Genomic DNA, 66,666 nt, shown 5'->3' with positions numbered 1-66,666 from the left:
AATTCAAAGTGTTGCACATGAGCAGAACAAAGAACAGACATTCCAGAGGAATAGTAGCAGCAGGTCAAGATAGATTACAATTTTTATCTAATGATGTTTCAGTTAACTATAACAGTTTAAATTGAGCATTAACATTTAAAGGCAACTCTGAACAAATAGGGTTTTAACCTGGATTTGAAGAAACTTAGGGTTTCAGCACTTTTACAGGAACTAAATGCTGCTTCTCCGTGTTTGGTTCTGGTTCTGGTTCTGCAGAGTAGGCTGGAGCCAGAAGACCTTAGTGGTCTGGAGGGTTAATGCACTGATAACAAGTCTGTGATGTATTTAGGTGCTAAGCCATTCAGTGATTTATAGACTAACAGAAGGATTTTAAAGTCTATTTTCTGAGATACAGGAAGTCAGTTAAGGACTTTAGAATTGTAAAATGTAAAAAGAAAAAAGTAAAGAAAAAGCAGATACACAAAAACAAGCAATAAAAACTTCAATACTCAACATTTTAAATTGGGCTAAAAGCCCAAAATAAAAATAAATATGTGTTTTAAGAGAATATTTAAAAACAGAAAGTGAGTCGGCCTGCCTGATATGTAAAGGTAGATCATTAAAGGGTTTTGGTGCGATGACGGAGAAAGCTCGGTCACCTCTCTGCTATCTCTTTGTGTTTGGAATGACTAATAAAATCTGATCTGCTGACCTGAGCGAGCCATAGGGAGCGTGCAGATGAAGCAGGACTGACAGCTACTGGGGAGCAAGGTCCTGAAGATATTTAAAAACAAATAAGATATTTTTTATTCAATCCAAAAGTTAATCAGTAGCCCTTGTTTTCTGGCACCAGTTAAAAGACTAGCAGCAGCTGCAATCAAGCAACCAAGGTTTTGTTAAGCCCAGAGCAAAGTGCATTCTAGTAATCTAAGCAAGTTGTAATAAAAGCATGAATTAAAAATCTTAAAATGATGTTGTCACAGGAGTGGTTTTACTTTTGGTCAGCTGGCTCAGTTGGAAAAACCTGTACTGGACCACAGATTTAATCTGAGCATCAAAATTAAGATTACTCCCAGGTCTGTAGAAATCTGTGTCAGATACTGTCTTAAAGGTCCAAGGTCACCGCTGTTATTCCAGACATCAAAAAACAAACATGACCTCAGTCTTTTTATTGTTCATGCGTAAGAAATGTGTTGACATCTGTCTGTGAATGCTATGTTTTTTTTTTCTGCAATGCATTTGAGTTGTTTATTTGCAGGGTAGCCATTTTCCTTTTTCAGTGTCATAAAAATCTGGCAGTCATCTGCATAAAAATGGAAGAAATGACCCCAGTGGGAGGAAGTTTGCTCTGTCGTCTCAACCCCCCAGTTGGTCATGATAGATGGCCATTCACAGTGAGCCTGGTTCTGGTTCTGTTGGAGGGTTCTTCCTGTCAAAGGGGAGTTTTCCTCTCCACTGTCGCCACATGCATTCTCTGTAGGAGGAATTGCTGCAAATTCAACACCACAATACAAGTGACTGTCCAGAGTCGCTGCATGCTCATCCAGGAGGAGTGATTGCTGCAAGTCAATGACTTAATGCGATTTGCTGGGTTTTCCTACATGAAAAACATTTCAACAAATATTCCTGGGTGATTCAAAGGAACTGGCTTTGGAAAGGGCCTTGAGATGATATGTTGTCAATTGGTGCTATAAAAAATAAACAGATTTGAACTGAGTCATCAGGCGTGCAGCAGCACACAATATGTGTATGGTCCACACCCTCTATGTCAGGAATAGGTCATCTGTACCCTCTTTTGCACAGCCATATTTTGGTAATATGTGCAAAGAAGGGTTTTCCACTAGTTTATTAAGCAAAGTGCATGAATGTCAAATGAAATCCTGTTATCTAGAGGACAGCGTGATAATCTAGAATCTTTATTCAATGCACAGCATTAACTTTACACACAGATAACTTTGAATTACTGTGCACTGATACAACCTAATGCCAACTCAGAACATTGCTTTCAGACAGCTAGTTTTTAAGACACTCTGCACAGAAGATCAAACATATACAAAATTGTCTCATTTTGCTTTCTTATTTATTTCATTTCATTTCTCTCTCTTGATCATATTGCATAGAAGCACAAACAGCAAAGCAAAAAAAAAAAAAAGCATAGCAGCCAGCATAACAACAACAAAATTGTTCAAATAAACCCACAGCAACATGTTCAAAAATAATCCAAATCCATGTGATGTTTCATTACTTTTGAATATGGTCTGTGGTACCAACTTAAACAAAGGGAAGAACAGTGATATCTGGGTAAATAAGCAACCCTTACGTCACCACATTCAAGAAGAATATTGTTCCCATCTCCAATACCTTATTACACAATCTTCAAATCATTTATTTCTTGAAAATCTACAGGACCTCCCAGTAATCTTTGGGATTTTGCATTTGGATAATATTAAGTCAATAACAGCCTGTGTTTGGCTCTAAATGTTTTATATTAAATGTTCACAATGTCTACATGTTGAAATTAAACTGTTATTTATTTTTTGATAATAGTGATATAATCTCTCATCTTTTTGTAATGTAATGACGTCTTGAACACAGCAGTGAAATAAAGATAACAAACAAAAGTATGCCCTGGCTTCAATTTATATTGTCTTGATTTTTTTTCCACAACTCATTATTTTGATGTTTTTCTTGCACTGAATCTTTCAGTATTATTACTAACGGGTTAAAATACAGTGCTTGAATACACCCTGCAGCATTAATTATTTTAGTTAACAATTAAAAGAGCCAGTTTTCAATAGTTATTTGGTATATTACATTCAAAAGGAGATTTACATCACGTTATATTTTGTACAGCTAAAAACCTCCATTTTATCCCACTTTTAGTTGTTTCATTTAAATAGCTTTATTAAATCTTTCCTTTTCAGTTTTACTACTTTGTGTGTTGGGCCCCCATTGAAATCAACATTTCCGGAGACTTTTTTGGGACTAAACTGTATGCAGTTACACCCTAAACTGTATGCAGTTACACCCTAACATAAAATTGAGAAATATTAAAAGAGAGAAAAAAAAACTATATTTAGGATGTTAACATGTGAAAAAGTATTGCAAAATTAACTTGGATTCAAAAAGCAAAATTCGAGCAGCTTAATTACACTCGCAGTAAATTATTTGTATTTGAGGCATCTGTTTTGGATATCATGGCTTAAATATTTGTTTCTCAGAAAATCTGAATATGAAATGATAAGACCAACAGAAAAAACATTTGTACAGAAATGTTATTTTATGGCCCACAGAAACACAGGTAGGGGTGCTGACTTGACACTTGTTGATCTGATAGACACTGACTGAAGTCACAAAAGGTCATTGCTAAAGAGCGTGGCTGTTTGCAGAGTACCTGATCTACATATATGAATGAAAGTTTGGTGGAAGGAAAAAATATGGTAAAAAGAAGTGCCTAGAAGCATCAGAGATAACTGCAGCTATTAGATGAGTATGTGGCCAAGGTCCTTTTAGAGTTTGAGGAGATTCAAAAGGTATGGCCTGAGAGTGGATTAAGAGCTTTTAGAGCCAACACACACAGGACATCCATGGGCTACAACTGTTGTATACTTTTCTTTATTTACTTTTTTTCAAGCCACACCTAAATCAGAAAAAAGTTAAACGGTGGACTGAGGAAAGAAGGGGACTGAACACTTGCTCCCTGGCCCAAAGCCCCCATTTTTAGAAATCAAGGTCCTGGAGTCTGGATGAGTGCAGAGGAGCAGAATCCAAGTTGCTTGAGAAAGAAAGTTTCCACGGTTAGTGTTGACTTAAGAAGCCGTGTCGCCTGCTGGTGTCGGCCCAGTGTGTTCATCAAGTCCATGGGCAGCAGAAACATCTAACAGGGCATTTTGGAGCACTTCATGCTTCCCTCTGCTGAGAAGCTTTATGGAGATGTTGATTTCATTATTTCTGCAGGACTTCCAGCAGCCCCTGCCCATGATGTCAAAAGATCAGACTGGTCCTAAACTAGACCAGACTAGACCAGACCTAAAGTCCCTTAAATGATTTAATCATTTAAGGGACTTTAACCAGACCTAGCGAATCTGTGAGCTATTGTCCAGAGGAAGATGAGACACGCCAGAGCCAACATTACAGATGAGTTGATGGCTGCTGTCACAGCAACCCGGACTTCCTTAAAGGTGACCTATTATGCTTCTTTTTAAACATTTATGATAGGTCTATGGGCTATAAAAAACATGTTCATTACATTTATGCCCAAAATCATTGTCAGATAAGGTTTCACCTATTTTGAGCTTTCTAAATGAGCAGCAAATAAGCTGTAGCTCAATGTTTACACTTGCACTTTATACATGTGAAAATGGCTGCAAACAAATGGGCAATGGTACAACAGTACATCTTTAACCCTGAGTCAGACCCAGAAGCTGAAGAAGTGGTTCCTGCACAAGCAGCAAAGATGCAGCAACACTTTCTGAATGGTAAGTAGGTCTAAGTAGCCTATTCCTACAGGGCTTAGAGAGTGGTCCAGAGCTACAATGAAAGCAGTGTCAAACTATCCTGTTATATCTTCTCAACTGCCCACAAACATCTGTCTGTGAGTGTTATGTTTTTATAATGCGACGGTTTGTGTAAGATACTTCTTGGAGATATTTTGGTAGTTTTAGGACCAGTGAAAAAAAATAAGACGCTTATATAGGGCTAGCTTCCCTAGGGATTTTCAACGCAAATTAGCATCATGCTAACCATTAGATGCCTGTGTCTTTTCAAGTAAATGAAAGAGAATTATATACACATTTTTCTGCATTTATTAATCAAGTTGCCTGCTCATGTATAGGCTTAAGCCTGCTTGCTATTGCGCTGACCCAGATAACTGAGAATTTGCACAGGTAAGTTGTGTATGTGACTGTTTCAATAATAACAGATTTAGTGTAAGATGTGATTTAAAAGTCGTGTAAAAAATTTTGTAGGTTACTGTGTTACATCGTTTAGTTTGCTAGGCTAGGTGGGGTGCAGGGCCCACAACGTAATAATCAGACTTTTTTTTTATTTTTTCCAAACACTGACAAAACATTTACTTTCTGCCAAAAAAATAAAAAAACAGTTGGATGTTTTTCAGTGTTTTGACTGTTTCTGGAAGCAGTCAAAGCACTAAAGTAGAGATCCAAATGGAAGTACAAAAACATGCAAAAAGTGAATTTGTCTCACCTTTAACACCTCTGCGGAGCGATAAGCTGATCTCCTCCCTGCCACGTTAAATTTAGACAGTAATTCATGCAAGTGGAGCCCAGACTAAGTACTGTGTTGTACCAAGTATTGTTGTTAATATTTTAATATTCTCACACATCAAAACAAAGGAAGATGTAAATTGAGATTAAGTTCATAGTTAAGTATCATATCAAATTGGCAGAATGTCTAAACAGGCTACATAACTGTCTGGGTTGTTTTGGTTGGGCGCATTACATTAAAAAATAGTATATTTCACCATCATCGACCAAAAAAATGTCCTAAAATGTATGGAGGCATTTACAATCACTCAGTAACGGCTTCTCTTTTAGCCAAATGTCCACTGTTTGACTAAAGTTCAATGAGAAAAGCTTAGTGGGCTTTCAGCTGCTAAGAAATCTACATGCACTTCCTATAGTGGGACTCTGACCCTAGCCATTGTCAACGTATCGCACAGCTCTACGGACTCAGAGCACAGAAGCTCTCTGTCTGCGCTGCGTTCAGGGATTTGGTGTTGGCTTGCTCGCCGCCTGGTGTGACCCCACCCCTGGTAAATACAGGGTTGGAGGTTTCCTCTGTGGATAAAAATACACCAGCGCTTTTGCAATGAGAGAGAAAGACAGAGGCAGATGGGAGGAAAAAAAACAAATTCTTCTTTCTTGCGCACCCATTGTGCTCAGGGAGCTGAAGATATACACTCTGCCACATCAAAAAGAGTATTTTTACAGATTTGAAATGTGCAAAATTATTGTAAGCAACAGAAAAAGCTGAGAGAGAATCAGAAAGGTTATCTTTAACCAGTAAACAAAATGTTGTGAATGGCACATTTCTGTGTTCTGCGATGTCAGTGGCAATCAACCTTTTTCCGGCTTCCCCTGTTTTTGTCCCTCCTGAACCACCGTACCTCTCTCAGTGTGACATCAGCATGCTGCTGTTAGAGTTAGCTTCAAGCTGACAGAGTCCCAAAACTTCAACAGGTAGATTCTCACTGATAGGCCGGACTCCGGAAACCTGCAGAGATCCAGCAATAACCTCCTGGTATCGTGAAGGATCCATCTGTTAAGAGAAACAAAATGCTGAACTGAGCAGGAAATTACTCTCTGACTGACTTCCTTGTTTGAACTAAAAGCAGATCTCTTATCATGGCTCCAGCGAACCCAGGCTGGTGAGTAATAACTGGATAATGATCACATTAATGTCTAGAAGGCTACACAAGGAGTTGATTTATTTGTACTTTTTTTTTCACACCCATGAGCTACAAACAAGAAGAGATTTTTGCTTTGAGCATGTACTTTGTAGTTGATCTCATATGTGTTCCCCTGTTTCTTTAAAGAAACAAGCGTACCCAGGAAACCGTGCGGCTCTCCTCGACAAGGCAACGCTTTAAAGTTCTGAAGAAAACACGTTTGGAGAGTCAAATGTGATCCCATTGACCTCTTTTCTCTGCCCGAAACCGGTTGGCACCTAAACCTCAGAATGAATCACACAGAACTGGAAAATCAAGAGACGGGACTGAGGGCGGTCTTTGACATCCTGGTAAAGGCACCTTCAGAGCGACTGCTCAGCCTGACCATCCAGCTGGGTCAGTCTCCTGAAGACACCATCATACACGCTTTGTGTCTGATCGTCCTCCAGAGAGAGGCCGATGCCCTCAGGAAGCTGCAGATGCTGGAGGACAACCCCCTCGCCAACCATCTGGCCGAAAAGTGGCACTCGGGCGGAGGCAGCGTAGACGAATTTGCTGCTCATTGTGGCAAATTTGAGGCCAAGACGGGAGAATCTCTGTCATCTCTGGCTCGGGTTTTCAAGGTGTTGTCTGAACAAAGGTTGTGCAATCCGCTTCTAAGGGACCTGGCGTACCAGAGAGCCCTTTCCAGCGGAAGCTACTGTGGCTATCAGGGATATGATCAGTTTAGAGAGGAGGCCAAAGCTGTATGTGGGCCCCAGTTTGCAGATTGTATGGGCACCTCCTTTGATCTCAAATCAGAGTCTTCCCTCGATCCAGCGAGAACCATGGATGGAGGAAGTGCAACTTTAAAGCTGGCCGTGTCTCGGGACGAGTCTGCAAACGTTCACAGCCTCCCCAGCCTTCTGCTAGAGAGCACGTCTGAGCCTTCGTACCCCACGCATCTCGAGATAAGTCTTCCTCCAACGGTTTCTTTCAAAGAGGATGGAGCAGCTGCAGGAACGTCAGGAAACCCAACGCTATCCCCTGCCATCCATCTCATTAGTGGAAGCGAAAAAGAAAATGCCCCAGCACAACTTCAGTCAACAGAGCCTCAGCTCAGATCGGCTGGAGCTTCTCTGTTTGGAGCAGAAAGGGATATTAAGACGGACGAAGCATCAACGAAGCGTGGGTTTCAGAGTAAAGAGGGTGCAACCAAACCAAACGCACCCAACACCGAGACTAAATCCCCCCTACCGTCTGCGACACACATCATTCTGCCCAGCATTCCTGGTCTAAAAAGCCCACATGAGAGCAAAGGAGCTGAAGAAGAGGAGGAAGAGGAAGAGGAGGAAATGTTTTATGCATTTGTAATCCTGCATGCTCCAGAAGATTCGGACGTGGCGGACATCATGAGGGAAAAGCTCGAGGCGGTCATCGGTACCACGGGGGCGACGTTCTCGGACGACTTCGCCGTCCCGGGAAAGAGCACTCTGAAGTGCGTGGAGGACGCTGTCAACAACTCCGCCTTCACCTTCCTGCTGCTCACGCGCAACTTCAACTCACGCATGGTGGAGATGAAGACCAACATGGCCCTCATCAACTCCATCAACAACGAGCACAAGTTCAACACGGTCATCCCCCTGCTGCCTCTGGACAACCGCATGCCCACACAGAGCATCCCCGTCGCCCTGCAGACGTTGGTGCCGCTGGAGGAGAGGAGAAACTTTGAGAAAAAACTCCAAAAGGTTTTCAATAGAGCCAAGATTGACAAACAGAGAAGGATCTGGACCGAGGAGCAGAGCCTGAGGAGACTGAAACGCTTGAGGTTGCGGGAAAACGAGAGGCTAAAGCTTCACATGGAGCAGCACCTTGTTCTTGGAGGCAGCATGCCACCGGGGGAGGACGGTGGGGATCCAAGGTCTTGGTGGCCGGCTCAGTCCAACATACACATTGAAAATGCCAACTATGTTATGATCGGGAATGACTCTACAATGACTGTGGGCGTAGGGGGGAGTGCAGACAAAGATGGTCTGCGTTAAAGAAAGATGTGTAGAGAGAAAGATGTTGTCTGAACACTAAGGATTTAAAATTGTTCTACTGAACTTAAACTTGCATACAACAAGACCCAAAAAGGGTAAAATCGGCAGTTCTATTTACCACATGAATGTTAGGACACGTTTTTTCTCAAAGCAACCTTTGATCTTTAAATATAGGAAAAGACTGCCACCTACTGACTGAAAGTGGACGTACAGTCTCAGATCCATCCTAGCTGTAGGAACTCTGTTTGGACACCAGGGGGCTCTGCTGTTTAACTTTTCTCATTGCCTCTCACAGAGCGAGGTACACGGATAACTTCCTTCTGTTTTAGGCAGATAAAATGTTGTTGACCAATTAAATGTTTGCTAAATTACAGCCTGAGGAAGTTTGGTTTGTTGTGTGACAAGAAAAGGCAACAGGCTGACACATGTATCACTAGAAAACACCTAATATCCAGTCATTTGTTTGGTAGAAAATATTTCCAGTTTTCAGGTGCAGCCAAACAGCAATGATGCAATAAATATTTGACACATTTTCTAATGAAAACTGTTTGCTGACATCAGCAGGAACATTACAAAGCAGCAATCTGAATATCATACCCTACTAAAAATTGTGTCTCTATCTTTATATATGCCTTAACCAGAAATCCCAGTTGAGATCATACATCTGCTTTACCAAGGAGACCTTAAGAGTCCCACAAAAGAAAGTAATCTGGGACAGGAAATATAATCAATATAATCAGACTGGTCAATTAAATGGAGGATTGATGATATTTTCCATGATTTATTTCAAGCATGGCGTCCAGACTCAGATAGCTGAGGTCAGTGTTCCTGTGGTGAATATATGCCCGGGGGGGGGGATCTCCATCTGACTGACCAACATATGTCCAGTTGCCTTTAACCCTGTGAAAAGGAAGAAAAAGTGACAAGCTGGTATTTACTTTTAATAGTTTTTATTGGAAATGATTGTTGCTGAAACAAGACCTGATGAGATTTAAGATTTGGCAGATTACATTTTATTATCAACTTGCAAAATACCGAAAATCTGCGTGACCTGAGTGCTGTTGTTTATGAATGCACGACTTGTCAGCAAAAAAAAAAAAACTAAATTAAAATCTGTCTTAGTATCAAAGCATGGTGGTGGTAACCTGATGGTGGCTCCTGGTAGCACCAGTGGACAGAATGGTAAGAACTGACCTAAGCAGAAGCAAAATGATCAGAACGCGTAGAAGATTATGATCAGATGACACGAATGCGGTTGGATTTTTTTGACAAACTCTGAGTAAAATTGTAAATCTGATTTTGTAAAATGTGTATTCACTTTGTTGTTTCAGTTAGTGGGTGTACATTTGAGAGAAACAAAGTCATTTAAAATAACAGAAAAGGTGGAAAATAGAAATTGGTGAACAAACTGAAACATTTCTGTTTCCCCCAATATGATTGATATATCCTCTAAACCTCATTTATCCATCACTGCTTACATTTTTCAGCACATTGTGAGCTACAGTGCTTTTGCAGGGGGTTGTACTTGAGTGCTGTTGTGGAAGAATGCTGCACTCCTAAATAATACACGTCTCTTTTGCAGTCCACGTTTCTCCTCTCAGTTTGACAACTTTTACCTGACCAGCTCTATGCGCTGCATCATTTTAGAGCAACAAACTGACCAATCAGAGCATCCTGGGCCTCTGCAGGAGCTTTAATGAGACAGGAGAATGTTTCTTTGGTGAATGCTTCTCCGCATCTCCCTCCGTGACCTGTCTGCTGTCCTCCTTTGTCTTCATGGTGCTGTTTTGTTCTAACAAACTTCTGAGGCTTTTGCAGAGCATTTGGATTTATAAAAGAGAGGAAAAGTCACAGAGAAGGAATCTATTTAAATGGCTGACTTTTGGAGATAATTGGATTTTATTTAGGGTCTTTACATCAAAGGGGATTTTTGTTTTTCTTTTAATTTCACGACAATGTGCCACTTTGTTTTTGTCTGTCAACAAAAAAAAAATAAAAAATCCCTCAAAACTGAAATTTGGGGCTCAGGTGCGACAGAAATGTGATATAGTGCATGGGGTGTGAGTATATTTGGAAGGCTTGAGGCTATAATAATTTTAGAAGTTTGGACATTTTAAAGCATATAATGCTTATCTTGTGAATTAACTCATCATGGTGCCACTTCAGTGAAAAAGAAACAAGATTGCTGATCAATTTTGAGAATATGTAAGAAATTAGATGCATTTGTGGTGAGGGATATTATGTCACTTGCATTATAATAAAATGTGAATTTCTCTCTTTACTGTAGCGTGATTTTAATTCTGTTCAATTTTTTTTTACTGGATTTTAAAAGAAAACAGATCTAATCCATATACGGTTTGGTTTAATTCGTTTAACATACAACCCAATCATACAACCATGTTCAGATCAAGATTGAAAAGAAATTAAACGAGCGTCTAACTGTAAGTAGTGAATACTGTGATATTCCTTTAAATCTCCCCGATCGCTGCGTTACAAGCCCGTTCTTTGGGCCTTTCTCACGTATTTCGCTGTGGAAACATCTGGGTTTGAGTCAGCAGCCGCTAGTTTGTATTACACTGTGACGATCCTGTCAGGATTGTAAAGGCTGGGTGGGTGGATCGCGCCTGCGCAGTGCGCCTCGTCCGCTGATCAGTGCGGCAGGAAAAGCGCAGAGGGTGGAGGGGGGAAGAAGAAAAAAAAAGGAGAGGAGATGAAAACAGTTAGGAAAGGGGAGGAAAAAGAACAGGGACTCCAACAACTGGTTTGTTTTCTGAGCGTGTTGAAGCAGGGATCATGTAGGTTTTGCTCCTGAGTGAGACGCACAGATTTTCCGTCATGTCGTGAAACCCGAGGATTAAAAAAAAAAAAAAAATGTCCGGGGATCTTTTTCAGGAATCTTGCCACTAAACTGCGCGGGTGCTGTCACGATTTAAGGCTGGAGGAGGTAAAACTGAACACGAGGAGCCACCATAATGCTCATATGAGCCCAACTTAAAGTTCCCCCCCCCTTTTTGTTTTTTGGTATTTTTTATAATTAGCAGAAAGGGTTTTTTTTTTTTTTTTTTTTTTACTGCATTGAATTCCTCTGGACGGGATGTCATCCGCATTCAGGAGGAGCTCCTCCGGCTGACCGAGCCTCCAGCCGCTGAGGGACACCGACGCACAGACGGACGATGGGAGACGCCGCGCCAGAGGACAGAGGGATGAGACGCACCTTCATCGTCCCTGCCATCAAGAGCTTCGACCACTACGACTTCACCAGGGCCAAGATCTCCTGCAGCCTGACGTGGCTGGTGGCCAAGGCGTTCGGCTCGGGTAGGTGGCGCCTCCTCGGCGCGTTTCATTCAGAGGAGTGAGGGGGGGAAACTGGAGATAATCAGGGAACATGTGTGGTAGATGCGGCGTGCTGGTGCGACTGTTTTGTAAACAGCATCGCGCAATCAGGCTCTCACTGTGACAGACAAAGGCGCAAAACAAGCATTCTGCCCGACTACTATAGCGGCTTTTTGGGGATAAAGTGGAGTCCAGACACGCAGCACTACCAGAAGCGTTTTATTTGGAGTTGGGTATTAAAAGGGTTATTTTAGGCAGGCGTGTCTCCCTATAAGTTGGTCCATGCTCATCCTGTCAGGGTTATTGGTTTAACCTTGTTACCTGCCGCTAATTGTGTCCTGTGTCAGGCCAAACCGCCTGGGTACAGCTTATTGGTTGGGTATTCCTGCATTCATTCGTTCGTTTGTGTATTTTGTTGGAGTTTAATACACCAATTAGTGCGTATTTGTGCTCTGGCGTTGTTTGCATATATACAAATCTGGACGGCGTTGTGTGCATTTTGTGTTCAGCTCCCACTGATTCATCACTTTTCACCCTGATTTCAGCCGCAAGCCTATGGACGCATGTCCGTTCCAGCTTTGCCCCCCTTTTCTGTGGCAAAATAGCTCAGGTTCTGTCAGATCGGGCAAAGAACGTTTGCGAACATCATATCACAGGTGTGTCACAAATTAAATTTTGGTCTGGCCTTTGACTAGGCCACTGTAACATATTGAAGCTCTGATTGCATGTTTTAGAGTAGTTGTCCTCCCCCAGTCTGCAGCAGCCTCCATTAGGTTCTCTTCCTGTATTCACCTCCATGCGTCTTTCCACCAGTGCTGACAAACTTGATTTTGTTGCAGAATATTTTTCATGTTGGCCAAAAAATAAAAACAATCTGGTCTCATTTGACCAGTGCTCCTTTTTCCAAGTGTTTGTCACGTCCCCAACATTGCAAACTAGAAATATGGCTACACATGTGGCTTCTTATGGCTTTGCTCTAGTGTGGACTGTCTTCCTGCAACCTTTCCATGAAGGCAGATTTGTGGAGCTCACAAATGTTTTTCTGTTAACAGATTCTCCGTTCTCAGTCACAACGACCTCCTTAGTTGCTTCTCTGATTGCTGCAGTTCTTACCCAGCCTGTGAGTTTAGATGGACATCCATGCCTTCATAGTTTTGCAGTCGTGCCATACTCTCTCGTTATTTGGATGACGGATTAAACAGCTGTGAGATGTTTCATGCTTGGGACCTATCCCTGTTTTTTTTTTCTTCTCCACAACGTTCTCCCTGACCCGTCTGCTGTGTTCCTTGGTCTTTGTGATGCTGTTTGTTCACTAATGTCCTCTAATAACCCTGTGAGGCCTTCACAGAGCAGCTTACATTTATAATGAAATTAAAATACTCACAACTTGATACTTTTAATGAGAGGAGCCTTTGGAAAGCAGTTGGATTTAGAGGTATTTAGTCACAGATTTTTTTTTAAAACCATATAGGCTTTTTCTTTCTAATTGACAATTATGCACTACTTTGTGTTGGTCTGTTTCATAAAATCCTTACAATACAGTGAAGTTTGTGGCTTTAATAAAAGCTCCCTTTTTGCAAGGCATTGTGCTAGAACGCGACATCTGCCACAAACCTGTTGCTGTGCCATTTAGTTTAGCCTGTAAAACGGCCTAACATATGATTCAAACACTTAAAACTTCATGTATTATCGGCAAGATTTGCTGCTATATCTAAAAATCTGGAACAAATATCAGAACAAAGATGTCTGAGGAGTCTCTTTGGGTCTGAAATCATTTGTGGAGCTGCTGCTCAAGAGTGTAATAGCTTTTAAAAGGGGACATCGCATGCAAAATCCACTTTTATAGCATTTAAATGCATTTTGTTCTGTACTTTGAGTCTTCAAAGTACTTTTTGGAACAATTATGTTACAGTATTTGCTGCGGAGCTGCTAAACAAGGTCATGTACTTCGCGCCTACCAATTTATCAAATCCGCCATTATTTCTCTCAGCAATTCTCTAGGTACAAGTGGTCAAGTGAACATTTTTGGATGTTGGGTGTATTAGCCCTCACAATTCCTTGTACAATATATTGCAAATTTATCGGCATTGCAATATCAAAGATCGCAATGTGCATATCGCAAGGAACTGCCTGCGGTGCAATAACTGTTAGCTGGTTATTTAACCACCCTGGCTCTCAGTGCCCCTAATATGTTTGGGGAAATGTGTTGTTTAATGCAACGTAAAAAGTTTGAGAAGGTAAAATGGTGGTAAATTTGATAAGGAACTACAGCTAAATAGTTTAATTACCAAAACATCACAAATCAGAGGCAACCTTTTTGTTAAAACCTTGTTTTTGAGATGGAAATGATGAATGTTTTGATCCTAAAACAGAAAGACATCAACACTTTAATTTCTCTTTATTTATCACAACCTATATTGTTGTTGCAACAATTACCAAGTTTATCACATATTGCAACTTTTTCTAATATTGTGCAACCCTATAACACAATTCCCCAGCATACTACAAAATTGGCCAAACGGAGCACATTGGACCACCATGCGACCTGGAGTGCTGCCTTTTAGATTTAAAGGGACAGCACCAAAACGAGTTGCTCTCAGACACCCTTCACAACAGGGACAGCAATCGGGAATGTGGAGGCAAATTAACGAGGAATTCAGACCAAAGCATTGCAGTTCCACTTTACATAAACAACTGAATGATTTCAATGTGAAAAGGAAGAACTGAAAAGCATGGAATGTCTCCTTTAAATGAATACCGTGTGATTTTATTTAATTTTAGATATTATTAAATGTCCAGCCTCCAGTATTAAGAGGCTGCTGGACTCAGTCCAGCCTGTCTCGTCCAGGCCAAAGTTAAATGTTTGCAAGCGGTACAACATGGTTAGCGTGTCCTACTGCTGCTCTGTTCTTGCTGTTTTTTGTTTTGTTTTTGTTTTTTTTCCTCAGTCTTCTGATGACACACTTTCAACTCCTAGCACCGCCGAGAACTGTGGCCCAATTCATGAGCAGTCCTCAGAGCCCCGTTTGGCCTAGATAGACCCGGCGAGCTGCAGCTAGAATCTGCCAGCAACCGGATGCAACAGTTTTCCCACTGGCTCAGGAGCTTCAGAGGGGTGAATTTTCACATGCACCCGGTTTTTGCCTGGGCTAGCTAGCGCACTCAAGAGCTGCAGGACATTTTAAGGCTAAGGTTGGATGTTTATTTATAGTTAGAAGAGAGTAGGAGAAGGGTTGCAAAACAGGTGACTTCCCGAAAGAAGAAATGGATGCAAAACTCCAAAACTAACAGTGTGGAATAAGTGGAAATCTCCAAAAGTTAGGTTGCAGTACATCCATTCCCTATTTTGTCTTTTAAAAAATGAAAGTGTTTTTACTGGAATAACTGCTTAAATGTAACACCAAGTTTTTGTTTTGCGGTGCTTGTCACAAGTCTGTTTTTTATTATTATTTGCAGATTTCTGAGCAGTCACCGGGAATCAAATCTGCGGCCTTTAAATTAAATATGATGCTGAAAAATTACATTTGACACTCTCCCGGAGAGTCTGTTTTCAAATTGAAATGGATAGGTCAAGATTTTATTTAACCGCTGTCGTGAGCGCTCGGCAGACACTCGTTTAGCCTGTCGCTGGCTTGTTAGTCAGTAGTCTGACTTATCTTATTCATGTTCAGGTCCTTCCGCAGCATCAGAAACAATACTGACTCTGGCAGTTTAGGACATGATGGAGATGAAACCCTGCCACCCTCCCTGCAGGTCATTAACACCAACCTTTATCACCTGTAATGCCACTAAATGTGCTCATGTCACCAGAGAGTTTGAGTCCACTGCAGAGATCTTTCCGGGGCTCACTGTCATTAATAATTCGTTCTTTATGTTACTATAGAAAGAAGTGGTATTTAAAGATCTTTATCTCTGTTTTTTTTCTTTTACTTTGAAGTCTTCACTTCCTCTTGTTGGGATCTGGATGTCTGTTCTGGTCATTTAGGTTACTTCAGCTAAAGCCAGCTGGCACTGAACCCGCAGCTAAACCAGCACGGGTTTGAAAAATGGGTTGGAAAATGACAATTTTGTAGATGGCTGACAATGGGGAAACAGATTTGGAGAAAATAAAAGGATGTAAAGAAAATACAGTGTGAACAACGGTACAGTAAATAAAAAAAACTGTCTCAAAACACATGCGGGCCCAACTGAGACAGGTGTTTTTTGTGCTCAAGTACTAATGATTTTACAACTATTTAAATATATGATATTTAAAGGTCATCCAAACTTGGCCGTCTTTTAGAAAAACATAACATAAAGCACACATCCACCGGCTCAAACTTCCCATGTCCGTTATCGTGAAACTCGATAGCGAAGCCACCCCCATCTAGTTTAGTATTGCTCGTCTTTGTAACACCGTCTCCGGTGACGGCATTTCTGTGTGTAATCGAGCTTATGATTTAGCTTTACACATTGCTTTGTGCATTATTGATCGTAATGGAGGTAAGTTCCATTACGTCAGGAAATGAGATTATTGTTTAAGTTACAGACCAAGCAGTTGAGTTGTTTTAGTTTTGTTGTATTTTTGTTCACACATTTAAATACACCTTCTTGAGAGGAAGGGGGACTGGCCATCCATTCTGTGTAAAGTAAATGTAGATATTAATGTCAGTTTGTTTTCTTAAATTTCTAGTTGTTTAATTTCTTCATGTAGTAAAACACTTTTTAAGTTAAAAGCACTTACCTCTTCCTGGCAAATCATTTGGAAGGAGGGTAGAGCTTTAAGAAATTATGTTTATTAGGTATGTTAACTAAGTATTTTTTGATAGAATTTAGATTTGTTTAGTTGAAATGATTCATATTTATGTAAATATTTATTGTTCCCTTTACTGAGTCCTTCCAGCAAGACACTCAGGGTACACTGCTATAAAAGGCTAGACGGAGAGGTCGTTGGTGCAAGTTCTTAAATAAAGCCACCTCAGATGTAACTTATTGTCCTGCCTTTAAACTCAACTTTGAGGCTCTGCCAGCCAAACGCTGACATTGATATAATGCCCTGCACAGTGGTACATTTTGATGATAAAAGGGATATATGTGTTGACCAAAGACTTTTTCATATGTATAACGAGTCATATGGTGGAAATCAGCATTTTTGTTTGACCAGATTCCATTTTATGAGGTGAAAACCACGTTTGGCACATTTGGCTTAATGGTGCCGAAATCACATGCCCTGCCTGAGACCGTGCTCATTAAAACCTTTGTGGAACAAGTATGCTTAAGCTGATTTAATCAAAATTTGCTGCAGTTCTAGTGAAGATGGGGATCTATAGGTTTTCAGAAGGGTTTTCATGGTCTTTTGTAATGTTTATTTAGGAAAAAATGTGGGTGAGGCTCAAGAGTGTTGGATTTTTTTTCTTTGTTTAATCACCAACAAATCAGGCACAATAACAGTTGCAGTAGTGGTTCCAGTGAAAAAATATTCTTTTATATTACACAGGTAACAAACGTTTGCATTTATACTTAAACGTTTTGGAGCTGTACTTGATTTAAATCAGGTATATAATTTCAGGTGAAAATTGCTCCAAAAACCCTTAAAGTTTAAATTCATTTCTTTACCTTGATAAACAAAAAACTTCATGAAACATCATTTTAAAAGAATACCCATGGTTTTGTTCAAAGTAACTTCCCGTACGTCTTATCATATGGTGAAATATGCCAGTATTATAGTCAAAGTTAGGCTTTAGGATTATGTGCAAATAACCCTTTCCACCGTCTCTTTCGCATTCAGCTTCTTGTTGTATTTTTGTGTATTTTATATTTCATCGAACCATCTGGGCCGCTGTAAATGTCTAATGCTAACAGAAATTGTAACCTTTGATTTTGCGATTTTTCTCAGTCTTTTTTTTAACGATCTTGCGCCAGACGAAGGTATGAGCACTAGTGTATTGGGTTAATTTGTTGCAGAGGTTAAGCTTCAATCTGTGCCAGCGACGGTCAGAAAACTAAGATCACGGTCAGCTGTTTTCAGAATAGCGTCCCAGAGTAGATGGAGTGATTTCCGCCACAGCCTCTTGGTGTTTTTAACACAGCTCTGCCTGAGGGCCTGAAGGTCACAGCCTTTTAGTAACAGTCATAAGCCTTATTAAATCTGCTGGGGGGAGTGTGTGGATCCTTTTAATAATATCTGAAGTAAAAGATCCCAGTCATATTAAGCAATGCAGTTTACAGTTTTTGTCACTTTTTCAACTCTTTCATGTGCTGCTTTCATTTAAGTGAAAAAAAAAAAAACATATTTTCACAAACGTAAAAAAAAAGAATAGTTTTGATATTTCTCTTGGAGGAGACCCGAGTTTGAAGCTGTAAGTAATGTTAAGTAAACATTTAGAAGTAGTTAGAGAAACGTTACAGGTGTTTTAAAGGAGTTAGCTAATAAGTCGTCAGGTTCCTGTCGGTGTTCTCCTTATAAGGCCTTTCTGCTTAAACAATCTGTAATAGTGGGTTTGGATGGTGTTTATCTCCCAGGGATCTGGGTCATTTAACCTAAAACTAACTTTTTATCTCATTGTTTGCATTTTCTTTTTTTTTGAAAAAACAAATAGCGGTAAGTCAGCAGAGATAAGCACGGTGGACCATTAGCTTTTTCCCAGGGGTCTCCAGAGGAGCGGTCTTCTCCGTGCCTGGACTTCCCGTGGCAGCTACTTCCTGTCTGTTTCCTCTTTGATGGCCAACACAAAGCACTCGACGTACGGGGCAGAGTTTTGATGAACTTTAACAAAAGTCGGGCTTGCTGCGTTTCTGTGTTTCGCTGCTGTTCTTTGGCTTTGAAGCAATTTCTCTTGTACTCTTCGAGAAGCGGCAGCTACGCGAACAGACAGCTGCCGTGACTGTTTGTACAGTTGTTGAGCATTTCAATAAAACGTCATCTTAAATCAAAGTCACTTTGGTGAACAAATCATCATGCTTGTCTGAGTATAGCTTTGGCAGTTGACACTCCTAATTTGTAGACACGGTTACAGGTCGGCCCAGTTAAAGGGTTAAGATGCAGGTTCTTATTATAAAGAGGTCTAACATCTGCGTGTTGCTTTAAATATCTCCTTTCATCACCCAGTGTGGCTGCGTGGGGAGGCTGCTCTAACCGCAGCTTCTGGAAAACGGCACAGGACTGATCGCGAGCCGACTGGATGTTATATTTGTTTTTCCAAACTGAGCATTACATATTGGTTTTCTGAAGCCGTTTGGTCAAGCGTTCGCTCTGCTCCGAGCTTGTTTTGAAGGGGAAATGTTCCTTTTGAGCTGGATTCCTTCGCCGCTCTTTGTTATCCTCGCAGTGGTTCAGAGACAGGCAGAGAGGAAATGACCCCCGCACACCAGGGATACACACTCATACAGGAGCATAAGTGTGTCACCACACACTCACACGTAGACATTCCTACACAGGAGCGCTGTCTGAAAGTGGCACTAATGGGGAGAGAAGCGAAGGCTTACAGGAGGCTATTTATGAGTAGTATCGCTGAACTTTGAGTCACATCTTGTGGTTAAAAACAACACGATGTCACGAAGAAAGACAAAAATAAAGAACCCAAAGAGTACCGAGTCTCTTGGTGGGGGTGTGGTTGTAAGGCCTATGCTCTGGAGACCACCAACATGCGACTGACTCAGTTAACATTTTTACAAAAAGTAAGTCCCCATAAGCTGTTTTGCGTTTACATTTTGATACCGACAGACAAAGTAGACACCTAAATCTACTCTCGCTTAAAGCCATGCCTTGTATAGTCATGGAAACACAAACGAATGTGAGTTAATGTTCATCCATGTTCATGTTTTCTATTCAGACTGGCCGGATGAAGTATTTTAAGCAGGGCAAACTGTGGCAGGTTGATATTTGTGATGAGGCTCACCGCCCAGGGTGGCATGGCCTTTGGGGTGGCATGAGCCTGCTCAAAATTGGAAAAAAAAAAAGTTAGCCATCAGTTGTGACCTGAGTAAGTTTTCTATTACTTTTTTGGATGTCCAATCAGCGGGGGGAGGGAGCCCGCTGTGTTCTTCACAGTGACAGCGCTGTTACACCTTGTTGACGCCTGAGGACATCTTGCAGCAGAAACATCTGTCAGAAGGAGGTGTGATCTGTTGTTTCAGCTGTTTGTGAACATCCCCACTTTTTATTTTCACTTTGCCTGTTCGGCATGCGTGGCTCTCGCCAAACAGGAAAAACAGTTGAAAAGTGGTTGAACGTAAACGCAAAGGGAATATTTTTCACAAAATGTTGCCTAAACTTAAAGAAACTCCTAAAAGCAACACTTATAACATCAAACTGTATAGCTGGGGTTGTATTAAGAATGCAATTTCCCTTTAGATTCTTCTTCTCCTGCCAATTGTTAAATACAGACAGATTTTATCATGCAGTAACATCTACTGTTCTGACTGTGATGAGCATAATGCACCTCGAGTGAACTACAAAAGAGTCTTTTAGGGCAAGGCACATCTGAGGCATCAGATGCACCTTAGTTGCAAGACACTGTTAGAGCCTGTTTAATTCAGGAGCAGCAATTCTGATACGTTTCCAAGGCTGGAGTCCAGTATCGTGTCGGTCTTGGGGCAATTCAGCCCGACTCTTCTAATGTGTGTTAGAGGCAACTTAAGGGTGGCGTTACTGATGCGACTTGCCTATTATGTCATAATTGGCTGAGGACCTCTGGCGTAAAGGTCTACCATAGCCACACACGGGGAATTACTGATGACACTGAAGTCGATGTGCCATTTACTGCTTCTGGTGTTCTATTTCAATGTTTTTGTTTTAAAGGAATCTAGACTATATTTGATGATCAGTAGTTCAACATCTAAAAGGCTTAGACTTGTCAAAATGGAACAAGAATAATCTACACTGAACAGAGAAAAAGACGCATATTCCGATTCATGGAAACTTCGTCTTATTTCTAAAAACTAACCAAAGAAATGTACATGCCTTTTTTTTTAATTTTAATTACCTTGGATTGATAACATTGATGCTCACATATCATATGCCTTGGAAACAGATTCCTGCCTACAACCTTATAGGAGCAAGAAGCGTAATTTCATTATTTTATATGGAAAGAACTAAAAAAAAAATAGTTTTGAGAAGAACTAAAAGTATGTTTTTAGACGGACTATGGTTAAACTACACACACCATCTGTTTGTGTTGTTCTCCAATCTCTTGTTTACAGCTGCGCATGTACGTGCACGTGAACAGCTGCCACTCAGGGCTTACCCACTCCCTGCCCATAAAATGCCACTGCCAGGCACAAAATTGTGGAGAGCACACCCGTCACATTCAAAACCTTCTCTTGCTAACAGAATTATAAAGTTACTTAAAGTTACTTACTTCTTCAATAGACATGTTCCTCTGAAAGGAGATGCTGTTTTGCTGTGTTTTTATACTTTGCAAATAGGCTCATACAAACCGAAGTGTGAAAAGGGGGAATCGGTGACAAGTGCTAGAGTGAGTTAGAGAGAGGCGTGGCTTGATACGTCTTGTTTTGGTCTACAGACAGTGCTCAAGCTCAACCTAGTGGTGAAATATCACTTACTGCTCCTTTTAAGTAGATGGATAAGTAGGTTGAGATAAATGCTGCAAAATATAGAAGGTGTGGTTTGTAGTCTTTTTTTAACTCCTTTTCTCCTTTAACCTCCTCTCTGGGTTTAGATGCCGTTCCAGAGGAGCTGGCCGAGCCCTTCTACAGGGACCAATACAACCAGGAACACCTGAAGCCTCCGGTCGCCTGCCTGCTTCAGTCCGCAGAGCTGTACTGCCGTGCAGGAAGCCTGATCCTCCGCAGCGATGCTGTCAAACCTTTACTGGGACACAACGCCGTCATTCAGGCCCTGGCCCAGAAGGGGCTGTACGTCACAGACCAGGACAGGCTGGTCACTGAGCGAGACCTGACCAGCACACCCATACACATGGTGAGTGGAGATCTATTCAGGGACAAAGTAGGTTTGAAACACAATACTGAGTAAAATATATGGGTTTGATTTAGACGTAGGTATGATTCGCAACGTGGAGGTGTAAAAACTGGAAGCAGTCATGATATTATGGGTAAAGGAACCCAAATACATGGCCACAGGAGAAAGATTTAACCACCAAACAAAGGTTTACTTAAAGGTTTACACATAGACTAAAAGGCAGAATTAAGAACATAAAAGCTGACATCAAACAAACGGAGACAAATAAGGATGAAAACCATGAATTATCTGCACAAGAGTATTGTATTTTAGTAAATGTCCTTGCTAAGAAAAATTACAGCGCAATGACAAGAAAATTATCAAATGGCAACATGATGATGTAAAATAGGCGCGGCAGGTTTGAGATTGTTATGATTTGATCCAATTTACTATGACAATGCCACTGTCTTGTGGCATTTCTACAAAAATGTAAATTGTGTAACTAGATCTAATTTCTTTATTTTAAAAACAGAAATGAAAAACTTATCCCGCTTCTGCTAAAATTATTTAAAATATACTTTTTTTATGTTGCTGGCAGACAATTTAAATGAATTAGAATATGCGTTCCAATGAGGCTCGTTTGTTAGATTAAAGTACCGTTTGAAAATAACATTTAAGCAGGTATCAAACATACTTTTCATTAAGCCTCCATTCCTGGATTATAAATGTGTTTTTTGTTGCTGATTCTGATCTTAAATGTAGTGTTGGGCTGTGTTGGGTGCGGTTGATAGCACTGTTGCCTTGTAGCAAGAACATCCTGGGTTCAAATGTTGTCCCAGGGTTTTTCTGCATGGAGTTGGCATGTTCTCCCTGTACATAAGTGGTTTCTCTCTGGCTTCCTCCCACAGTCCAAAAACATGACTGTTAGGTTGACCGGTCTCTCTAAATTACCCTTAGGTTTGAGTGTGCATGGGTTTGTTTGTCCTGCGTTTCTGTGTTGCCCTGTGATGGACTGGCAACCTGTCTAGGGTTTACCCCGCCTATCGCCCAATGACTGCTGGAGATGGATGGATGTATAAATGCCGTGTTTTCATTGGCTTTAAATGGAAAATCACAACAATTCCCAGATAAATAACATTTATTCATTAATTAGATTTTTATACAGACCCGATACATTTGTGGTATTCAAGTGCTTAATGCACCCCAGTCAGCTGTGGTTCGTGTTAAAAATGAGCTTTCCCCTCCACTGTCGCTTCATACTTGCCCATATATATATGTGGGGTTGCTGCAAAGTCAGTAACTTGATGCAGCTGACTACGTTTACTTAAACAGAAAGCTTTTTTTTTTACCAATTTTAACGAGGAGCTGAGCTTGAATGCATTGTGTGATAACTTGGATAATTTTGGAATGTCTGTAACCGACTTTGAGTTAGTGCTGGACAATATATCGCAAATGTGTAATAGTTGCAATATCGTGTGTGCAATTAACCTTGCCTGCAAGAGGAATTTTCGCGGTAATTGTGCGTTCACAAACGCACGTTTAATTACATTTTATATATATATATAGCGCCATTTCACAACACATGTAATCTCAAAGCACTTTGCAAAGTCAAATTCAATCAAATCAGACAGATTGGTCAAAAAGTTTCTTATCTAAGGAAACCCAGCAGATTGCATCGAGTCTTGACGAGCAGCATTCCCTCCTCCTGAAAGAGCGTAGAGCCACAGGGACAGTCGTCTGCACTGTGGATGGCTTTGCAGCAATCCCTCGTACTGAGCATGCATGAAGTGACAGTGTAGAGGGAAACCTCCAGCAGAACCAGGCTCAGTGTAAACGGTCATCTGCCTCGACCGACTGGGGTTACAGAAGACAGAGAGCAGAGACAAAAAAAAGCACAGAAGCACACATTGATCCAGGAGTTCTTTCTATGTTATGTGGTTATTGCAGATGATCTGCCTCCCTGGATAATGTCACAGCTAACAGAACGCCAGACTAGGTGTACCTACTATGAAGAGAAAAAGCACAAAGGGAACAAAAAGTTAAAAGTTGAAATAACAACAAGCAATGCAAATTGGGGAACAGTAGGAGAACTCAGCAGAGTGAGTAAAAATAGACCCTGATGTCCTGCAACAGCCTAGCGATACAAGAATCCATCTTGTACCAGTACTGCTCTGACTTCAACTGTTTGTGTCTGAACCCAAAAATGGTTTGGGCCAATCACGTAGCAGTATTACGGTTTAAGGCAGGACATGCCAGCTGTAATGAAAGCAGCGCAGGAGGACGCACGTGTAGCTGCTGCTATCATATCTGTTTTATCAGAATCCACGATTTCTTCTTTGAAAGAACAACAGCCTTGACCAGCTTACCTTGTTGTACTTTCTCATGATGTCAGCTGCTTACGTCTTAATTTGATACCGTGATTGGCTAAGACCAACCTTTGGTAGGCTGGCACTAGGTGTCGCTTCACCCAATCAGCTCAGAGAGTTCTGCTGACTGTTCCTCCGTTCCCCAAACTGATTCAAATGGAGCAGTCCCAGATTGACGTGCAACACGTAGAGTGCTACATGTTATCAATCTGGCTGGCCAGGTTAGTGTGCAATATCAATATTGCAAATAAATATTTAGAATGCAATAACTGTTGTTTAATATATTAGTGTTGTAAACTTTAATTTTACATACTAATGTAATATTTAACCACTTGGAGTCTCAAAGCAGCAGATGATCCCACCGAACACAAAAGGACATTGGCGAAAAAATGCTAAAGTTCAAGGAGTGTAGGAAGCACAGATGAGAAAGAGAAAAAGAAGATGATAGACATATATATATCACACCTGATATAACCTTTGCAGCATTTACCAACAATATTTCCATAACAAGATTTTATAGTATTGCACAGCTCTAATTTGAATCTTTTGTGTGTGTTTGTGTGTGGATTGTTGCCATTTAAATAAACTGAATCAAAGTTCAAAATAATATACAGGTTTGACAGGCTGAAATTACTGGGTTGATTTGTAAGCAGTTTTAAAGAAGCATCCCTTTAATCAGTTAATATTAGTTTCCTTACCATAGCTGGAAACATTTTCAAAAAGCTCAATTTCGTTGGTTTGTAAGAAAAAAGTTTAAGCAGCCCTCTTTCAGCCAGCTTACCAGCAGTGTACAGTGACAGGTGTGCAGAACTTTCTCTGGGTTCTTATTAAAAGGACTTTAAGCAGGCAGAAAGGTATGTTGGAAAATTTTATAATTTTGAAATCATAACATTATAAAACCATTAAACACCTTGATAACTGAAGGAATAGTAATGAGACATCAGCATCACCACTAGACCCATCACATATGCTATAGATTTTAGATTTTTGATCTCATAATCAGTTGTTGGTTAAAATGTTAGCTGATTTGTCTTTTAGATCTTTAATTGCTTTAAAGTTACTGTTCACTTGACTGTGGGTTTGCCTCGTAAGTAAGCCTGTTTCATGATACAGTAGAATGCTTGTATAGTACTTACGATAAAGCCCAAAAGTATTCATACCACTTGCAGATTTAAAGTAATCTTTTCAGGAAAAAGAAAACATTTTTCATGTTGTGTATCATCAAAGGGCACAGGAAAAACATGTCTCATCTCAGACAACAAAAACATATTTTTTAGCAGCAAATGAGAGCAAATCCCTGAACAACTGACTTCATTTAAGGAGAGTTATTTCTGCTTTGTTGGTGGGAGCTGCATCATATGAGTTTTGAATATTGCTATGAGAATGAATATTGGTTGCAGTTAGCCCACATTTCCCTTATTTTTCTCCTTTTTTTGTTAAGATGTTCACACCATGGCATCTTAGCCATTCATTTTCCCTATCTATCCCTATTTAAATGGCCGTTTGTATCTGCACTCAAACATAATCATCTTATCTTACGCAGTGAATGTTAGTAGAGGTCAAAAGGAATGAATCCGACGTGTTATGGCCACATGACGGGGCCACGCATGGCTGGAGCCGGGGCGCTTCTGCTCATGCCTAGAGGCGTCTGCAATGCAGTGCACTCTGTCCTTCTCCCTCACTGCCCTCACACTCTACGGCTGCCGTTAACTTCACTGTTTAGCTTATTTCTCCCGCTTTCAAACACATTTTCTTTCCCAAATGCTGATTAAACACACACACACATATGCACCCTGTCTTTGCCACATGCGCTCTATTATTTCTGTATTTAAGTAGATCAGCACTCCTGCTCTCATTTTTTTGTTTCTGCAGATAATTTAATTTAAAGTTAGCTGGTTGAGGACACTTTTACATTGAGGTTTTGGTTTGATTCATTGCATCGCCTGTTGATCGAGAACGCCACAGAAAGGGGAGCGAGGGGTGAGGATTTGTCCGTTCACACCTCCTGCGTTGTGCGTTTTCAGTGTCTTGGTGATCGCATTTAGTAGATGGATGACGCCTAATTGTGGTCCTCTCTCGAACGTATTGATCTTCTTTTGTGTAAGCCCGTTTGCTAATCTCTCCAGGCCTCTGGTTATTAAAAGAAGTTAAAAAAGTGTGTTCCTGTGGAGTCAGCAGAAACCTTTCAGTGACGCTGAAGGGGAGGCTTTTCTGTTCGGGTTATGGTGTATCTGCAGAGAAAATGATGACCTCATGGGTTTTCCAAATACAGTGCGCCAGAGGAATAACTCATGTCGAGGAGGAGGAGGAGGAGGCGGAGGAGTACGCCATTCTGTCGGAGGCTGAATGAATAAGGAGGAAGAGGGGGAGTTTAGGGGCAGCCATTTGGGTGTGATCCAGGAGGAAGCAGGAAAGTAAGGCGGGAGATGGGGAGGAAAGGGTGAAGACGGTGGAAGATGGTTGTAACTGGGGAGAGGGAGAAGAGCTGTGAAACATTGGGAGGAAGAGAAAATGAGTGGAACAGACACGCTATTAACGTAGCCATCTGGAAGGAGGTGAGGGGAGGGAAAAAGGAGGAGGAGGAGTCTGGAACTAGATGAGGAAGGCGCGATGTGCACTACTGCAGCAGTGTGGAGGGTGGGGTCTCACACTGAGTCAAAGTGTGCACAAATGGATACCCTCCGTCTCTCTCTCTCTCTCTCGCAAACACACACACACGCGCACACACATCTCTCATGAGCTGTCGGACCTCCAATAGCGTGCACAAGATATCCCAAGTTCCCTTATGTCATTTCTCGTTTCTGGTAGAAATTTCTATGTCCTTTGCATGTTTTTTTAGGGTATGAAAAAGTGATGGATGAAGCAGAGTGGGATGGGAAACTGAAAGCCTGCAGAGCGGTGTGTGCATCATCAGTAATGCTTCACCTTCATTTGGTGAATGACAGAGAAGCAGACGTGTGGGAAGGGACGGAGCAGATGCACCGGTGTGAAGTTGTGCAATAAAACCACTTGGTGACTCTGACCCACCCATAATGGGCACTTTTTCGGGGGTTTTTTGTGGAAGACTTAGCTGCTTTGATTGTGTTTGTTCAGGTGCATTTTGCATCCCTATTGACGCCTTTGATCAAGGACACACACACATACACTCCCTGGGAGCCGTGGAGCAGCGGTGGATGAATACTGATACGCCTCCTATGGGGCGTGCATGAGCATGCTGCAGCTTTGTACCATTCGTGTGACCACTGTCTGCCATTTCCATGGCCTTATAAGGTGCCACTGTCACTGTGAGGCTTTTAGACTTACTACACACACACACACACACACACACACAGCATAAAGGTCTTTGTGAAGGCATAATAGGCAGCACATGGCTTTTAAATCCATGCTGGAGAGTCAACAGTGGTGTCTTTAGAGAGGGTTTAAAGCAGAATTAAGTTATAGAACAAGTATCCCAAGCTTTGCACATCTCACAGAGTACTGTTCAGTCTATCATCCAAACATGGAAAGAGTAAGACGCAACAGCAAACCTAACAAGACACGACCCTCTGTCTAAGCTGACCTGCCAGGGAAGACGAGCATTGATCAGAGAAGCAGCCAAGAGGTCCGTGGTAACTCTGGAGGAGATGCTGTGATTCATTGCTCAGTAGCTCTTTTAAATCAAAATCCAGATGAAACACGTTTAGATATGTTGTTGTAACATGACGCATTATGGAAAGGTTCAAGGGATGTGATTCATTTTTGCAAGGCGCTGCAAGTAGTTCCAGCTTCTGTCTGACCTTTTATTTTTTTTTCTTCTTCTTCATCCTGATCTCTCACCTAGTCCACAATCCTGGCTATAGAACAGCACATCCACATAGCAGTGCAGTCCAATGGTACATTTCAAACTCTGAAAGATATTAACACAAAGAATCGTTAACCTCACTGAGACTGGTGGTCTCATTTACAAGAGAGACCTGTAACATGGACATCAGTAACATAAATAAAACACAATAACCATAAAACATTACATTGGAATTTAAAAAGGGAACAGAGTTAAAAACAAACCTTGAAAACAGGGTTGAAACGATATTTCCATTTTCTTTCAAATTTGCTCATTATGTCCCAGAGGGATCTAACTTGACTATTTCAGTTCTTGTTGCAGTTTATTTCAGGAAGATGGAGCAGAATAGAAGAAGTCATTTTTCCACAAATTCTGTGCAACCTGAAGAGACACTGAAAGAAATGAAGTCCTGGGAGCGCAAGCTGTGACTGTAATGTCTTTGTGACATCTTAAAAGTGTAGGAAGTGAGGCAGCAGGCCAAGAATGGATTTGTGAATGTAAGGATACCAGTGTAGAAACCTGTGGGTAGATAATAATGTCCAGTTTATCAGTGAGTACAAGGTACAATGGTGTGTGTGAGGTTTAGATTTTGTTATAAATCACAAGGCTCCATGATGAGCAACATCCAACATATGCGAAGAGCTGGCTGGGGCATTTATGTAAAAAAAAAAAAAAAATCACAATAGTTCAGCAGAAGGTTGCAGACACAAGATGTTTATAAGCCCAAAAGAGAAACGTGCAATATTTCTAAAATTGGAATCCATCCTAGTTTTAGCCTCTTTTTTTTTAATGTGGTCAACATAATTGAAGGACAGGTTTTTATTAATGGCATTGGCAAGGTATTTATAATTTTATACAAACTCTACAGCTTCTTCATTTATAAACCTAATATGCAAGATAGTTTGTAGCATTTGTTTGTTTGTTTGTTTGCAAACAATATGGCCTTTTGCTTTGTCAGGATTAGGAACACATTGGAGTTCAAACAGATCAAACAGACTTTGCATGGTAATAGATTGTGTCATCAGCATATAAATGCATACTGGCCTCACTAACATTTTGACCTGCATTATTAACATAAACTGAAAACAGCAGAGAGCCCAGAATGGAGCCTTGTGGGACACCTTTCGAGATTTTCATGTACTATGAGGACAGGCCACTGTGTGGCACACACTGTTGACGTCCAAACAGTTTGAAAACCATCTGACTTTGCTCTGAAAGACCGATATCTGGAAGTTTCTGACAGAGGATGGAAAGTACTACAGTGGAAAAAGCCTTGGACAAGTAAATCAAAGATGTGCCTCAATAGTCTTTATTCAACCAAAGAAAAACTGTTGCAGTGCAGTTTGCTTGTAAGTCACAGTTATATAATGAGTGATTACTTGTGTATTCTGAACAATAAACCCAATCCGTGGTGGTGGGTTCACACCGAATGTGATTTTCGCATTTGCGGGCTGTCACTCACCTGACGTATGACCAATAATTCGCACAGCAGGCAACAAGCCAGAAGTACAGCAGTTCAATGGCGCCATCTAGTGACGCTTTCACTTAACTGCCACTGCAGCGTCCTCACTCGGTCGTCTCCAGGCTTGGTCCATTCTGTACTTTTCTCAGCAGTAATAACTGGTTGAGTCATAAAACTCAGACCAACCGCAGACCGCCACTATCAGCTTGTCTTCCATGTTGAATGAAAACAACTTTGTCTCCGCTGCAGTCCTTCACCCCACGTCACAGCCACATCCAGTTCCTGATTGGTTGTCACAATGTGACAAGACACAAAAGTTACGACTTTTCAACTCCAGTGACAGTCGCCTTGTATCCATCACATGTGTGGCTTTGCTGTAATCGCCAAAATCGCACCTGTTGCGTCACTAGAAACGTGTCTGTTGCCTCACTTTGTGTCACATTGTGTCTCATTGCTCATGTGTTGCACCTGTACGTAGGGATATCATGTAAATATTTTGCTGGAGCCGCCACATTCACTGCTTTAAGGCATGTGGCTCAGAAAAACTGTTGATTTAGAGATTGTTATGGAGGAGTGTAATTATTAGCTTTGAAAGCCAGATCAAATCACTTTAAAGCTAATGAGAGAAACATCTGATGGGTTGTAGGTGTAAATCTCAGATGCATCTTTACAATTCTTATGTTATTATTAGGGCTGGTTAAATATTAAGGAGCTGTCCAATAGGTAGGCTGCCAGAGGGGAGATTTGGTGACCAGGCTCCTATTTAAATTTAAATGATGAGAATAATATTCCTAACATAAGTAACAAGCAAATAGGGACATATTAGTGTAGAGTGATATAAATAGGCTTGTTTTCTGAATGTTTATCTACCATGCAGCTTTCATTATAGGGGCAAATTAGTCATTTTCAACCTGTAGTGAATTATGGAAATATATTTTCAAACCTCATTGTTGTTGCATTGTTGTCATGCTCTGTGCTGTTGCTATGTGTGATTGCTGTTTGCTTGGCAACAATATTTTGACAATATTTTTTTGCCTAATGTTGAACTTATACTCTGGTAACTGGTATATTTACTTTTAATACTTGAGACATACACGTTGGTGTTAATCCATCTTGTTATCTTCGGTTTGGAGATTAAGTTTAGAGGGAAGAATTGGGAATGCATAGATACAAAATGGCTGGCTTTGCTCAACAGCGGTAAATTGAGAATCTCATCTCACATAGTAACCATCGTCACTAACACTTACCTTGACTGGGAGAAGGCGTTGTGCTGTTCTTTGTCTCTGAGCCTGGATTAATTTCACTACATTTAACTTTTTTCCAAATATAATTACTGCAATAACTGTTCAACGATTGGCTGAATGGTCAAAAACATATATTTAGGTGCACAGTGGTGAGATTTGGCCAAAAATGTTGTTTTGTGACTGCAGTCTAGTGACCTGAACAGTCCAATTTAACCAACTAATTTCTCCCAGTGTTATAATAACCATATGCCAAAAAAGTTGCCTATTCTGACACAGAAATACTTTAAAACTACTACACAATTCAGTGGCAGTTGATATAATATTTTTTGCTTGTAATAAGAAAACACAATGTTACATTAATATAAGTTTGTACACCTTTCCATTTCTAAACGAAATCTTATTGCACTTTTTGAGGTCTAATTTCTCATTGTAATAAAAAAAAAATGAAATTCAAAAGAAGAGGGAGGCAAATGGAGTGGTTTGTCATTTTCTCTTAAAGTCCCAGGTTTCTCTTTCCAGAGATCTGAACGAACACTCAAGTCCCCCTGCTTGGACGCACCTACACAAGCTTCTTAACAGCATGAAAGATTTAGGGATTTTATGCAAATGAGTTTGGAAAAGCTTTAATCACCAGCGAAAGCTCTATGGGGTCTTAAGGAAATTGCAATTTTCCAGATCTCCAGTTTCAGTCTAAGCTGCTTGGCTGGTCTCTGCTTCTCTGTCCATCATTCAGTCAGTTTCGGTCCATCAGTGAGCCAGTCGTCAGCAGGTGCAGAATGCATGCAATGCCACGTATCTGGCAATATCCTGTAGCTGCGGGAAATCAAATCAGAGTCAGCATATTGGGTTTTTTTAAGCTGCAGTAATACGGGCCTCCTTTGTTCAGCCGCCAGATCCAACAATACTTTTTACCTACGTTAGAAGGTAGAGTCGATACAAGAAATCACACGATAGTTTGTTTTTGTATCTCATTTAGACAGTTTACGGATATAAAGTCGTGTGGAAAAAACAGGACATCTCTTGAAATGTTTTGTTCTTTCAAAATAATTGTTCTGTAAAACTGCTGCTGCCTTTGTTCTATTTCAACTTGAACATAGCATTTTTACCTGAATATGCCATATTATTTATCTATTAATAACTGAGCATTATTTTTCCCCTTTCTGATAAGGTCTCTGCCTTCTGCTTTAAAGCTTAACTTTAAATTTAGCTTTTTGTTCACATTATATTCTGTAATGTGAAAGTCTATCTCTATGTATTTTTGCCACCATCACACCCGAACTTCTCCATCGTGGGACAATAAAGGCATTTCTATTCTATTTTGTTCTATTCTAAATTGTTCCGTGTCTAATCCTCTTTTACTCATAGGAACATAAAGCGAGTTGATTGTAGGTAAAACAGCAAATATGAACCTTGTTTTACTAATTAAACAAAATATATCCCCATGTGTATCCTGCCCCTTAATAGCTAGTGTGGCTCCCTGCAGTTGAAATAAACCAACCTTAATTACCTCATCCTAGCACTTGTTTATAGTGTTCTTATGTCTGCATATGCTTGTTATGTTTATAGACTGGCTATAGGAGATTAGGAACGCAGATCTTTTATTTGGTATTTTGGCTTTTTGTCAGTGTGAAACACCTGAATCACTGTAAATCCATAGGTAAGCAGGTGTACACACTTATAGGATACACTCACACACTCACATATGCAGTGTAAATATTTTTGAGTAGAGATGTTGTATGGCAGGAAAGGGAAGGGGAGGTCTGTTGCTCTGACCGGTGTGGAATGGGATTGGAAAGGCCAGGAGAATGTCAACCTTTGTGTCGACGTTTGTGTTTAAAATCCATCCATCAACGGGAATGATTTAATATCAGTGTGCGCCATCAAGAGTACTTCGAATTTAATGGTGTAGATGTAGCAAAGCATGTTATAAAGTTCTTCCTGCCAACAGGCCTTTGCTGCTGTGTTTGTGTACAGAGTTCCCATCTGGCGCTCATCGATACCCTGATGATGGCCTACACCGTGGAGATGGTGAGCGTGGAGAGGGTGATGTCCTGCATCAACAAGTACTCGTCCGCCGAACCTTTGCACAGCGACGGACTGATCCAGGGTCTGCCGTACGACACCGAGGACGCGATCACCACCTGGATCAACAAGGTGTGTGCAGGGGCCGTTCACGTGTGTAAACAAAAAACCGCGGTGCCGCAGGCTTTCTGCGACGGCGCGCATTCCGTGCATTGCCTTTTAATCTGATGCACTGCTGTTTGTTTCTGTCTGGGTTCGGCGGATATGAGAGCGGTTTGTTCATTTTCTTGCAAGAGGGCCTGAATGTGGAGTAATTCCTTAGAGATTTCCAAGATTAGCAGCTTCTCTGGTTTGCTAAAGCAGGGGGGGAAAAAAAGCAAAGTCAGAATTTAGAGTTGCTGTAGTCTTTAAGGTCACTGTTCTTAATCCTCTACAGATTATTTTGCTGCTTGCTCTCACTTGTGAGACCACTAAAAAACATATTTAAAAAATCTACCAATAACTAGAATTCTTGAAATAGGAATACAGTTTAATGTTTAGGATTACAAATGCACCTGTTAGGTTTCTATGGCTAATTTTCAATCTCCAGATTTTATAAGGCTTTTACCTGTCGATATATTTTTTTTGCTGTTTCCAATTTCTCTTTAAGAAGTATAAATAACAGCAGTCAAATCTTTTCTTGCCTGTCATGAAACATCATTAGTTGTTTATATCAGGAAGTTCGCAAATTTCACCGTGTGTAACAGAAAGAAGTCCATGTAAAGCAGGCGTAACAATTACATAAGCAAACATAAAATTATAGAGGATCTGTTAGTTAAACTGTCTGCATCAATGCCATCATGGTTAGCTTTTTTAACTGTTTTAACTGGATTATGTTTAGCCTTCCTGTTACCTGCTGAAGTCTCACCCCGTGTTTTCCATAGAAAACTAGTTTTTCGTTTAAATAGCTTCTTAAACCTTTCTCTGACTTCATCTTTAAACACCTCACTGGTAGAGAAGATAATTACATTTCGGCTTTATTACAGAACAACTTTCATACCCAAGAGTGTTGTTTTTAATGCTTAGCTATGGTGCGTTCACTGGCTGGGGAAAAGAAAGGTATTTTTGAGTCTTCAACCTGCCAATGCCTGGTCAGGGCCAGCCGGGCTAAAAAACGGTCCGATTGAGATTAACACCTGATTATGCTCTACATCTCTGTTTAACAAAGCAAATTCTGGTGAACAATGAAAAAGGGAAATCCTTTGCTTGCAACCAGAGTGAACTGATGTAGAAAGTCTCATTAAAGCCCCTTTAATGAGACCACTGAGTCATGGTTAAGAATGTCATTTTTTTTTTGTAAAGCTTTATGCTAGCAAAAAACGGAAATTATCATGAATTAACTAAATAATACTTCTTTGTACATCTGTGGCTGTGATTTATTTTGCTAGTTTCATTGACTGATGTATATGGTATGACCTCATTATCCTGAGTTAATGTGTCAAAGTCTTCCCTGTGAGCTTCGTGGTCCTCCTGTTGTCAGAACAGACCCATTATTCAGCCTGATTCTGTGCCTGTGCTTGTTTCAAAAAGCACCTCCCTCTCTCCGAGTGTCTCGGCCTCTTACTGTCGCTTCCTGTGTTTCATTCTCCCGTTCAAGGTGAACGAACACCTCAGGGACGTCCTCATCCAGGAGCAGAAGTTAAGAGAAGCTTCCCTTCAAGAGCCAAACGCCACAACGCATAAGGTAAGAAGCTGGAGACCGACATCTGAGGGAGTTAAAAGGGGGGTCAGGATCCTCCAGAAATAAGTTTTATTGCCGTCTTGCAGAGAGTTGATATTTGTGGATTTTAACAGGGTTTTTTTTCTTCAGAGCCACATCTGTGTCCACACACGCATACCCTCGAAGATGCATTCAGCACAGTGCATGGAGCTCTGTGAGACAGATGAGCTCAGTCACCAGCTGCAGAAAATATTTGGCAAGAGTTGCTCCACTGCTGTTGGAGGAGACAAAGCATTGCGCAGGGCAGAGGAGGAGACACAGGGTGATTGTCAGATAGGAGAAATGAGGAGGGGGTTGTCTGAGGTGGAAGGGGGGGTAGGAGACATGGCAGCTGTAGCCAAAGGGTCTCAGCTGCAGACAGGCACCCTGCAAGCTCCGTGGTTATGTAACGTCCCTGTGACACAACAAGTCAATCTGCTGGAGCAAACGCGCTGCTGTCAGCTGCCATCCTCTTCTGCTCGCTCATCCACGAAGCCACAGAGCAGAGCTTGGTCAGATCACAGGTCCTGTCAGGGTAACAATGAGAGGAATGGTAAAAATAGAAACTCGCTTAAAGGGGACATGTCATGCTTTTTAATGCCTCCCTTTTCACGTTGAAATCATTCAGTTGTGGTCTATATAAAGTGAAACTGCAACGCTTTGATCCGAATTGCTCGTTATTGTTGCCCCACAGCTGCTCTTTTTGCCCCTGTTCTGAAGTGTGTCTGAGAACAACTCGTTTTTGGTGCTGTCTCTTTAAATCTAAAAGACTTCATACCCCGCCCCCTCCAGGTCGCAGGCCCCATTCGGTTATTTTTGTAGTATGCTGGGGGTTGGCGTGATAAATTATGTGTGTTAATATGCCCAACAACTGAATGTTTTCATTTATCCACTTGTAGCTTTGGCATCATTGAGCTTGGACTACGGCTCAAGGGTGGTGGGTCCGTAAAATTGGTTAGCTGGAAGTCCATGACCTTGTTTGGCAGCTCCGCAGTAAATAGTCCGACATAATTGAGAAACATAATAGACAACAGAAAAAACTGCAAAGCTTGAAAAATATGACCCAAACAGAATATAGAGATGTCTATGCAGCTCTTGGAGAGAATAAATTCAAGTTTTCAGCTCTTCTAGAGACATCAAGTACATAAAAAAAAAATGTTAGGGCTAAAAAGTTGGGTTTTGCATGATATGTCCCCTTAAAATTGGATTTAGACGGGGGTTTTTTTCATATAAAATCCAATGAGGTGAGCAGATTGTAAAAATGTGGGTATCAAAGACAGCTTCAGCAGACTACCTGGCTTGCATCTCTATCAGAGAGTACATTAACATGAACTACATTTAGTTTTGTAGGATTTCTGTGAAGAGGAGAAAGGATTAAGGGTCAAAGTTGATGACCGATGAGCTGGATATTTGAATTTCCCTTGAGATCTAACCCTGACTCCCAGCAAAGAGAAGGTCAATTTGGATGACTCACGTTGAACAAAGGAGGGTTAACACAGCAGCTAGTAACATTCACTGGAATAACAATGAACATGAATCCCAACAAAGACGGCATGTTGAACCTCATGATGTGCACCACGCCCATCCTTTGCACTGATGCCCTGATGTTAGGTTTTTTTTTTTTTTGGTTAACAGAGTCTGGAGGATGCAGTTCTCTTCTGGTGCAAACTAGCTAGCTCATGAAGGGAAAAGAGCTGCTAACTTTTCTTATCTGGTTTATTCCTATAGGAGCTCATCTGAGCTGTTTGAAGGAGACATCTGTTCACTTCTTGAACTTGAAGAGTTACCCTCTGGGTCATTTCGGTCTCTTCACTTTGTCTCCCAATCCCACTCGTAGCTGGAGGCTACAGAGGGACTCTCTTCCAAGTTTGTGCTGCTGCTAAAGTGAACCAAAAGGCAGATGGCTGTGCTTCAGCAGGCAGGCCTTTGTCAATGGGAGCTTATTAGAGAACTGGGATGGAAACAAGAAATGGCTTCAAGTTAGAAGATATCATCAGTCCTGGAGGCAGCTTGAGCAACTGTTTGCGCTCCATCCCTCCAATGGCGTCCATTTTTATCAGTGGGGTAGATAATGAAGCAGCAGAGCGTGATGCTTTGAACCCATGGGGTGGGACGTTTTGAAGCAAGTCATTCATAATAAAGGTCCATAGTTCAGAATCAAAGTTCTCAACATTGTTCAGGCTCAGATTCTACTGTTTAAATAAAATGTTAAAGTTATTTGAATCCTTTAAGCCTTTCATGCAACTTTTACATGGATACCTATAGGTGTGGAGGGCTCTGTGTGAGTAGTCAGTATCCTACCTGCTGCAGAGTTCAGGCGGAGAAATCTGTTTGCTTAAGAGAAAGTTTCAGTGTCTGGAAAGCAAAAATATTATATACTATTTGGTTGTTGTTTTCTTTTAGTTTGACTGGTTTTGGATGGTGAAAGTTTAAGTTTAAAAAGCACTGGTCTGATGACCTCAGCTACCCCCATAGATATAATGAGCTAATAAATAATGAAACAGGTTTCACTAAGCATTTCTGTGATTACTCAGCAATCCCTTATTTATTTAAGTTTTTAATACAAGTGAGATGACAGAAGTTGGTAGCATTTTGACATTTCACTGAAAAAATAAAATAAAAACATCAACCAGAGGATAATTATTAGCCTTTACCTTATCTGACCTGAGTTTTAATTGAATATTAAGGACTTATCGCTGTATGGTTCTCTAATCTAAACGGTATGACTCTAAAAATGACTTCAGCTGACATATCAACTTTTTTTTTACTTCACAGGGATGGGGTTTAGGAAAAGGCTTAGATTTACTTTAGATATTTCATTGACAGAACTCAGCTGTAAACATGAAGCCCAAGCAAAACTGATCGCCTTTAACTGTTTGCATACAAGTCGAGTCTCAGTCACTGGCGACTCATCGAGCTGATAATCCTCCACCAGTTATGTGTTCCTAATTCACTGAGAGCAATAGATCTCACGTCGCATTGTGCGTTTGTAACCTGTTACATACTGACACACTTTGTCAAAGATGGAGGAAAAGGGGAAAAAAATAGTCCCGGATAAGGGCGCTCGACATCAGTCAGCTGCTTTCGTATCGCACGCTCCATCACACAGCTCTTTCTGTGCGCCGTCAGCCCCGGCAGAAGTCTATTGGCTCAATAAGGACACAGAGGGAGGAGATGATTTCACAGGCGCACACATCAGTCCCTCTGCAGCATGCCCGCCCCGGTAGATAGGCACAAGACGCTCCCTCGGTTAGTCTCGTCTATTCTGGGACAGTGTGAAACGTGTTTTAACTTGGGTCATATGATGAAGCTCTCACTCAGTCATGGTGGCGAGGATACTGAGCATGATTGTGCTCAGTCTGCTGTAGGTGCTCGCACTACAAAGTTACAAAAAAGTGAGGAAAATCACCAATTAGCCGGGATAGGTCAGTGACTCGATGCAACCCGCTGGGTTTCCCTAAGCAGAAAACCAACCTGTCTGAACGAGCTGAGTAAGGGACCTTAGGGTGTCGTGTCGTGACTTGGCAGCATATAAATACACTGAATTAAAAATAACCGTATTTTAATTATTCAAGCACATTTTATCAGGCTTGCTTCTGAAAGTAGGTTGCTTGGCATTGATTAGCATCTCTAAATACAGTGTACATGAGAATGTAGATCTTCACCTCTACTACGAAATCTACAACAGTTTCATCCTATTTAGCTGACTGAGGTTCAGAGCTAAATAGGATGAAATGGAGCAACTTTCCTGTAAGATGGTCAGGCTTCCTCTGAACGTATCCTCTGAGTTCTTTTAAATACCTCACTGGTGCTGAATAGCTAACTTGGAGTCCTTTTCATTCTGTAACAACTTTGAAACCAAAGAGTGTTGTCGTCGGTATCACCAGAGGTTTGACGTATTTTCAAACCAGCCGCTCTTCAGTCAGTGCCGGTCAGGCGGAGAATCTGCATTTATCATTTCAAGTAGAGCTGCCGCGATGCTCTAGCATGTTTGTGCGCTTTTTGACACGGTGAACAAAAACATTGCACAGCATTTTCAACCCTAAGTTCTGTTTTAATGTAACGCTTGGCTTACATTTTGGTCCAGATTACAATCAACGGGCCTCAGAGATAAATATTTAAGGTAAATATATGTAACAAACAGTGAATAAATTTGCTTTTGTCAAGATGCACTACATAAAACTTTCGGGTTAAGGGAAACATCGGCTAGCTTTAAATCTGATCTAAAGAGAGTAATATCTTTGACAGAGACAATTATTCGGTCAGGAAACAAAGTCTTATAAAAAAAAAAAATTCATATGCTGTTCTCTTACAACCACCAACTTCAGTGTATTTCACTGGGAGTTTATGGGATAGACCAACACAAAGTTGTATATAATTGTAAATTGACTCATATTTATATATTTTTTTATCAATAAGAAATTTCATTTAAGTTCTAAAACAACATGCAAAGCTATAAACCTGTCACAGAGCACTGTTCAAATAATCTGAAAACAGAATACGAGACGACTGAGAAACGGCAGTCATTGCCGTCCAGCTGAACTGGAGGCAGAGAAGCATCACAAAGCCTCCATATTAATTAGCCTGTCACCCAGAGAAGACGGTGAGACGGGGTTGTGGCAGCATCATGCTGTGGGAATGCTGGGAAGCTTGTCCGAGTAGATCAGAAGAGGAATGAACATAAATACATGACAATAAATGAATAAAGCCAGTTAAGAGGCTGCGAAATTAAAACTAGCTCAATGTCTCACTCTCCAGCCAGAGCGACAACAGGATCAAAGCATATGCGTGTGTTTCTCACTTTTAATTAGAGAATGAGCAGGTGACTCAGATCCTGCACACTTGACACATTTTAATGATTCCCTGTCTTTTGCAGAGCTATAACAGATGTTGCTTATCAGGTGTTGGTGTTTCTCTCTCAGTCAGTGGTGGTGTTTTTCTTTTCTCTCTCTCTCTCTCTCTCTCTCTGCTGTTGGCCTAATGCGTATCCCACTCTCTCCTCTTATCCAATCATGATCCACCATCAAGTCTTCTAGCAAATGGTACTGGAGATTAGTACCTGTAAGTCCATCCATTCTGGAAAAAAGATCTGCGTAACCCCAGCATCAGTCCCGAACCCCCTTTTAATCCCATCCTTCACGTTCCTCCCTCTGGTTGTTTATCACTGCATGCAGCCCGGAGCTCCATCATTGTTTGGCCAAACCTCTCCCGCCCTCTCACCTTCCCTCCCAGCCTGTTTCCCATCCTGAGATGAATAAGATATATAATGACTCGGTCAAAGGGAGATATACATTGCACATACACCATGCAGCTGATTGATAACTTTAACACCTGCTGTTCTGCTGAACAATGCAATGGATTAAAGCCTTTTTTTTTTTTTTTTTCTTTTTTTTTTTGCGGTCTGCTTTATAAACCAGAAGCAGCTGAAATCGTCTCATGTAAAAAGGGACGCACAGTGCTCAGAGATCTGGTACCAACGGAGCAAAGTGAGGGACAACAGTTGGTTTCTCACAGCTCAATGCACAGTGATAGCTGGCTGTCAGACGGAGCGCACAGCTCTGACCCAGTCCTCCTTTTGTAGCAAGATCTGTTACAAAACGCAGCCATCAGAAAGCAACTCTTTATGCGCTCCCTGGGAGTGCTGACGCCCTGAAAGGCATTTGCAGCTTTCGCTGTCCCTGTGGGCTTTGCGAATGTAAAGCAACACACAGGAGAACCTGCGTAGAGGAAGAAGAAGCTCAGGCAGATCGTTATTAAACCCTAAATCACACGCACTGTCTGATACAGAGCCACTGCACAGATTTTTTTAGCTTCAGCGCAGGAAAAAAAAAAAAGAGACGTTTCAGAGGGGGCTGAATGGTGTAATAAACCTTATTTTCAGACGGATAATATACAGAGCACTCGTGGGGAGCAGAATTGTTCCAGTTTTGCTTAAATCTGTCTTCCCTACGAGCAAAATGAAAGGTGTATGCCGGAGACGTGTTATTTGCATGCTCAGTACGATCTGCATTACTTCAGCTGAATGTCTGTAAAATCCTCAGATTAACACCTTGATTTGTGTGCTTAATCAAACTGTGCATGCAGTAGTAAGGCGTGTCTGCGGCTGTTTGCACCGATATTCAAAGATAACCTGTGCGTTTCCACCCTGATGATCCATGAAGGTGATGTCTCTGTGCCGTTGCCATGGTTTCAGGCCCGGTACAGGAGGGAGCATGCCCAGAAGAGCGTCCCGTCACTCCCCCTGGTGGAGAATCTGCTGAAGGATAACACAGACGGCTGCGCCCTCGCTGCCCTGCTGCACTTCTACTGCCCGCAGGCCGTCCGGCTGGAAGGTGGGTCCCCCGGGCCTAAACCTCTGACTCCTCTTAGATTTAGGTTTCATTAAACTACATAAACTCAGCAATGCAAGAGATAATGTCTGGAAAGAAACAAATGATTTTTATTTTGTATCAGTACATTGACCACTCACCCATTAAGTTATTTATTTTTAAAAATCTGACACTTTCGAAAAAACAATTCAGACCGTTATCCAGTTCAGCGCTTGGGGTCGCTGGTGGCATCACGGGGGGGACAGGCAGGGGGGGCTGTCCTCCTTGGTGCGGTGATTTTTGACCGTCTTACCTGGTCTGCTGCTCCTCAGGGGGAATCGCGTAGAAAAATCTCTCAAATCCACTCTAATTTATTTCTACTGAGGCCTTCCTCTTCTTCTCATAAACTTGTACGCGGTTTGCTTCTTGCGACTATCAGCCATGTTCAGCGGAGCTACAATGAACGGCTAACACCGAAGCTAACCAGATACATAAACACTGGAAGTGCGCGTGCGCAGCCAGCAAGCGGAGGCTAACAAGAGTCGTGCACGCACACCGGCGTTACCTGAGCACGTCACAACGATTAGCATGTGGGACAACCAATAGATGAGGTGATAACAACGTATCCTGATGGACAGAGGACAGTGAGGGTAGGACCAATCCCTGCCATTCAGACTGAATGAAAACAGGGAGTCAATCATGTAATTAGTATTCTGTCTTGAGACATCCTTTTCGAAGAGCAAAGCTGCCCTGGCACAACTTCCCTATATGGTATGCCTGAAAGGCCACTATAGGAAACTGGAAGAAAAACAAATACTTGAAGTGCCTTTTGTTTACATTTCAGGACTCACACCAGTTATAGGATGTCTAATTGCATTTGCATAACGTTCAGCTGGTCTTTCGTATCCTTAAAACTAAAGACACATTTTTGCAGATGGGTCCCAAAGGTTTACGTTGTAAAAAGATCTCAGTCAGGAGAAGGTTGCAAAAAAATACATTATGCATAGATTTTGGTAAATATCAGAGTGTTTATCATTATGATATTTTCATTGTCATAAGAATTTAGATTTATCATGAAAACAAGAAGCTCCGTGTGAGAATGTGTAAATTCCCCAAAAACTAAATGTGTTGTTGGGATTGTTGCTTATTGTTAATTTTCCCCACTACTGGTTTAATGAGGGAAGCACAATCTATCAAGATTTAAAAACAAAAGAGTAAATGTGGTTATTTTGTGCTGTTTCACAATAAAACTGCAGTTCTTTTTTGTAACTGGAACCCTGAAATAGCCTATTCAAATACCAACAAGTTGCTCTTTGTTAGTGTTGTTGCTGTTTAGTCTTTTTCAAGAGTAGTAATTTATTTATTTTTTTGCAAGGCTTTAACTGCAAAGTTGAACATCCATACAGTCTATTGCCTAAAAGACAAGAAAAGCAACCCATTATTAGACATTTTTAACATCACTTTTATTGTAATAAATACCAGAAAATGTGTGATAAATGCACCCTGGCCTGCTCAAAAGATGGGACAATAGGAACTTTACTAAACTTTTAAATTAAGCACCCAGGCCTGGCTAATATGTGCCCAAAATCACATGGGAGAATATGTTGCAGTCCTATTCTACCAAATATGAACCAAAAAGGTTTCTGAGAGCTCATTCAGCTATTCTTTTGCAAAAACCTCACCTGACATGAAGAAAATTGTTATAATAGATGATGGTGGCAGCATCATTATCTGGGGTTGATTATTTTATTTTTTAGGTTTTTTTTAAGATAGATAGATTTTTTTTTTTTGTCAAGGTGGATGTAAGTTATGAATATCTCAAACTACCCATCATTTATGGGTTAAATCCTTATGATTCCTTCTAGAAAGCTAAAGATGAAGACAAAGGAGACGCCACAGACCACAAATCTGTGGCGTCTCCTGGAAATGACAGATCAACCATAATCTGATTGATCTGGTGAACCTTTGCCAGTCAGGGTGGGCGAACATTGCCAAGTCAGGAGGTTGGATGCTGTTAGATGAAGAAGAAACACAGAAAGGAATACTTAATGGTGAAATTGGATCTAATGGTATTAGAAGTGTGACTTATGTAACCGGGTTATTCTACCTTTTTGTCTGTAATTTTTCCCTCTAACATGTTTGTCTCTGCTCTGCATTGTACTGGACAAACACCAGAATATATGCGGACAAAGCTTTGAAATAATTTATTACGGTATCTTTTTCGTATCACTATAAATGGGCGTTTTTTTAACAGGGGCGTGCTCTTTAGAGAGCCTCTATATGTAGAAGACACAATGGGCACTTTCTTCCTGTTCCCATGACAACCACAATACATTTGAATTGGCCGTTTGAAACAAAGACCGTATTTATGGTCCCCTGTTGTCTTGTGTTCCTCCGTTCTACCAGCTACTGAGGAGTTTTGACCTCGTTGTTATGTAGGTTCTTACTTTTTATCGTGTATTAATAGAAGAGCAGGTGAGGATGCTGACTAAAGAATGACTCCGCAGTGCGGATGTGACCTGGGACTGACTTTAAGCGGGAGGCGGCGAAGAAACAAAAGAGGCGTTTCCTCTGAGCCCCTTCTGGTTTCTAAAAATGCCCCGGGCCGAGACTCGATTGGTCACGAGTCGTACGTTGCAGAGAGCCGTTAGGGAGCTACTTGTCGAGCCGCAGTTTCAAAGATAAACAGCTCCTGTGTTGATTCCCTGAAAAGAAAAAACTCCGCTGGTTGGCTCTAGTTGGCATGTGGGCGTGTGAACCAGATGTGAAAGCGGGCTCCGCTGCGTTTAAGGCCTCTCGCCTGCAGCCAGATTGCGCCTAAAATAAGCACGGTGGAGTTCAACGTGATGTCACGCCAGAGAAATTAGCAGCTATACGTCTCAAAATCGACAAAATCCCACACACGTCAGGGAAGCTCTAAAACGCCAAGACATAAAAATCCTGATGATTCACATCTAAAAGGAGCTGAAACAGTTTAAAAGTGGCTGTCTTGAGTTGTCCCGGTGATTTTTGAGTGATTCAAACTACAGCTGCAAGTTACTTTCCCTCTATTCTACTCCTTTTTTTAAATGTTTTACCATAAACTGAACCTTATCTCTTCTCGCCTTCCTGTTTGGCATTTTCTCCCCCCCCCCCCTCCCCACTCCCTCCCTTTGTGTATGTGGTTGACCCCTCCCCTGGCCGAGCAGACGTTTGCCTCAAGGAGACCATGTCTCTGGCCGACAGTCTGTACAACCTCCAGCTGGTGCAGGAGTTCTGCAGGAACAACCTCAATCACTGCTGCCACTTCAGCCTGGAGGACATGCTCTACACGCATGCGTCCATAAAGGTACGGACCGCCAGCATGACGACGCTGAAGTAAGAGAGCTCTGTTTTTTGTTTTTTTTTGCGAGGCGGGATTGAGTTGATGAAAGGAAAGACGCTTTGGAGGGAGAGTAAAAGGAAACTTCTGGTGAGCAATTACACGCAGGCAACAGTGAGTCACGGAAGGAAAAGTTTAATACTGAATGTCTAGTCCGTTGACCTCATACTGCTCACTCCGTGGACAGACCGCGTATTCAGAGTCCTGACTAAACTCTGCCTGGCTTGTTTCTCTAGTTCTTGAAGAACAATCTGTTACGTTTAAACATCTCAGTCTTATCAGATTTGTTTACAGTTTTCAGTCTTTCTGTACGACTCGGTGCCATCCAGCTAGCGTCGGGTAAATAGTATGCAGAGAGCGTGGGTAGGAGCATTCGGGATTCAAGGCACGGTCTGAGCTGACTGGAACTTTCCTCTCTTTGATGCAACAACACAGCAGTCGCTTTTCATCCTCGCACACCCTTCGGTCCGTATTTCTTCTTCTTCTGCCTTCGCTTCTCGTTCGCTACACTGTCTGTGCATTGACTGGATGGTGGTTTTATGGTACAACGGGGAGTCATGTGGGGCTTTTTAAAGAGTCTGGCCTGCTGCCTGTTCACCACAAGGCTCCCTGTCCACAGAATCTTAACTAGTGTTTGTGCATGATTTAACCCGTTGCATTGATTAGTGTTTAATGTGTTTACGCTGCCATGATGAAATGTAAACTAGAGGAAATTACACCAGAGATCTGCTTAATAAATTAATGCATTAGTAATGTCGGCTACCTACAGACTATGTTTGCACTGAACATACAAAATAGCCGTGTTTACACGGAGTATATTACCCTGAAGTGGAGTCTATATATTAACCAGATGGCTTCTAAAGGAAGTTGCTTGCACTGCATTTTAGTTTCGAGGATCAGATCCGTAGTTTTACGTCCGGTTCACCGACGTAGGAAAACTTTTTGTTTTAATCTTTTTAAAATGTCTCTCACTAATGTCAAGTCCATGTCTGCAGCCAAGTACGGATTTAATGTCTTTATATGTCAGGCCAGTACTAAAATAGAAATCAATAAACTTCTCCAATGGATGACGTGTTTGCGCCTCCATTGTTTTGTGTCTGTTTACAACTTCTTTTTCTATTTAATGGCGGTTGGCAAACAACTATGTGGTGACTAACCAGTAATGAGTGTGGATCAGGTCATTTGTTTTACTTCCGGTTCGCTGACGTAGGAAAACCTTTTGCGAGATCTCGCAAAACTATTGCGAGATCTTGCAAAAACTTTGCGAGATCTCGCAATAGTTTTTTTTCCCCCTCTATGTCCCTTTAGGGGCTCCGTAATATGGGGCTGAAATGAAACGATTTTTATTTGATTTTTTTTTTATTTCCTTTCCTTACATTTTACCTTTTAATAACTACTCAGTTGGGTTATATTGAATATAATACCTGCAGAACACAATGAAGTTTAAGGTTGTGACATGGAGAGATGTGAAAAAGAGGTTTGAATCGTTCTGCAGGTCACCGTATTTAAACTAGACACCAGATAGTAGTTTGGCAGATGTTCTGACACGTGAGTTCGACATTGGAGACGTCACACCATGCAGCATGCACAGGCGTTCAAGCACATGAACACGCCCCTCTCAGCCCAGCAACACTGTGACCTCAGCGGCCTTTCAAAATGCTCTGAGATGGGTCGATTTTATTTATTTTTTTACTTTTTTGTAGACTTTTCAACTTTACAAAGATTCATACAGAGAACGAGCGGCAAAAAAAGACAGATGCTGCGTGTTTAAGGTGAACATGAAGATGTGTGTGTGATCTTTCAGAGTAACTATCTGGTGTTCATGGCTGAGCTTTTCTGGTGGTTCGAGGTTGTGAAGCCTTCTTTTGTTCAGCCCAGAGTCTTCGACCCTAACGGTACAGTCCCGTCCAATATGCTTTTTGATAACAGTAAAAACAGTAATTTTTCTGCATGTCATGAATGCTAGTTGTTGACTAATGATGTGCAGGAATTTCCTTGTTTTGTCACGCAGCCTGTGAGCCTGTATCATTCGTCAGAGATATGGCCCCTGTGTCCAGTCCTGTCCAAAAGAGCTATGCAGACAGACCTTCCAGTCCTGAAAACCTCACAGCTGAAGGTAAAATCAATCACGACGAGTATGAGTTGGATTTTTTTTCTTACTGAGCATATATTAGTACCCCCAAAGAAAGGCAGATGGAAACTTACAGATAGGCCACTATGCTTATTTATCTGACACGATGTGTCGTAGCTTCTGTCTGTTATCAGAACCCCCTGATACCTCATCTTATAGCATAGGTGTCAAACACTTATTTTGAGGTAGGCTTGCATATTAGCCAGCAGGCTTAATGCAAATGTTTGTTATAATAATGCTGTTATATACAAATGCAAACACATAGATTAAAAAAAAAGGCCTAAAAAAATAATATGAGACATTGGAAGTAAACAAAATACTTTATCTGTTATTACTGAAGTGGTGCCCCTAACAACTAGTCAGCACAATTATCCATTTAAAGAATGAGTGCAGTTTAATTTTGGGAATGAATAGACCTTTAGTGGAAATGTGACCAATTGGAAAACCCGGTCAGGTAACTCTGAACAGGAGCAGAAGTAATACTTGATCTTATGACCATTTTGTTTCCTTTTTCTTGTGAGAACACAAATCGATTTGCCAAATTTTTGTAAAAAATGCAAATCCTCACTTGATGTTGTCGGCAGATAGCCTCGTTTCACCTTGAAAAGCAGACATACGTTGCAGATAGCAGCAACATGCAGCAGGATACCTAGTCAATGCAGGTTTATGTTTCTTTTGTTAAGAATCCAGACGCCCTCTAGTGGTTGTTTATCAGAATCAGACATACTTTAATAATCCCAGAGAGAAATTACTTTTGTTACATGCTCCAGATATACAAAATTTTTATATATATATATTTGCAACATTCCACACAAAGTAATATAGATAGATAGATAGATAGATAGATAGATAGATAGATAGATAGATAGATAGATAGATAGATAGATAGATAGATCTATACAGCTCTACTCCGGTAATAAATTAAAAAACGTATCAATTACGAATACACTTCAAAATGTAATTGATTCAAAAAATATTTCTGTGATCAAGGACTGAAAAGCACAACGTGGAGCATAAATGTACCTAAAGACATGCAACAAAGAAAATAAAAAACTGGGGTGAAAATTCCTTTTCTATATAAATACATTAGGTTGTCCCTAGTCTTCCTTAAACCCTACAGATACATTTGCTGTTTTTTTTTGTAAATAAAGGATTTCTTAGATCATGTAAAACTTAAGAAAGTTCTTCTGTGTCTAACAGGCTTAATGAAGAGATCTACCTCCATGTCCTACGTGGATGGTTGTGTTGGGACGTGGCCCAAAGAAAAACAGTGAGCATACAAAGCTAATATCATAAAAAAGGCTTCACGGCTGCACAGTTTTCTAACTGCATGTCTCTTTCCTGTTTCACTGACAACACGTTTCATTTTCTGCTCATTCTTCAGCTCCTCCTCTCGAGGAATCTCCTTTGAGATCCCGCTGGATGGAGATCCAACATTGCCGCCCTTTGAGGCTCCTCCTCCCTGTGGAATGACCCGCTCAGCGAGTACTGATGGTCTGGGGTTCAAAGTTCATTATGCCTCCCGAGGAGGCATGAAACACCCCCTCTCCCCCCCGCCGGGCAACGTTAATGGCCAGGGCAGACAGATCCCAGAGGAGGACGACTTTGATTCTCACAAACCCTTGGGACGGAACAACACTTTCTCTATTAAGAACCAGCACAGGTGTGGATGAGGAACGGGTTTCAAATTTGGGTTTTACAGGCAGTGTAATCATCTGCAGTTCAATAAAAACTGTGAAAACTGTGAATGGTAAGGTAGTGCCTACATAATTAGAGATACACCGATCAAAGATTTTCCATCTCATTATGCTTTGCCCTACCGATAACCATCTCAGACTGTTCCAAAGGCCCCAAACTGTGGCCCCAAAAGTAGCCAAATCTGATTGGCTACATTTGGATTTTGCAGGTCAAGTAACCAGGTCAGATGTTTAGACTTTAAACACGCAGCATCTTTAGAACCAGTGGGGACGCTCAGATCTGACCCAAATCAAATTTTTTGAGGGTCACATTTGAGCCACTTCCATATGTGATCCTGAATCTGATTCGTATCCGATGTTTTGGAATGTGACTTCAGTGGGAAAGATACATGGTAAATGCTAAGCTAATAAATCGCTAACCTGTCAAAATAACATTCATGTGAGTCCCAGGATGCAGGTTTTCACAACAGAGAATTGCTCTCTGTGCTCTCAGTGCTGCATTGGATACAGTTGATTACAATATTCTCCTAAAAAGATTTGAATATATTGTAGGGATTAAGGGAAAAGTATTAAACCTTATCTATCTGACATATTCCAGTTAGTTCATGTCAATAATAAATGTTCAAACTGTAGGGTCACTTGTGGAGTACCACAGGGTGCGTCCTTGGGCCAACTCTCTTTAATATATATATATATATATATATATATATATATATATATATATATATATATATATATATATATATATATATATATATATATATATATACTTCTGATTGGTAAAACTATCAGACAGCACAGGATTAATGTCCACTGTTATACTGATGATACTCAGCTATATTTATCCATAAATCCTGATAAACCAATCGCTTCAACTACAGGCATGTCTTGATGATCAAATCTTGGATGACTGACAAGTTGTAATCTTTGGACCACAGTTCTCAAAAAATAAACTTCTTAATCAATCACTTAATCTGGATGGCATTAAATTGGCCTCTGGTAAAAACTTAAAAAACCTTGGTGTATAATAAAGGTTTGTGCCTACTTCAGATACAAAGAACATTTAGTGGTATTTGTAATTTACGAGCATCAAAAACAACTGAGGAGACGTAATGATTATTTCAAGATTAATTTCTTTAATCTTTTTGTCCAGGTACCCCAATGGAGTCTTACCAGACAAGAGCAGCCCCAGTAAGTTTCAAGGGAACCACTCCGGCCACATCAGTCCATCAACTCCTCCAAGCATCGAGGAGGCCCTCAAGATCATCCACGATACAGAAAGGCCCCATGCCAGCCTCGCTGTTGGAGATGGAGACAATGGCTTCTTTCTGCATGGTGCCGAGCCTCCATACCCCCCAGGAGCTCAAGCTCCAGGGGATGACCCGAGTTCAGTGAAGGCTCGGGGGAATGACCGAGACCCCAACTCTGCATCCACGGATGAAGTTGACACAGGCATCCATGTGCGGACGGAGGACATCCAGAGTTTGGATGAGGACTCCTCGTCTCTGAGAGACTATTCGGATATAGATCCAGACTGTGAGGCCACAACAAAGTCGTGCCCACTGCCTGGGAGGCAGGAGAGGTGCAAGGAAGTAGGGGACAAGGAAGGAGGGGAAGCCAGCCCTGAGGGTGAACGGGGACATGGAGGCGACAGAGGCAGTCCCTGTCCCAGTTCTGCCCCAACGCTCCCCAGGTCTTATACAGCAAGTCCCGCGTCTTCATCGGGTGGTTCTGGTGGCGGTCTGGTGCGGATGACCAGCTTTGCAGAGCAGAAGTTCAGGAAGTTAGAGGGAAGGAGCAGCGGAGGAACCACCACTCCAGACAGTTCTGATCTCAATGTACCCTACACCCAGTCAGCCAGGACGACTTCCTCCCAGGTGCGTCCCTCGTTGTGTCCCTCATTCTCACAACTGTCACAGAATATACAGTGCTGTGAATTCGATTATCACACAAAAATAAGGCCACAAGCTGATGGGCAGATATTCTGCTTTAGGATTATTTGGCAAAAAGAAAAATTCACGGGTTTCAATAGTTAAAGCAAGTTACGGCATGTTTTGTGACAAATGTCAAATGGGCTGTTGTGTTGTTTTTTTTTTTTTTTTGTCTGTATTGTTTCGGCCCTGGATCGCTCCTTTGTTGTTGTATGACAGCTGGAGATAGGAACCAGTCACTATGGATGGGTGGGTGGGTTGGTGGGTGGGTAGGTTTTCGGTGGATGGTTGGTCTTTCATATTGTTAAATCTTAGATACTGACCTTAACTAATCCATTTGGTTTGGGTACTTTTGTTACTTCCTATATCATTTGATGCACACAATTTTGGATCCATTCCTGAGAAAGTTCACCACTGTGATCCATGTTTTCTCCATTTTTAGATTAGATTAGATTAGATTCAACTTTGTCATTACACAGGTACAGGTACAAGGCAACAAAATGCAGTTTAGGTCTAACCAGAAGTGCAATAGCAGGTGGATATTACTGTGAATAGAGTTTTACAGATATGTACAATAGCATAATATACAGATGATTATTATAACAGAGTTTACATGTACTATGAATATATGTACAGGTGGCTATTACTATAAAATTATTAATTAGAGTTTGGACAGCAGCTATTTAAATTAAAGTGCAGTGAAAGGTATATTACAGTTAAAGTATGGTATTGCAAATGTATATTTAAACAATTATCCACAAATTGTTAACAATTTGTGGATAATTGTGCTGACTGTGGCTCACTGGAGTCCCAAAGCTTTTACACCTTTCAAGACCAATTTCAATGACTTTGTCTCTCATCTGTTCTTGGATTTCTTTAGATTTGGTCATGATGTTTTTAGAGCTATTTTAGCCTCCCTCATGTTGTCAGATGGGTTCTAATTAATGGACTTCTTGATCGTATAAGTCTGGCAGCATTCGGCTCTGCAATAGTGAATTAAAAATGGTTAATAGGTGACTTCATAATTTAATAATGTGGACAATTGCATTTTCACTTAGGGCAAGTTGCTTTGAACAGCTGTTTATGATAAAATAAAAAAGTGAAAGGCAACTTTTTGTTCTTACTCTGGTTCCAATGTGACGAACAATGAAACAGGGGACAAAAAGCTAAAACAGAACAAATCTGTGGAGGTGAACATACTACATACCACTGTTATCTTCTGTAGAGGTAGAAACATGGATTTCTCTAGTATGCTGACATTAAAATAACATGTGTGGCATCAACACCACTTTTTCCCTAGTTCTCCGCACCCCCCCTGCCAATCACGTCGCCGTCTCCAGCTACGCAGCCGCCCAGAGATCCCTCCAACTTCATAGCCTCCGAGATGATTCAGCTGCGAATGAAGCTGGAGGAAAAACGCAGAGCCATTGAAGCCCAAAAGAAGAAGGTATGTAGCCTCGCATTACAAGAAAAACCCTGCGGTGTGGATTTAAATCTAACACCGGTCACATTTTTCAGGTAGAGGCAGCTTTCACCAGGCACCGCCAGAAAATGGGTAGAACCGCCTTCCTGAATGTAGTGAAAAGGAAAGGAGTGACTGCCCCGCTCTGTCCGAACTCAGGAGGGGCTGAAACAGCGTTGCCTGAGCCGATCTGCTCCTCAAAGGAGGGCGGCGTGGAGCAGGCGGAGCGGTGCAAGCCAGACGGAGCAGCTCCTAAATCTCCCTGTGAAGATGGTGGGGGTGGGTAAATTAGCTCAGCTGATTTGGCTTTTTATAAATGCAGATTTAGTTTCTGTATAAATAATTTTTTATTTATTTTTTTTTGGTGTTGGTGTTAAGGCATGACCCCTGGAGAAGTCGACCTTGCAGAATACACGCGGTCCATTGAAAGGCTGAACACGTCGCTGGGCTTCCTGCAGACTGAGATGCAGCGCCTGGCCCAGCAGCAGGAGAAGATCATGGCCATGAGAGACCAGCAGCAACAGGCCTGGGTGATCCCGCCTCCTGCGCCGTCTCCACACAGGTACGCCTCGCTGCCAAAATCCACCAAAGAGGTGATTGAAACGTGAGGATCCCATTACTGTTTTTATTTCTTTATCCACACAGGCAGCTCCGCGAGCTGCGCAGCAGCAGCGTGACAGGCCGGGGATCAGGCCGAGGTTCGCTGGGATCCTTGTCCCCGATCCTGTCCTCCTCCGGGTCCCCGCGGGCCCCCGACCGCTCGCCTGCGGGCATCAAACGACGGCCGGCCTCGTTTCATGCCAGAACGCCTCGGACCCCCCGTCCAAACGATCTGAAGGTCACCCCCATCAGCCGGATGCTCAACTCTCCCACCTCGGTGGACAGCCTGCCCAGACTGAGGCGCTTCAACTCCAGCCAAACCCAGCAAAGCTCCTTCGCCTACCTGGGCCACGACGACGGGGCCAGGGAAAGACAACACCAAGACTCCAAGGGCGAGAAAGAAGACTCTAAGAAAACAGAGGAGACGGGAGCAAAGAGGAGCGATGACGACGAAGCCAAAGATAAGATGAATGAACGACTGAAGGAGGGAAGAGACGTGAAGGCAGAAACGAAGACATCAGGGGTTTTGTGCCAGCCAGTTTCAGAGGTCAGCCAGAGCCAAGATGACCCCCAGGAGAGGAAGGACCTGGTGGAGGTGCCTCTGTCTCGGATAATGCCTCCTGGTGGCCAGGGTCAGGAGAGCACAGAGGAGGCAGAAAAAGGAGGAGAAACGTATGGAGATGATCAAAAGATGTGCTGTGGATTCTTCTTTAAGGTGAGTTGGAGCTACGGGAATGTTCTAGAAGCTTCTAATTAAGATCAGATCAGAACTGCGTTAAACAAAGTTTAGAAAGTGGTTTGAACCTACCTCCACCAACATTTGGTATATGTTTGAGAAGTGACTGTCTTTAGCTTTGTATCTCCTGATTTGTTCTACACGGCTAAATAGACTGAAATTTGAAGAGATGCGTAATGATGTTGATGGTTGCAGCTTTTTTTAGAAAGATGTGATTTTTGAGTTGCGTTTTTGCGTAACTGCTTAAAGGTCCCTTGTCTAGTGATGTGCTGGTGGTGGTCTCCACAAGTTGATTAGAAACTCAATCAGATAAGCAGCTAAGGGTAACTATTAGACAACGTTTGGGTTTAAAATATTAATTGCTAAAAGACTCCAAAAATGGGAGCAGCAGAGGGAAGATGAGCCAAACATCTGCAGTCCATTGCAGCTAAAAGCTTAGTTAGGTGTAATTCAAAGGATAACAGCAGAGACAGTTTTCTGCATTCATCGTCTTATCTGAGATCAGGTTGTAGAGTCAATTGGTCTAAGAGGGAAACCCAGACATCCGTCTCATTGGTGGCACTCTCCACTTCACTCTACGGGAGTCCAAGGCGTTCCCAGGCTAGAGGGGATATGCGGGCGATGTGCGGTCTTCCCCTACGTCTCCCTCTAGTGGAATGTGCTTGGAGGACTTTTATAAGCAAATAATGAAAACACAGCATGTTGATTGTTCATTTTCAATCGGATGCTATGACCAAATTTGTTATCAGTGGGGTTTTTTTTCTTCGTTCATGGATTTAAACTTGATTAACGTTATTGTTCATTTATTATGGGATGTAATAAAAAAAAGAAAAAGAATTATAATTATGGGATGTAGCACGCATGGATCCTCATTACCTCCTCAAGAGTTTCAGCATACTTCTTCATTCTATGACATGTGCTTTGGATACATTATTTCCCCCACTTCACAGGCACCAGTAAAAACTTTCACTACAGACGCTACAGTCATCGAGACCCAGTAGTATTCACAGAAACATGAGATGCACTAATCTGAATGCTGTGACTAGTTTTATACACACAAATATAAGAAGACAGTGTGGAAATATGTGTTCTAGCCTTCCTGTTATCAGTGTTCAGAGTTGCTCTCTCTCTCACGCAGCCTTAATAAACCATTGGCATGTCAGACGTGTCTCAGAAACTTACCATTTTCTCTCAACCCTTTCTAAATTTGCTGTAAACCCCTTATTGGTTCGTCATCATTAGCGCTGTCTGGTAGCAAATAAGAATGGTGCATTCGTTGATTGGAAAAATATAGGATTTTTGAGCTTCTCACTGGTTGATCAAGCTAAGATGTTATCTTTCCAAGATATTATATTATAGTCTGGGTTAACCTTTGAAATAGCAATCTTAAAAATGTAGAGAAATGTTTCATTTATATGCGGTGTGTAAATATTCTCATTCAACACCAGGATGATGTGAAAGGAGAAGAGGACATGGCAGCAAAGAAGGCAGCTCTGCTGGAGAAGAGGCTTCGGAGGGAGAAGGAGGCTCAGGAGAAGAAGCAACAACAGGAGCTGGACCAGGAGCAGAAGAAGGAAGCTGCACGGTGTGTAGTCGCTGAATCACATGCTGTCCAGACAAAATTCATGCTCTGGAGCGCTCGTCTTTTCAGCTTCAGTGTTCAGCCTCCCACGACTTACCTCGTTGTTTCCTGCGCAGGCTGAAAGCAGAGGAGGAGCAACAGAAGAAGGACGAAGAGAAGGCGAGGAGGGACTACATCAAGAATGAATACATGAGGAGGAAGCAGCTCAAGTTGATGGAGGACATGGACGACGTCATCAAGCCTCGTTGTGGGAGTCTCAAGAAAAAGCAGCGGCCCAAGTCCATCCACAGGGACGTCATGGAGTCGTCTATCCCTGTGAGAACGACAGGTGAATGACTCGCGAGCGCAGACGCACACATGCTTTCCCTGAGCGTCTCATGCTGATCCGTGCCGGTCCTGTGTGCTGTTGTTGCTCAGGTGTGCGTCCGCGGGGCTTTTCTGTCTCAAGTGCCTCCTTGGCGTCTCTCAATCTGGCCGACAACGACAGAGACCAGCCGAATAACAAGAAGACGAACAGGTAAGAAACTAACCGACTACAGCTGAGTTAATCTGTAAATAGCAAATCCAATGTGAAGACACCGTTCCTATATATTTGCTCAAATTTCTTATATTTCGCCACATTAAACCAACAAAGTAAATGTATTCTATTGGGATTTTATGTGACCGACACAAAAGAGTGCATTGTTGTGAAGCTGAAAGAAAAGGCTACATGCTTTCAAAATGTATAGATAATACAGTTAAGCAAAGCTAGAGACCCGTGTTTTTATCCACTGTTGTTCGCAAAATAGCTCAGTCAGACAGACAGTCTTGCAATGGACTGCTTACAGATCTGGGCTTTGACTGGGCCATTTTAACAGCTGAACACCTGAGAATGCTTTGAACCGTTTAATTGTGGCTCTGGCTGCATATTCTGTTGGAAACCGAAGCTCTGTCTCAGTCTTTCGCTGCCTCTACCAGGATTTCCAAATAAAGGTGGGTGCTTTTCTTCCCCTACTGAAGAAAAGCACCCCCACAGCGTGATGCTCCCACTGTGGTCCCTGCACCGCGTTATATTTCGCCATATGTAGGATTTTAAACCAAGTGCAAAAGGACAACTGCTTCCTGACATAACTCTATTTAACCTTCTCCACAACTTTATGCACAAACGCTCGTCACACTTTTCAGACATAAAAAAGCCCAATAATTGTACTCTAATATGTGTTGTGTCACATAGAAATCTCAATAAAGTATTTGACTGTAAATTGACAGGAAAGGAAAAAGTTGAATAGTTTTGCTACTGGCTATAAGCTAATAGCTAATCAGCTTAGAAAAGAAGTTAGACATTAGTTAATCCTGTACTCGCCTTTATTTGACTCCTAACTCATCCTGATGAGACTTGTTGGGAGCGTGTCGAAGAAGCTCTTGTACTCTGTGACCCAGAGAAGGCTATAACCTCTACAGCTTATTCTGTTTTTCTCCCTTTCTTCTCGTCCTTTTCCTACTTCTGCTCTGCATGCATCCTTCAGAGGCAACAAACTAGCTTCTGCCCATATCCCGTTTTTTTTAAGCTTTCCAAAAGACAGAAAGGGAAGGTTAGTAACACTCTGAAATGAAGCTAAAGCTCCTTTTTTTTTTTTTTTTAGACGTGGTTCTGTGCAGATACCTGCAGCTTCATATTGTGTTGGCCTTAATTGTGTCACAAATTTCAACCAGTAAACGACGCTTAATGTCCTGAATGGTATACAGTATTTGCACCCCTAAAGTTTTTACTATGGTCTATCAGACGCAGGCTGCAGCGCTGTTTCCAACTCTATCTCTGTATCGCCTTTGCTCTCTGCTCTCTGCTTTAGCTTTGTGCTTGCTGTTTCCTTCATAACTCTCTCTGTGACCACTTTGCTTTGCTTGATTAAACACGGCTCAGCTTCGCCCGGGTGTTTCACTATGATGTGATGCAAGACAACAGGCAGACTTCGGAGAACCATGCCGTGATGTCTGATCTGGCTTTGACCCATCTCTGTGTTTCTCTGCATGTCTCTGTGTGCACCGTGTGGTGATATCTTGTCCGCGCCTTGTGTGCGTCCGCGCCTTGTGTGATCGTTGTCACGTCTGTGTTTGTCATTCGTCGGTGGCCGTCAGGCCGGACTCCGCGGAGGGTTTTTCCTCGTGTCCTTCGGCCGGCAGCCGTAACGGAGAGAAGGACTGGGAGAATGACTCGACCACCTCCTCCACTCCCTCCAACACAGAGTACACAGGTAGGAAGGGAGGGAAACGTAGACGTTCGTCTTCTCTTTGGTGCATTTGTCCAGCGGATGTTTAATTTTTTGCTCTCTTGCTCTTCCTTCCCGCAGGACCCAAGCTGTACAAGGAGCCTAGTGCGAAATCCAACAAGCACATCATCCAGAACGCCCTGGCTCACTGCTGCCTGGCTGGCAAAGTCAACGAAGGGCAGAAAAACAAGATACTTGACGTATGTTCTATGTCTGTGTGTGGATAACTGGCAGATTAAGGTTTACTATGTTTGACTGTTGTTACTTAAAGTGTAACTCACCGGACCTAGCCAAATGAATTTCGCTCCGCCTAGCTTCACTCATCCATCTGGAACTGATCCATAGGAATGGCGTTTCAGAAGGCTTGGCCTTATCAAAAATCCTTGCATATGATTGGATAAGCCACTTGTCTGTCATCTTTATCGACGTGCTATTTCAACCACTCACACCGAAGCCAACCCGTGACGCTGATGATTTTAGAGTAGTTGCTCAGTGAGTAACGATAGGTTGTTCAGTGACAACAGTAGGATTTTTTTAACTTATCAATTATACGTGACGTGAACCTCATCGACTACGATCCCCACTAAGTTCTTCAGGTACACCTCCGAAGCAAGCGTGCTCCGCCATTTCTCGTTGAGCCACGACTCGGGACATCCAAATACCAGTTGGCAACGTCCGTCGAGGATGTTGTTTTCGGTTATTCCTCCCAGCTGCATACCTGTAACACCCAATTTTCCAGCCTCTCTGATCTGATCCTCTATGAGAGCAATCAGCGGGGACACAATGATAACGATGAGGTGCTGCACTAGTCCCATTTCCTTAACTACCAGAGGAGCCATTTGGTAGATCAAGCTCTTGCCAAATCCGGTCGGGAGAAGGGCAAAACATTGTTTCCACCAACAAAAGCCTTCAGAGGCGTTCTCTGATGTTCTTTTAATGAAACAATATTAGGTAGATTGGACAACACGGAAGAAGCAGCATCAATGTTAACGCTTGCTTCCTCGATGCGAGCCGCCATTGTCTGAATCAAAACAGTCTCACGTCACGGTCGCTTCTCCACTACGTCACATCTATGAAACTCCAGCCCTGCGTCCTGATTGGCTGGACAATAAAATTGGTTGAAGAAATCACTCTCTATGGGAGATGTCCCAGATGGATGTGAGTGAAGCTAGGCGGAACGAAATTCATCTGGCTCGTCAGATTATAACTCACGCCCATGTGACAGCATATTTCCACCCCAGACAAATTTGAAAAACTCAATCAAAGTGGGTGGGGATAGATGTTAAGGAAGGGGGTAGTGTTCAGGATGGCGAGGAAGCAGCCATTGGCTTGATTTGCCACATTGAATCATGGAGATTGAGAAGAGTTGTGCTGGTAGTTACGCCACAGTTCGGTGTTTTAAGGTGGAGGATCCCCCCCTCCCCCTCCAGCCCCCTGACTCCTTTTTATAGAAAGCACAAAATTACTGTCCGCTGTTATGCAGATTATACTCAGGTTTACATGCCCATGGAAAAGAAAATTACTTCACCAGCTTTTTCTTGATGAGCCAGGTGACTAAATTTAAACCCGTCCTGTCAAAAGATTATTTTATAACAATAATTCATCCATTTATTACAACATGGCTGGATGACTGTAACTCACTGTACCTTGGTGTTGTCCAGTTATCCATGGCACCTCTTCACCTGGTACAACATGCCGCTACATGACTTTTAAGTGATACTATATCCTTTAAATCAATCTTGATCCTTTAAAATTTTAGACCTCTCAAGATGTTAATATTACATAACACATGGCAACATGTTGGAAAAATATATTTCTTGTTAAACATTATCAAAGAGGTCAGCGGATAAACTTAATTATATGTCTTCAACTCATCACATAGTCGTTTAATCTGAACTCCATCAGTATGAATAGCTAAACAACCCAGAGCAATTTTACTCTTTTTGTTCCAGACCAGGAAATTTTAATAGATACACCCTTAATGAAAGTTCCACATTGACACAAATGTTTCTTCTGCACAATGTCTGGCAGGAAATGGAGAAATCCGAAGCCAATAACTTCCTGGTGTTGTTCCGTGATTCTGGATGCCAGTTCAGGTCCGTCTACACGTATTGCCCCGAAACCGAGGAGATCGCCAAACTGGCCGGCATCGGCCCAAAAACCATCACCACCAAGATGATCGAGGCTCTGTATAAGTACAACTCGGACAGGAAGCAGTTCAGCAAGATCCCAGCTAAAACCATGTCGGCCAGCGTGGACGCCATCACCATCGCCAGCCACCTGTGGCAAACTAAGAAGCAGGGGACGCCCAAAAAACACCCAAAATAGTGCCAGACGATAGGGCAGCATCTGCACATGCTCTGTCGCAACAAGCAGGATTTGTGAATTATGTTGTTGTTGTTTTTTTTCGTTTTATTAGTGGCTGACACCAATTACCATTCCTCAAAGTCACAACTGGAACGTTAAAATACATTATTACACATAAAGGTAATACAGAACTGCTTATGACACTACTTCAGTGAGGCACAAGTGTGTTCCTGTCAGCATGTGCGTGTCAATGTTCTCATGTGCCAAAAAAAAAAAAAAACAACAGAAAAGATGATACCAGGTGAGCCGATGCCTTACCGAGCTGAACTACAGAAGCACTGAATGTCACGCCTCTCAGAGGCACCTTTTGGGTTCTCTTCGTTTATCATGTGTAGCCTTATGCTTGTTCTGTGTCACATGGATGCACAGTGGGTGTTGGTGCCATCTTGTCTTCTTCTGTCAAAAATGTCTATTTGTTGTCTGTACACACAGATCTGAGATCAGATTACGCCTGCTTCGTGGTCTACCTAGAGGTGGCCCGTCTTTCTTCAGAAGCAGCCTATTTGAATCGACACCTGCTGCTAAACAGACGTGTGTTTTTTTTTTTTTTTTGTCTTTGTACACGTGATTGGCAGGTTTTATTTCTGCATATGTGTGCGCACGTACAGTGAAGTGCCAACCAGTGTGTCAAGCACACCTCAAGAGTGTGAATATGAGTGTATGGCGTCCCATCAAAAGCTGCCAGAAAACACCTGCAATAGACTTTTAATTCATTTTATTTTGAAATAGCTTTTAAGAGACATTGAAAAGCCTCTTATGTTTTATTCAGAATCCACCGCAATCCATCGCATACATTAGTCGCATTTGTTTGTATATAATAGCAAGGCGAACAAGTCAGCTCTTGGTAGCATTTGAGTAGCTTTCATAATTGATCATGTTTATGTATGTCATTGCTGTTTTTTTTTATTCTGGGGCCTTTTATTGTGCTGCAGACGCAAAAATGACTGATAAGACCACAATGAGTGATGGTGTGAATGGAAAGCTCAGTGTCATCAACATGTGCAGTAATTTAAATTGTAAGTATTGAACACATTTGCAGAGTGAACAATTAATTAAAATGTCACATTAATGTGCTACGTGTCCTAACTGTTTGATCCAGATTAGGATCGTTTTTTTTTTTTTGTTGTTGTAAATAAAAAGGATGAACTTACCCATGCTAGCTGTTTCAGATCCGCTCCACTGTTGCGGAGTCTGACCATAAATGTTCCGACATTGTCCTTTTCTTTTTACCTTACTGTTACATTTTTACGTCGTGCGTTCCTTTTCGGTATGCGTTCACTCTGTACAGATATATTTTAACATATAAGAAGTATTTTTTGTAAGGATATTTACTTGTTGGAAGTGTGTACTGTTGAACCAGTACAGTTATTGAAGGATGTGCGCTTGAATGCAAAGTGTTGCTAAAGGAGGGCGTGATATGCTGAATGAAGATGAACATTTTTTTTCTTTTCTCCGGCTCTTTATTCATTTTGATTTGAATAAGGAAAATATGACCAAATTTTCATGGACTTTTCTTGTTGCTTTTTTTATTATTATTTTCTGTTTTATTAAAATGCCAGCTCTTAACAGTTTGCACTGTGTCTGCCTCGAATTAATTTTGTAATAATGTCCTTTGGGCAGATGAGTCAACAACGCCAGAACAGCGAACTTGTTTGGCATAAACCAAATATAGCATTCCAGGAAAAGAACCTCTTTCTAACTGTGATGCATGGAGGTGGAACAGATGGGGTTTTGGGTCGGCTCATCATTATAGAATCCACCAAGAACTATATTGCATACATGCATAGTGCTCTGTGAACAGGTTCATGTGATTGGCTTATAGGCAAATCATCATCCACGTGGAGGACGTTCTTGTTATTGGCTGAGACAAGGGAGATTTGTGATTGGTTAAAAATCATTCTCCTTAAAGTAAATGCATTTGAGCGTCAAGTCAGGGGAGTCTCAAAAATCCACACACAAATGCAGTGAAGTTTAAAGGCCAGAGCTAGTTAGTAAATCAATATATATATTTTGTGTACAGATAAGAAATACTTTTGTGAATATTGTCCTGTGCATGTGTGGATCATGGGTCGTGTGTGAATCTTGTGTGTGCCATGTGTCTTGTATGAATGTATGAATCGCATATGTGTATTTCTAAATATTGAGACTCTTCTAGCTCCATAGACTACTTTATTGATCCCAAAGGGAAATTAAATACTGGCCTAACTCATGTGTTTTTTTCCCAATGAGACAGAACTGCTTACAGCGGTTTTGAAACCTCTGACTGAAGACACACTGTGGTTATACGACAGTCTGATGAAGAGGATGCTCAGGGTTATCCATAATGTTCTTCATTTTATGAAGAATTATTATTTTTTAAATTATCCCCAGAGGTTTTAGAAGGTTCACCAGAACCGATCTGACCTTCTTTATAAGCTGAGCTTCTTTAAGTCAATTGCTCTGGTGCTGCTACCCAAACAGATGATGGCAGAGGAGATCACACTCTTCACTCTTATAGAAGGCCTGCAGCATCTTGTTGTAGATCCTAATGACTTGAGCACAATGAGAAAAGTTTAAAGACAGAGTTCGATAGACAAAGCATCTGCTCTGTCCGTTGTAGACAGCTTAAAGGCAGTGCCCTAAGAAAAACCGCATCATGGCAGGGTCATGGCAGTCGAAGGAATGCGCCTAACGGCTGCGTTCTTTTGACACGCAAGGCCTCAGTCAACCGTTCCCCCCAAATGTGATGGACGGTTGTACTGAAACTGTAATTTCGATTACAATGCAAATTGTAGTTGACAATTAAGATTGATTGATTGAGCTTCACAGTTAAGTCTCTAGTCCAGTTCATTATCCAGGTGAACACCGAGGTATCTATACTGGCCGAAGGACAAAGCAAATTAGGCTGAATTGTGTTTAATGCACTGGAGAAATCAAAAAACAGGATCCTCACAGTGCTGCCTGCTTTGTCCAGATGACAGTGGGTTTATTGAAGCAGGTGTATGATGACATCTTCAACTCCATGGTGATAAGCAAACTAAAGGGGGTCCTGATAGCTGCTTGTCTGCTTACTCAGGTGGGCCAACAGGAGTCTCTCCAGGACCTTCATGGTGTGGGATGTCAGGGCATCTGGTCTATAGTCAGTGAGGACTGATGGGTGAGTATTCTTTGGTACCAGAACAATACAAGAGGTTTTCCACAACACTGGAACTTTCTCCTTGGTCAGACTAAGGTTAAAGAGTTGCTGTAGAATCACACAGAGCTGCTCTGCACAGGCCTTCAGGACTCTGGAGCAGACACCATCTGGACCTGCAGCCTTATTCCAGTTCAGTCTCTCCAGCTACCTCTTCACCTGACTTCTACAGACAGAAAAGTGAAAGGGGAGGTAAAGGGAGCAGCACCATCTTCTGCTGAGAATGAACATGCAGAAGCAGAAGGGTCCATGGCTGAGGTGGAAGATAAAACATCTAAGGGGCGATGGTGGCGCAGAGGTTAGGGAGTTTGTCTTGCAATTAGCAGGTTACCAGTTCTATCCCCCACGCTGACTGTCTCTGTCGTTGTGTCCTTGGGCAAGACACTTGACTCGCATTGCCTGCTGGTGGTGGTCAGAGGGCCCGGTGGCGCCAGTGCATGGCAGCCTTGCCTCTGTCAGTCTGCCCCGGGGCAGCTGTGGCTACTACAGGAGAGAAGGAAGCCAATCTTGTTCCTAAACTGTCCAGACTTCTATTTGTTAGATCCTCCACCTGCTTGAAACCTGTGATCTTCTCCATCCCTGACTACATTTCTTATATACTGCCCTGCTGGAGCTTGCTCTCCTGTTTCTTCTTGTACACCTCATTGCTTTCTCTCATCTTGACTTTAAGTTTCTTCTGTTTACTCCTCAGTACGTTCTTTAAGCCCTACCCGAAGGCTCTACACATTATTATACACATTTCTGTTCATATCTTCTGATTAATGAGCAAACCATGGTAAATTTTTAATGTGTATTTCTAATTAAAGTGGACACTCCCCCCCAAAAATTATATATATACACGTATCTCACTCACTGCCAACTTTATTAGGTACACCTATCCAACTGCTCGTTAATGCAAATTTCTAATAAGCCAATCACATGGCAGCAACTCAATGCATTTAGGCATGTAGACATGGTCAAGACGATCTGTTGCAGTTCAAACTGAACATCAGAATAGGGAAGAAAGGTGGTTTAAGTGACTTCGAACGTGGCATGATTGTTGGTGCCTGACGGGCTGGTGTGAGTCAGAAACTGTCAACCATCTCTAAGGTTTACAGAGAACGATCTGAAAAGTAGAGAATATCCAGTGAGCGGAAGTTCTGTGGGCCCAATTGCCTTGTTGAGGTCAGAGGAGAATGGCCAGACTGGTTTGAGCTGATAGAAAGGCAACAGTCACTCAAATAACCACTTACTATAACCAAGGTATGCAGAGGAGCATCTCTGAATGCACAACACGTCAAATCTTGAGGCAGATGGGCTACAACAACAGAAGACCACACCGAGTGCCACTCCTTTCAGCTAAGAACAGGAAACTGAGGCTACAATTTGCACAAGCTCACCAAAATTGGACAATAGAAGATTGGAAAAACGTTGCCTGGTCTGATGAGTCTTGATTTCTGCTGCGACATTCGGATGGTAGGGTCAAAATTTGGCGTCTACAACATGAAAGCATGGATCCATCCTGCCTTGTATCAACGGTTCAGGCTGGTGGTGGTGGTGTCATGGTGTGGGGTATATTTTCTTGGCACTCTTTGGGCCCCTTAGTACCAGTTGAGCATCGTGTCAACGTCACAGCCTACCTGTGTATTGTTGCTGACCATGTCCATCCCTTTATGACCACAATGTACCCATCTTCTGATCGCTACTTCCAGCAGGATAATGCGCTGTGTCATAAAGTACGAATCGTCTCAGACTGGTTTATTGAACATGACAATGAGTTTACTGCACTCAAATGGCCTCCACAGTCACCAGATCTCAATCCAACGGAGCACCTTATATAGGAATATGTGGAACGGGAGATTCGCATCATGGATGTGCAGCCGACAAATCTGCAGCAACTGCATGATGCTATCATGTCAATATGGACCAAACTCTCTGAGGAATGTTTTCAGTGCCTTGTTGAATCTATGCCACCAAGTATAAGGCAGTTCTGAAGGCAAAAGGGGGTCCAACCCGGTGCGAGCAAGGTGTCCCTAATAAAGTGGCCGGTGAGTGTGTGTGTGTGTGTGCATATCTATCTATCTATCTATCTATCTATCTATCTATCTATCTATCTATCTATCTATCTATCTATCTATCTATATATATATGTATGTGTATGTATATATATATATATATATATATATATATATATATATATATATATATATATATATATATATACACACACACACACACACACACACACACACACACACACACACGAGAGAGGGGGAGAGTATGTTGTCCAGCTCTTATTAAAACACATGAGGAAACATGCTTATAAATAGATGTGCAGTTCTTTAAACATGGCGGTCATAATCATACTTTGGCTCCAGTTATACTACAATCAATGTTTTAATAATATATATTTCCCCCCCTTTTTTTGAAAACTAAAAATCTATATCTGCATGGTCTGTTCTGACCAAACATATGGTGATACCTATGCTGTACCTGCAGGTGATGATAATGTTGCCATGAACTAAATTTAAATAGAGAATGCAGATCCTCAGCAGGGGTGATTTAGGCTGAGTCAGAGCTCGGACTCCCAGAGTGATGTCACACCCGGGTTGAGTGTATTCTAGTCACAAGCAGAAAATCTATGAAATTTGCTAATTGCTTTGGCGCTAAACACTGTTAGCATTGGATTTATTCACAAAGGCAGGAGTGACAACATAGTTTAACGCTGCAACTTTCACTATGTTTTCTTTTATGAATGACTGCCATATTGGAAACTGATCTTGGGGCTGCTTGGTGAACACTGAATTTCTTTTTTTGTAATCCCAACTTCATGGGACAATCTTGTTTTATTTCTGACTGGGAATTCGGACTATCCGATTTAAATCATTAAGCGTAAATCGTTAAGGTTTGTCTAGTGAAGATATTCTTACAAAAAGTTTTAATTCCTGTATTATTTGATACTCTTTCCTCTCAGTCATTAATAGCCTGAGAACTCCCAGAGCACTCCCTCCACACCATCCTCAACAACACTGTGTCTACTGTGGATCACCGCCGGTTGTTAGGAACCACCCTTTCTTGGGACCTGATATGGTTGTCACACACAAATACTGTTCAGAAGAAGGCCCAGGAGAGATGTACCTCCATAAACTTCCACAGGATCTGCTGGCCATCTTCTACATATACAAAAAAAAAAAAAAAAAAATCGTGTGAATATAGCCATGCCTAATGTCTGTACACTGTGAGTACTGCAACCAAAGTCCAACCAAATTCCTTGATAGTGCACAATCATGGCTAAATAAAGCTGTTGCTAATCTTCAGGTAACATTTGAAATTTAATGGAAACTGAGTAGAAACAGTGAGACCGCTGTAGAAAAACACTAAATGATGATGATCATGATCTCTGAATATCCACTACACGTGTATACAATACAAACTGATAAAAATATCAGTTGATTTAATTATTAATACAAATGAAACTCTGTTCGTCATCTCCCTCAGCATCATTCTGTCAGCCCTGTGTCCTCGCTGTGTTAACAACAACTCTAGCGTTGCAGTTCTTCCTGCAAATCCACTGATCATTGCCCCCAAATAAATCTGTCAGTTTCAGTTTATACTTTCTAGCGTTGTTGCATTGGTTACAGTTTTTTTGTCAAAGCTTTGACAACTTCCAGACCAAGCAGTTTTCTGGACGAAAAAAAGAATAATAAAAAAATAAGTCAAAACCACAGCACCAAATAGACATATTGTTGACTCATGTCCGTTGTGGATCCCTGAATGTTTTTTTCTCCAGACCTTAACTCCTATGAACTTATTGAGTTCCTTTCTGTGTGTGTTTCTGTTGTATATTCTTAAACCCAGGCCGTTTCTGCACAAATCGCTTCCTGACTCACCATGTGTCTCACTACGGCCAGAGTGTCGTGGTGGTCTAGGAACCCAGATCTCTTCTCACCACCATCAGCAGCATCCAGAATGCATAAAAACGACTAGTACAGCATTAATGTTTGATTTTTCACAGTTGTTACGCATTATAAGCCAAGGACTGCCACTCCAAATAGGGTGAAAGTTGTTGGTAAATAGTTTTTAAAATCAGCTGCTCAGATCTTGTTGGAAAAACCATATTTACAAACAAGGCCGCTGCATGAATGCTCCTTTGAAAGTTCAAATTGCGAATGATGGAAAATCCTGGGGAGCTCTGATCGCCATCACCTGTTTCTCAGAACATAAACACAAATAAGAAATACTTAAATTTACTTTGATTGGAGGTTACTGCATCTTCATGGAGACATTAAAAGCAGAAGTACGCTTTCAACATCTTTCCATGACCCCAGAAAACGACCCTGGTTCCTGCAGAGTAAAGAAAACTTAAAGGTATACTATGCAACCGGGGTTAATTTTCCAGCGAGGCTCCCCCCAGAGGGCGAAAGTAAAAGTGCACTGTCGTAAAGATGCTCAGCTGTTCTGGTTTATCCGTCAAGCCAGGCGCGGTTGTTTTGAGCTTAGCAGACAGGCGAACGCAACGAAAAGTGGAAAAAACGGCAGTACAAACAATGATTAACACAGTGAAAGTATGAACATCAAGCTTCCTGCAGCGCTATCTTGGCGAGGCGGCCGCCAAGCCGCCGCCTCGCCAAGCCACGGCCGCCGCCTCACTAGTTTTATTATTATTATTATTATTATTATTTTTTTTTTTTATGTTGGCGAGACGCTACCGCCACCGCCTCGCCAAGCCGCCGCCGCCGCCTCGCCGCGGTAGCGTCTCGCCAAAATATATATAAAAAAAAAAAAAAATAATAATAATAATA

At 41.7% G+C, this 66,666-nt stretch overlaps 2 protein-coding genes across 6 annotated transcripts; both read left to right on the top strand.

The window, feature by feature from the left end:
• The first annotated feature begins 6,132 nt into the window (after nt 1–6,132).
• ticam1 (toll-like receptor adaptor molecule 1) lies at nt 6,133–8,782 on the top strand. Its single transcript, XM_012858917.3, has 2 exons — nt 6,133–6,367; nt 6,536–8,782. The coding sequence occupies exon 2, from the start codon at nt 6,679–6,681 to the stop codon at nt 8,407–8,409; it is 1,731 nt and encodes a 576-aa protein (XP_012714371.2). The 5' UTR covers nt 6,133–6,367; nt 6,536–6,678; the 3' UTR covers nt 8,410–8,782.
• Nucleotides 8,783–11,050: 2,268 nt separating this feature from the next.
• On the top strand, nt 11,051–60,284 carry camsap2b (calmodulin regulated spectrin-associated protein family, member 2b). 5 transcript variants are annotated; one of them, XM_036138083.1, is made up of 23 exons: nt 11,051–11,724; nt 21,402–21,661; nt 32,507–32,686; nt 34,191–34,277; nt 39,321–39,353; nt 40,486–40,624; nt 43,789–43,928; nt 45,766–45,856; nt 45,973–46,077; nt 47,293–47,362; nt 47,477–47,755; nt 48,943–49,666; nt 51,021–51,167; nt 51,239–51,461; nt 51,561–51,744; nt 51,828–52,497; nt 53,967–54,103; nt 54,217–54,428; nt 54,518–54,617; nt 55,606–55,671; nt 56,216–56,331; nt 56,428–56,546; nt 58,378–60,284. In XM_036138083.1, the coding sequence occupies exons 1-23, from the start codon at nt 11,583–11,585 to the stop codon at nt 58,672–58,674; spliced, it is 4,521 nt and encodes a 1,506-aa protein (XP_035993976.1). In that variant the 5' UTR covers nt 11,051–11,582; the 3' UTR covers nt 58,675–60,284. The 5 variants fall into 5 exon arrangements, with proteins under 5 accessions (XP_035993976.1, XP_035993977.1, XP_035993978.1 ...); XM_036138084.1 differs by lacking the exon at nt 39,321–39,353; XM_036138085.1 differs by lacking the exon at nt 55,606–55,671.
• Nucleotides 60,285–66,666: the final 6,382 nt, after the last annotated feature.

This window comes from Fundulus heteroclitus, chromosome 6 (genome assembly GCF_011125445.2).
Source record: "Fundulus heteroclitus isolate FHET01 chromosome 6, MU-UCD_Fhet_4.1, whole genome shotgun sequence".
Taxonomy (NCBI): Eukaryota; Metazoa; Chordata; class Actinopteri; order Cyprinodontiformes; family Fundulidae; genus Fundulus; species Fundulus heteroclitus.
Note: the sequence above shows the minus strand (reverse complement) of the source record. Positions and strands in the feature narration are given on the sequence as shown.

What these genes read in the sequence shown, in the direction of transcription:
- ticam1 (XM_012858917.3), top strand. Translation starts at nt 6,679, where the DNA reads ATGAATCACACAGAACTGGAAAATCAAGAGACGGGACTGAGGGCGGTC.
- camsap2b (XM_036138083.1), top strand. Translation starts at nt 11,583, where the DNA reads ATGGGAGACGCCGCGCCAGAGGACAGAGGGATGAGACGCACCTTCATC. An exon ending in CCTGCGCCGTCTCCACACAG is followed by an intron (nt 51,745 to 51,827) that starts GTACGCCTCGCT and finishes TTATCCACACAG; the next exon opens with GCAGCTCCGCGAGCTGCGCA. An exon ending in AGAAAAACAAGATACTTGAC is followed by an intron (nt 56,547 to 58,377) that starts GTATGTTCTATG and finishes AATGTCTGGCAG; the next exon opens with GAAATGGAGAAATCCGAAGC.